The sequence below is a fragment of the Oryzias latipes genome, chromosome 1 (assembly GCF_002234675.1).
Source record: "Oryzias latipes chromosome 1, ASM223467v1".
NCBI lineage: Eukaryota > Metazoa > Chordata > Actinopteri > Beloniformes > Adrianichthyidae > Oryzias > Oryzias latipes.
In genome coordinates, this window is record NC_019859.2 from 22,826,341 (window position 1) to 22,898,429 (window position 72,089).

The 72,089-nt window shown below is 39.4% G+C and overlaps 1 protein-coding gene and 1 long non-coding RNA gene across 4 annotated transcripts; both read left to right on the forward strand.

The window, feature by feature from the left end:
- Positions 1–23,624: 23,624 nt before the first annotated feature.
- LOC110015341 lies at positions 23,625–37,583 on the forward strand. Its single transcript, XR_002290526.2, has 3 exons — positions 23,625–23,811; positions 33,925–34,000; positions 37,146–37,583. It is a non-coding gene; the product is annotated as an uncharacterized LOC110015341 (long non-coding RNA).
- Positions 37,584–45,853: 8,270 nt separating this feature from the next.
- On the forward strand, positions 45,854–53,949 carry LOC101175219 (neuropeptide FF receptor 2). Of its 3 annotated transcripts, XM_023958563.1 has the most exons (4): positions 45,854–46,452; positions 46,765–47,075; positions 47,251–48,101; positions 51,725–53,949. In XM_023958563.1, the coding sequence occupies exons 3-4, from the start codon at positions 47,356–47,358 to the stop codon at positions 52,680–52,682; spliced, it is 1,704 nt and encodes a 567-aa protein (XP_023814331.1). In that variant the 5' UTR covers positions 45,854–46,452; positions 46,765–47,075; positions 47,251–47,355; the 3' UTR covers positions 52,683–53,949. The 3 variants fall into 3 exon arrangements, with proteins under 3 accessions (XP_023814331.1, XP_023814330.1, XP_011476811.2); XM_023958562.1 differs by having other exon boundaries at positions 46,765–48,101; XM_011478509.3 differs by having other exon boundaries at positions 45,854–48,101.
- The last annotated feature ends 18,140 nt before the right edge of the window (positions 53,950–72,089 follow it).

Consider the following 72,089-nt stretch of genomic DNA (forward strand, 5'->3'; position numbering starts at 1 on the left):
TCCTTGAGCAAGACATTGAATCCCATTGCTCCTGGGGGCTACAGGTTGGCACCAGTGTTCGGCGGTGGGTGAAAATGGGACTGTAAATGTAAAAAGCTTTATGCCTCCAAATATGTAACTATACACCATTTGCCATTAAAGCCCCCATTATGCACGATAAACTGTGAAATTCGGACATAAATGTTTTACGACCTCCAAAAGTAGCTTTGGTAAAAATGACTTGTGTAAAGAACATGTAGCATAATGCGATGTTGGGTGGAGTTGAAGGTGCAGGTATTGGAATCACATAACATACCTGGAAAAGCTCAGGTGGTGGGCAGGTCAGCCAGTGATCAAAGAGTTCATGGTTCAATACCCACTCCCCCCCAGTCAGTGCACGAATGTCTCAGAGTGGCCAAAATGGCAGCCATGTCTCTGTCAGTCTGCCCCAGGGCAGCTGTGGTTTACCATCACAAAGTATGAATGAGGAGTGAATGAATAACAGACACACTGTAAGTGTTTTGAGCATCTGGAAAAGCACAGAAAAATCCAATACATTAATATTATTATAAGACATCCTGTAAAGATGAGTTATTGAACTGAGAGTGCATTCAACACTGTTAGAGGATTGTAATTATCTTAATTTTGGAATTTATGGTAAATTACTGCAAACACTGTAATGTTTATATGGAGGACAAAATTACCAACATGTTCACTGATTCATGTGAATAAATTTAAATTATGTGTAACCCTTGTGCTATCCTAGGCACTTTACCATTGGGAGTTGGGTCATCTAGACCCACTAGACAGTGCTCTGAACCTTTTTTCTTCAATGATTTGTGATCTTCACTGGTGTCCATGGATTACATGAAATCTTTCCACCTTTATCCACCTTTGTCATGGTAGGGAGAACACGTCAATGCAAGGGTGGGGTCATCTAAGATAGCACAAGGGTTAAGGAGAATGTATCAAGAACGTATGCCTTTAAAAATCCTTTTGTAATGACAACATGGAAGTTTGTCTCAACATTCCTGAAAGGTGACACGGGAGCTTTAGTGACACCTGGAGACAAAATTGTAAACAGCAAGTACATGAACAGCCTTCACCTTAAAGAGTACAACAGAAACCTGATCAGAAATTATTTAGAAAATGAATAGTGCTGAATTAACTTGACCTAATTGTTGATGAGAGTGGACTTTAGTGAATTCTTCCTAAATCTCATTATATAAAACAGTGCAGGAACGATTCTCTTTAAGAGCTGTTTAGAACAAAGCTGTCACATGTAAGAGGTGGTCATTTCTCTCCTGCTCAGCTTTGGGGTTAAGGTGTGCGTAAAGGTTAAAGCTACGAATCCACTGATAACGGATTAAGCAAGAAATGTGGGTTGGAATTGGGTGAAAGAAAGAAAAATACAGCTCATTGTATAATGTATGTGCATTGATGTTGATGTAAATGGAAGGTTAATCCTTACCCCCCCCATCACTTTAACCTTAGAATATACTACATGATGTTTCATGTTACGCTCACAACTGTTTCCTCCATAAACACGTATGCAGATGACTGTGCCGTCTTGCAAAAACATCCTTGTTCCCTGCTTTGGTTTTACAGCATCTGCTTGTTTTTATGCTGTAATGCAATTAAAACTGCATAACCAAAGAAATCCATGTGTTTTTCATTCTTTTAGGGAATTCTTTTATGCATTAAGAAAAGACGCATCTCGTGATTGAAGCTTTCTGCTAACTTCCAGATAGATATTTGGGGGCGCACATGTGAGTGCATGCGTGCGTACATGCATAGCTCAAACACAAGGTCCCGTCATCTTAACAAGGATTGTACTGTCATGTGCTTCTTATTAAAATACTTCCCTCAGTTTCACATGAGCAGGCTGATCCTGTCCAGTCAGTACATCAATGAAAACTGTGTGAGTAAATGTGAGTTCAGCTCTACACCTAATATTGATTTACATTTATGTTTTAAGCATTTTTCTGTCTTTTTACATTTTTTTTAGATCAGAAATAGAAAAAAACAGTTTAAACTCTGAATTTTAGAATTACTTTTTAGTAACAACGCCGGTTTCTAAACCATGACTCACATTCAGATTGAAAAATTGAACCAACTATTTTCTTCCAGATTGAAGTCTTTTCTAAAGAGAAGTAAGGTGCAGTTCACTAAGTAACCACTAGATGACTTGTTACACTTGCTAACCAGTTGCTCCATAGAAACGAAAAAAAAAAAAAAGTTAATTTTACTGTTGGCTCAGAAAACATTTGTCTAATTTTTTTTTTAGACTTGAATTTAAATTTTGCACAATGGGATTGTCTTTTTATTTTCTTGTTCCCATAAAATCCCCTTCAAAGGTAAATGGCGTATACTTCTATAGCGCTTTCTACTTTCTTACGAAGGCCCAAAGCGCTTTACAGTCACAGTCCCGTTCACCCATGAACACACACATTCACACACTGATGGCGGCTCCGCTGCCGAACACTGGCGCCAACCTCTCACCAGAGGCAAGGCAGGATGTACACAGGACTCTTTAGCCCCTGCTGCTGTTAAAAGCAAACTCAGACACCAGATTTATCCAAAAATATGAATAAATCTTTCTTGAAGACTCGACAGTTTCTTATGAAAAGCTGATTAGCTTTGGCTATGTGAGACCATTAAATAATATTGGAAAAGCGGGTTAGGGGCTACCACCCAGTGGGTGTGTACTTCTGTGTGCTGCTGCATGTGTGTTTATGGAGGACTTCTTTGAAAAGAAGGTTGACACAGTAAATCTGCAGGGATTTCAACAACTAGCCCTTGATCACAAGATTGCTTATCCGCCACCTTCTGCTGTGTGGGATCTTCTGAGCTAGAGAGTGCATTAGATTGTAGACGTGGGTTTACTAAGGGGGGACAAGCAAATGTGAGAGTGACAGGCTTTATTTCAAAAGAGAAGGTTTGAACTTTAATCATAAAAGCTATCCAGATACGTTTTGGTCTGAAAGACAAAACAAAAAAAGATTCTTGTTCTCAGTTTTGAGATTCAGAGGAAGTTATTTCTGGGAAAATATGAATCAGCATTCAGCTGAAACATACACAAAAAAACTTATGCATAATGTTGGAATATGATCCCAGGTGTCATTTCACTCCATTAGTTTGTTTTAGGAAACGTCGAAATAGGAACGAGTCACTTAGATAGGATTTCTATAAAAAAATACTTTGCCTAAATGTAAATTAAGCATTGGTATCAGTTTTGGCAGGTGGACATAATATAGATGAGTTCATGTACTTTCAAACACAACTTCAATATTGTATTAATTTCTGGTTTAAAGAAAAGTGACAAAACAACACAGATAAAGAATTCCACTCCGTTCATTTGTCCCATCAAGTTCTATATATATATATATATATATATATATATATATATATATATATATATATATATATATATATATATATATATATATATATATATATATTTGGTGTCAAGAATGTGCTCATTATTAGCAGCCCTCCAAACCACAGAGTGATGCGGAAAATGCCTGGAATTGTTCCAAACAGTTGTGGGTTTGATATTAATTTATTTTCAGAGCAGGTTTCTTACCTGAACAAGGACTGGAGTTGTCATCCCTGTAAAAAGGTAAAAGGTAAAAAAAAAAAAAAAAGACTAAGGAAAGAATGCAAACAACAACCAAACATATTATACAGATTTTTGACCATATGTGAACCCTGGCATGCTTTATCTCCCGAATTTTAGAGCAAACCAGGAAGTGTTGCAATTCCTCAAAATACCACTGGAAGTTGGTTGCAGGAGGGAAGAATTCCCCATTTATTCATGTGTTAAAAGTCTGATTTTACACCCAAAAACAAGGCACAGCATGGTGTCAAAAATGTTTTTGACGTTTATTGCTTTTTTACTTGTTCTGATATGTTTGGGGGGATTTTTTAAGCATATGTCTTTTATGGGAGAGTCGAAGAAAAATGAGGGTCTGCCAATCTGAGCTGAAGCTTATTAATTTCCAGGTATCTGTTAAGAATGTTGCTAAGCAAGTGAGTTCCCATAACCTACTATGTAAAATGGTCAACCCCAAATAAAAGGTAAAGACACTCCAAATACAAAACTGTTTTTTCTAATCCTGTGGATGGATTTATTATTTTAGACAGTTATTGAGAGAGCCAACTTTTAGAACCCCATTTGTCTTATTTTACATGAATTTCTGAAAATTGTGATGTGACACTTTGATATTTTACCTTAAAAATTCCCAGCTGTAGAACGTCTGTAGTGTGGTGCTTTTATTTCCCACATTTTATTTTAAGAAATGTCTGAGTTTGACAGCGCTATAGTCAGTCAGATCAGCCCAATGGATGCCACAAATGGTGAAAGGAAGTGAACTCGGGTCCAGATCAAACAGCTCTTATGTGCATGTGTCCTTTAAACAGAAGATGGTCTGTTTCATGAACTTTAAACTGCTGATGCATTTAATTTCAGTGCTCAGTGACACTGGGACCTGTCCCTGCTGACACTGGGTAACAGGAGTCTGACAGCCATGTCTAAATCACTGCACAATCAAAGGGAAGCAGATCACAGGCACAGTCAACAAAACAGACCAGGAACATAGAATATCAGGATCAGAAAAACAAAAACATCTGCAAAAACAATGTAATAAATAGCATAAAATATTGTTAAATGTTTTAAATGAATATTCATGAGATCTACAATAACGTGAGGTCTAAACACTGCTATTGATGTTTGTCGAGTTATTTCTTTTCATTTTCAATGCTGCCCAACTCGAATGGCTCAGGAGACAACGGAGGACGCTGGACAACTCCACTCATTTTAACTTCTTTTTTATTTTCAACAAAGAATGGATGAGAGCTTAATAACCTTGAAATAAAACAGAAAATAATTATACAGATATCAGAAATGTTTGTCAGAAATGTACTGTTATTTTAAACTTTTGCAAATATTGTGCCATTTAACTATTTTACTTGTTGAATAATGTTCCCACAAATATCAGACTATAAATGAAATTGAAATAAACATACCAATGGCATCACCAAAGTCATCCAAGCATTGAAATGTTTGTTGCTCAGCTCACCATGACTGCCAGACAAAACCCCCACCTGCACACTGTCACCTGGTTTAATACTTCTTCCCATCTACCTGCCTGGTAGATTAGGATTCACATTTTCCTTATACTGCCCCCTGCAGCTGTGGAGTTGATCCTACCTGGAACAATCCTCCAAATCAATTTTCAGGAGCAAAATAAATAAAATAGACGATAAGGCAGAATAAAACAAACTTAACAATGTTCACACCAAAAGGAAGCTACCATCTAAGTAGTAAACGTTTTGGATTTAACTGCAAATCCTGCAAAACTGCAGTGTGAACCTTTTTGAAAAAAAAATTGCATTTTTCTTCAATACATACAATAAATACATATTTTGTAAGAGCTTAATTAAAATGCAATGCATTCAGGTTTTTATGTGCTTTTCACTAAAGTTCAGTCTCGCAATGATAATTTATCCATTTATATTGGCTGATTTCTGTCCAAAAATAGAAATAAAGGTTTAAGACTTTGACCAGAACATATGATGGTGGTTTAGTTAAGATTAGAACTTTAGAAATTAGAATTTATATTTGTTTTTACCTTTGTAGAAGTTTGAAGAATGCAGTCTGTGAAAATAATATTTAAAGATACTTGTGAAAACAAACGACCACTGAAAGATTTTTTTTAAATTATTATTATTATTTTTTTTAGAAAATCCGGTTTCTCCAGTGTCGTTGTAACAGTCAGCCAGACTTATTATCTAGTCTGGGCAGAACTTGACACCAGAGAAAGTCATCACCTCTCCCACGTCTGCACCCCAGGCATCACAGAGCTCCCACCATTAACTTTACATTATGCCTGACATCAAAGCCACAGCTGGGTGATAAAGGCCACTGTGTGTGCAATTGCAAGTATAGGTGTGTGTGTGATTGAGTCTCACACTGAGGGCGAGACACACAGAAAGACCTGAAGAAAATAAATAATGCAGGGGAGCAAAAGGAAGGGCAGCTGAGAGCTGTTTTACTTGGGTAGGAGCCAAAAAGTTATATGATCAGTCTGAATTAATATAGACACTTATGTGCACAGAGAAAACATAAGAGAAAGATGTCAAATGAAAGAAAGCCAAGGATAAATATGCAGAAGGCTTTTTGTACTAATTTAATGAAATGAATTATAAGTGAACTGTGATTGTGAAAAAAGAGAATTCTGAGCAAATCTGAAAACATACTAAAAGAGCAGCGTAAAAATTTTTTCCCAGCTCTATTTAACACATTGTAAATTTAACAAACAGCGCATTCATGATACTAAGACAACATCAAAATGTTTACGTTAATTTTGTATTGAACAAAGTTGGAACCATATTTTAGGAAATTGCACAATAATGGCAACAACACAAAATGAGTTCACATTCTAGAAACTAACATTTATACTGGATTTTGACAAACAGAAAATTGAAAAAATAATACTTAGTATCATTAGCTGCGTTTCCATTACACATACAGTACAGACCAATCATAATTGGACACACCTTCCCATTCATTTGAAAGAGAAGGTGTCTCCAAACTTTTGGTCTGTACTGTATGTGCAAAATTTGGCCCATGATGTGTTCAATGACATGAAAAACCTAGTGGGGTCATTCAGATGCAGCTCCTGCAGTAGATGGTGAAGCTCACCGACATGGGAGAGTCTGTAAATAATTTCCTGCACCCAGACATGGAGTCATGTTGTACCAATAGAACTTTTCAAAATTTATAAACCTGATCTCTCAACATCATCTGTGTCTTCCATGCATTGTAAATGAGACAGACACAGACACTGCTCTATGTAGTGATCAGGAAGGAAGTTTGTAAAGTTTGTAAAGTTAAACAAAAGAGCTGAAGGACAGTTGTTTCTAAATAGGGATTTCTCAAGCACAATTCTATCTAAATGCTTACCCAATGATTCAGTATTGTTCTCCTTCAGCTGTGCTCTTCAAACCCTGCACAGCGTTAGCTCAGGCCTGTGCCCCCTCCACCTGACCTCTGAAATCTAACAGCTGATTATGCTCACTCTTCCCTGGTGATTCAGTTAGCCTCTGCCCTCCTGTTCTCCACCCTCCTCAACGTCTGTCATGACCTCCTTCAGCACACGCTAACCTCAGTGGTCAGACATTTCAACAAACTTGACCCCAATAAGAGCTCGGTGAAACCAGCTTTAAGCCATGACCAATGAAGGCAGGGGAACCACCATTCTGTGTGCCAGTCATCAGCCTGGTCACAGCTTAAACACAATTGTGCTAAAAGTATAACTGGTCTTCATTTTTTAGCTATTTGTTTTTGTGAGATTAGTAACATAAACTGCAGCTGATTCTTAATAAAAATCTCATATTTTCAACACATATAGTCTGAATCTGTAAACTGTGGAGCAGAGGAAATTGGTCTTCCTCCACTCCATAGCCTACAGGAGGGGTGTAGGGGGAGGAAACTGAGGTCACAGGTCGTGTTTAGCTTGTGTCACCCCACAATGCCCCAATCTGTGTGTCTGTGAGTAAGTAGATGTGAAAGCTTGAATTCATGGATATCTGTAGGATCTCATGCTAGAAAAATGTGACCCGAGCTCCCAACCCCCCCTACATGGGAAACATTGAAAAGAGTGTGTAAAAACAGAAAAACACATGAAATAATGTTGCTTGCAGAAATATATGCAATTCAAGCTTTACTTTCTTCAAAAACAGAGTTTTCGTCGTGACTGTCCAATGCTAGGATTTGGATTTTGCAAAGTCAGTGTCATGAAGGACACTCAAACAGGATTAACAGGCAGGCAAGTGGGGAAAATAATCAGCAAATCAGCTTTACAGAATGTGAAGGTAGTCCAAAAAATAATCATTCCAGGGAGCTGAAAATAAGTCTGATGACAGGGGAACAACTGCCTCCTCAAGATGCAAAATAATACGCAGAGGTGAATAAAATGAACTTTAGGGGTACTTTAGAAAAAGCAGCTCTGGCAGCATCACAGATATGCTGTTTTTTCTTTTTGCTAAGCCAAATGAAAAAATTATTTTAAAAAGCCATATAGGCAAAATGCTGGATAATGCCTCAAGCATTCAGAAAGCTGGCTCCCCCACAGAGACCTGGGCACTATTCATTTTTACATACAAATGCTCAGTTCTCAGGAAGTGGAGACGGATCCAAATGCAAATGATGAATTTCATTGCATTTATTTGTTGTTACTTTCTTTAAACTGTTTCTTACTGTTATAATTTTTCAAATTTTTCTAGTTACTGTGCTGCTTTTTCCTATATGTATGTCAACCAGTGCTGTATGTGATGGAGATGTCAATTTCCATGCGGGAACCTCCCAAATGGATAAATAAAGTTGTCTATCTATCTATCTATCTATCTATCTATCTATCTATCTATCTATCTATCTATCTATCTATCTATCTATCTATCTATCTATCTATCTATCTATCTATCTATCTATCTATCTATCTATCTATCTATCTATCTATCTATCTATCGATCTATCGATCGATCGATCGATCGATCGATCGATCGATCGATCGATCGATCGATCGATCTATCTATCTATCTATCTATCTATCTATCTATCTATCTATCTATCTATCTATCTATCTATCTATCTATCTATCTATCTATCTATCTATCTATCTATCTATCTATGAAAATTGTTGAGTGCCAAACATGTTTACATGATTTTTGTACGTTTCTTTAATTTTAAGATCAATTAAACTAAAGCTGAGAATCAACCCAGAGTTGGAAACGTAAACTGACGAAAGTACAAGAAGGAAATCTTTAAGTCCCTCGGATCATCTTTTCATTTGTTGTAAAATTGTTCCCACTGCTCTTTTAATAATGATTAAGCCATTTTTAGCCAAATTAAAAAAAATCTGTGTCATTTTAGGACATAAACTGTTTTTTATAGTTTCTCTAGATGTACAGTTTGGAGCCAGATGCTAGCACGGACGAGGAAAATCCAGACACTTATGGATCTAGTTTTCTGCAAGTGGATACATCAAAATAGAGTAGAATGGGGAGCTTGTGGCCTGCCACTAGTTTCTATGTAGCAACGAAACAACTATATGCTTTTTCAAATGACATTTTCTTTTCTGCTTCTGATTCACAATGATTTGAATAAAGAAATACTCAGAAATGACATTTTAATCATCATTTTCTTTAAACGTGTCTTCCATCATCAGAAAAATGCTATAAGAACATGTTAAAAACATCAAAAACACAGTTTTTATTGGTTCAGGTCTAACATTTTTCCGCCAGGTTCAAACCACAGTTTGTTTTCGTGGGGTGAACACTTTGTGTGGTAGTTATTAAAACTCATCTATACTGTGGTGGGGAATAAACAAGAAACATTCAGGTTCTGGTTCAAGCCTGGATGGTAAACCCTGCGAACTCTGGCAATGTTTAGCTAACGCATGAATGGAAACAATGATCCCTACCCAAAGAGAAGAATTAAATCAAAAGTGTGAGTGACTTATGCATCAGGCACTAAATGGGAAGAAAGGGACACAGTTAGCAACATGGGTTTCAGGAAGCAAGTATGACAAAAAATTAGAAAATATTTTGGACTGTTCTTCCCTCAAGATCACACTGCAACAACTGCACAACTTTTCTAGACAGTTAGGTCTGAAAAGTTTTAAAAGAGCCAAACAGAAACAGCAACACCCAAAACTAAAAACCATGTCAGGCAATACATGGATTCAAAATCAGGGCATTTTAAATAAAATATCAAACAAAAAAAAATAAAAAATCCTAAAACTGGTAACAACCTGCAGGAAAAAACTAAGCCTAGTAAGGTGGAGATAAAAAAAGAAAACACCTCGGCTTTAAAAAGAAGACAGAAACATGCATTGCAGCGATGCAATATGAACACAGAACGAAAAATGCCAGATCAGAATAAAGCTTGTTGAGCAAAGAAGCCTCTAGGAAGATTGTTTAGACGTTTAACCCTTGTGCTATCTTAGATGACCCCACCCTTCCATTGACGTGTTCTCCCTACCATGACAAAGGTGGATAAAGGTGGAAAGATTTCATGTAATCCATGGACACCAGTGAAGATCACAAATCATTGAAGAAAAAAGGTTCAGCGCACTGTCTAGTGGGTCTAGATGACCCAACTCCCAATGGTAAAGTGCCTAGGATAGCACAAGGGTTACAGACACATCACCACAGCCACTTCAGTCACAAAGGACCCTTCCACAGCCATAACACTAACGTAATTTTTTTTACAGTTTTTCTCAGTCGCTTTAGTACAATTCTCAGATCGGAATTGAAGTTTGCAAATACGTGTGTGCATTTCTCAAAACAATTTGTACAAACAGCAAAACACTATGGATTTCTTGGAAAAGCCTGTAACTTGCTCAAAATCTTTAGTTCATCTCTGAAAACTAAGTCTTTATGTCATTGAACATGTCAGTGCCATCAGAATGTCAAGTCCTTGTGTCATTGTCTATGAACACGACAGTCAAATTACTTAGTCATGTTGTCAATATAACTGTGTACTTTAGAGGGAGGTTCTGATGTAAACTATGGCTAAAGTTTGGATGACAATTATTGTAAAATGTAAGTTACACCTTTTTTGTTTGATTGCAAGAGACTGGACAAGATTCACATTTACACTTATATTGTTCATATTGTAATTTGTTGACAGACCATGTCATACCAACATAGAAAAAACCCACTGCAAACAGTAACACAAAGGGAAAAGAAAGATAGGACAATATTCTGTACAACAGTACAGGTAGTGCAGTAGGAATTGGTGTGGTCTTCCTACACTTCTTGTCGTTCCTGTATGTTAGGCCACAAATTCTTATCCACATCACAGCGAATATCCTCTCTTGCAATGCAGCAAAATATGTTTGTCACATTATGACAACTTGGTCAACCATTTTGCAGTTAATGACTTATACGATGAACTAATGACTAGGAGTTTTGAAGAGTAAGACTATTCCACAGTGAACTATATAATACATTTTGATCAACATGACATAAACAATTGATAATCTAGTAAAGAGCAGAGAATTGTGCATAATCATTTGCATGGATGTACTAAAGCAATTGCAACTTGTTAAAGAAGTGAGAAACTGCTTATATGATGTGCACAAGTGACATCGTGATGTGAAGATTGAACAAATTGTTTTGGGAATTTCATTCTGATCTGAGAATTGTACTAAAGCGACTGAGAAAAACTGTATTATGATGTACCTGGATGTAAAAGTGTTGTATATTAAACAACAATTGGAGAATATTTACAGGGTAAAACACAGGCTATAGACTAAAAAAAGACATTTTCCTTGAGAACTGAAGTGGTTCAAAATCAAAGAAATGAGATGAAACTCAAAAGTTTTGACTTTTAGCTACCCCCCAAAAAAAGCTTTTAAAGCTTTGAGGCTCCAGTTAAGAAACAACTCTACTTCTTTCTGCTTCCCTGCCAGTTTGTTGTAACCACTGACTGCATATATGAGTTTGACGTCACCCATAGAAAATGGCTTACTCCAACGAAATGAAGTCAATTCAGTTGCTACTTTTTCACGATACAGACCCACCGTTGGAGCCAGACAGTGTCAGTGAGCGGTGATTGGTCCAGTCGGTAGTGATGGCCAAATTGACGCCTCGTGAAGCACTTACCAACTTTGACACAACTGGACTGAGATCGACACTCTGCGCAGATCATTTCAGTTAGAAATAGTGACATCTGAGCACACATGCATTCATAACCTCATGACTTCAAGAAGATTTTAAAGCTCAGTTGATGTTCGTCTTTTTACAAAATGTTTGATCAAAGGTGTGTATGGTTGTCATTTTACCTGGAAAGAATAAATATCAGCTTACGGTTTAGGCCTTTAACCTCATATGAATGAAAACACATTTTTTACATTATTGATTAATTTTGTGCATAATCTTATATTGTCTACAGTAAGTTAAATAATGCAACTAGAAACCTAACCGAAAGAGGCTCTTTTTAGTGAGTTGATCCAAAACTGCCGAATCGCTGAGGAAAGCTGAGATTTCCACCATAACGATAAACCCACACTGGCAACAAGGTTTCGGTCCGTTATAAAGTCGAAGTAAACTGCTGCACCGATTCAGTTCAAGTCGCGCCTCAAACAACTCGACTACTGACAGACTGTCAATGAGCTCAGTAAGTGACGTGACGTAACAAGGTCTTATTTCTATCTGTCATTCGATTTGCAGTCTACTTGTAGTCACTTCTGAGCAACATCTCCTGTCAAAGAAAACCATCATTACATGTCACTCAATCCAGTTTTCGCATGCAGTTAATGGTTGTAACTTATGCCCACGCTCAAGTATTGTTGTCTCTGCTTTGTTGATCTTCTTTTTTTCTGTTTTTGGAGCTGCCTGTGGATTTATCAAGTTTTCTGACCCTGGTGTACAGATCTGAATTACAACTTTTGGTTTGCCCTTTGGATTGTTTGCTCATCCTGTGTTTGTTGAACGTTCACCTAAACCTCTTGAGAACTCCAAAGCCTAAAATTTTTTATTTCTCCACCACATAACAGATTTTTCTAATAAACTCTTTTCTACTCTTGGGTTTCTGTCTTTGTGGGTTGTCTGTGCTAAATTATAACAATAGTATTTCTTACGGTGATACACCATAATCAATTAAGGTTCAGAGAAACCAAAATACATGTACTGATTCTTTTGTTTATTTAGAAAAATTATTATGTCTTTACAAATTTGAGAACTAATATGCTTTTTTTATTTTTACATTTTTATTTTTTAAGAGGACACCTTGCTGTGATATAAGTAGATGTAAGAAAAAGATAAAATTAAAACATAAAAACTATGACTAAATATAAAAGAGAAAAGTCACCACAATAAAAATGCAAATATTTGGTTAATAATTAAGGTTTTATTCTAATTAAACTTGACCTTTATTTTGCAGTAACTGTTTTAGATAAATACAGACTTTTTTCCATTAAACAAACAATTAAATTTAAAACAGGTATTTTAAAGACAACTAAAGCAATACAAGTAAAATATTATCCTATTGTAGCCCTGTAAGTGTTTTTGGTGGGATCTCACTCAAAGTACATTAAATAGTATCTGTTATGAACAAACAAAGCTTTTGTAATTCTTTGTAAAAATAAATATCACATCTGCTTGTGAAAAAAAACCAAGGAAATAAAATTTTGTTAAAATAATACCTGGTAGACGTTAACCAAAAAGAATAAAAAATCAACTGTGAGTCAAGCAGGGAGTTTAATGTGTTTTTATTAACAATAAAACGACGTATCTTCTTTGCCAAAAAGTAATCTGCTACTTGACAAGTTTGATATCCAAACATCCAAAGGTATTTCAAGTGCTTGTCCATGTGTGCGAACCTTGTGCTAATGAGGTGTGATACTGATAATCGAGCTTTAAATACGGCATCGCATTAATCTGTCAGGATAAAAGGAGCTGCCACCTCAAAGTTTGTGTGAATGTGATAGCTACGGTGACAGAGTCTTATCGGCGAGGCTCATGCAGGCCTGGGGCTGAGGTGTGTCGCATCAATCTGACACCTGCAGGGCTCACACGCCACCGGCACTGATCCACCACATGCAGGCGTGTTTCAAACCCTTAACCAGACCTGTGTGTGCTTTTTCCATTGTTCAAACCCTACAATCATCATTCACTCAACTGCACAAAAAAGAACATAAAAGCAGGTAACTGAAATCACAAGAGTAAGGATTAATGGATTAAAAAATGTTCTGCTGTGAAAATTTTGGCTGCATGTCGCTTGTGTGGATTGCTTATTTGGGGAATAAAAGTGCTATAAAAGCCTCAAGCTCAGTTTTAACAGGCAGGAAAAAAAAATCCAAACATCTGAGGACAAGACTAACAGGAATAATTTGACTCTGGTTTGAGCTCATGGAAGTGTGAGGAAGAGAGCAGATGGCAGAAACAGAAGTCGCTGGTGGGAGTGCTAAAATCCATCAAACAGGATTTATTTTGCTTTTCCGCTTTATATTTTTCTGGAAAACACAAAAAAAGTTAATAAAACACGACAGTTGCACAGCTTCAATGAAAGCGAAAAAGAACACAATCATCAGAGAACACTTTAGTGCTTTGTATAATGACTGTTCCGAGTCTCCTCTCCTCGCTGTTATTGCCTCTGGCATGAAAAAGATGACAGGTTCTCACTAAGGTTGGAAAAATTAACCAATAAATAGCAGACTGTAATTTTCCTATTCTGTATATTTCAATTAACAGCCACTCTCCTCAAACTTACAATTACAGAGTGAGCCACCAGGGTGTCATGTAGGGTTCAGTCTTTTGCTCACGGGCAACCATAATTGAACCTCACAGCTGATGTATCATGAAAGAAAAGACTCTCATTAAAGTGTACCACAAAATTGAATTCAAATACACAATTAGTATAAGAAACGTCAGGAATAATTCAATTCCATTCAATTCAATTTTATTGTTATAGCCCAATATCACAGCAATAGGCTTCAATGGGCTTCAAACCGGCAGTTATATAGTAAACATTAAATCATAAAGAACATAAAATCATAGAATTCAATAAGTAATGGCTAAACTAAACTAAAGAGACTAAACTAAACTGGACATCCCTGCCCTCAGACCCTCTTCCTCAGTAAAGAAAAAAAAACATCAAAAAAACGATATCGGAAAAAAAAGAAGAAACCTCAGGGATGTCCACATGAAGAAGGGATCCTCCCCCAGGACGGACAGGTGATGAACCAGAAGTCTTAGAGAGAATTAACTTATCTAATGTTTAAATAGTCCAGCATACACAACAGACAATCCACAAGTAGAGAGAGCAATCATGGAGTGACTGGAAAATACACACTCAACAACCACTTTTTTAGGCACAACTGTCCAATTGCTCGTTAACGAACATTTTTAATCAGCCAATCACATGGGAGCAATGGGAGCAATCTAATGCATTTAGGCATGTAGACATGGTCAAGACAATCTGCTGCAGTTCAAACCGAGCATCAGACTGGAGAATAAAGGTGATTTAAGGGACTTTGAATGTTCAGGAATTGCTGATCTACAGAGATTTTCACCCACAACCATCTCTAGGGTTGAAAGGTCTGAAAAAGAGAAAATATCGAGAGTACGACAGTTCTGTCGGTGGAAATGTCTTGTTGATACCAGAGGTCAGAGGAAAATGGCTAGACTGGTTCCAGGTGATAGAAAGGCAACAGTAACTCAAATAACCCCTGGTTATAACCGAGGTCTGCAGAAGAGCATCTCTGAATGCACAACACATCCAACCTTCATACAGATGGGCCACAGCAGCAGAATTCCACACTGGGTCCCACTCCTGTCAGCTAAGAACAGGAAACCGAGGCTACAATTTACATAGACTCACCAAAATTGGATAATAGAAGATTGGACAAACGTTGCCTGTTCTGATGAGTCTCCTTTTCTGCTGTGACATTCGGATGGTAGGGTCAGAATCTGGCTGGTGGTTCAGGCTGCTGGTGGTGGTGGTGTCATGGTGTGGGGGATATTTTCTTGGCACACTTTTTTAAATAATAAGACCTATTTATTGTAATACAAGCCAATAATAAGTTTTAATGCTATGAAAATGAGTTCATGTAAAAATAAAAAACCTTTAATTTGGTTGTAAAGTTTTTTTTTTTTAGAGAGATTGAAGGATAACTGCTCTATAGACCGCCAGAAAAGCATATTCATTTATTTTTAACTTTTCTGCTGCTTTCTATTACACGTCAATTCATTTGGTACCATCTTATCTTCTACTATGGATCTTCCTACTAACACCAACCACCCTCATGTCGTCTTTCACTTTCTCCATTAACCTCCTCTTTGGTGTCCCTTAGACCTCTTTCCACGCAGCTTCAACCTAGCATCTCTTTATCAGTTCAATCACTGACCCTCCTCCCAAAATGTCTGAACGATCTCGATCTGGCTTCCCTGCATTCACCTCCAAAACATCCAACATGAACTGTCCCTCTGATGTATTCATCCTCATCACTCCTAACGAGAACCTCAATGTTTTAATCTCTGCTACCTCAGTCTCTGCCTCTTGTCTCTTTCTCAGATACACCGTCTCTAAACCAACAACAGGGCTGCTCGCACCACAGTCTATTACATCTGTCTTTTCATTATTGTCTCCTGAAACCTTCCTCCATCTGTTTGCACATGCCTCTTCTTCTCTTTCCCACACTCTCTGTTGTTCTGGACTTTTCACCTTAAGTATAAAGTCCTTCCCCTTCTTCACCTCTGCTCCCTGTTACCTCATTGACTCTTCTGCTTATCTCGGTCACAACAAATGATTCTTTGAATTCCTGTTGCCTTTCAATTAGCTGGAACCAGCCTGGCCATTTTTCTCTGACCTCTGACAGGATTCAGCTCCGTCTGACATTCTCTATACTTCTCCAGAAGCATTCTTTTAAAGCAAATATTACATCTGTGGTTCTTGTCTTTTGCATAAAACCATACTGTTTCCCATATTTTCAATCTGTGAGTCATCAGATTTATTCCTCTGTAGCTTCCACAACTCTGTTTCATTCTTATAAAAATGGGGACCATCACACTTCTCCTCCATTCCTCAACAGTCCTCTCACTCTCTAAGATCCTTTTAAACAGCCCAGTCAAAACCACTGCCACATCTCCTAAACACTTCCATACTTCCACAGGTATGTTGTCAAGACCATCTGCTTTTGCATTTTTCATCGTTTGCAATTCCTTCTTCACTTCATCTTCACTTTTCTTTGCTACTTTCTGCAACACAGCAGCCACCTCTTCTATTTTTTGTTAAAGAAGGTTGTGAATATGATCGGCCCCAGATTTATTCTTTAGCAGGACCATAAGACCAAACAGATAGTAAAAGTCATTAAGAACTATCCAGAAGTACTAGAAGTGATGGAATGACCCCCACAGAGCCCTAATGTAGGCATTATGGAGTGGGTCTGGGATTGCATAAAGAGACAGAAGGATATAAAAAAGCTCACATCCACAGGAGATCTGTTGTTAGTTCTCCTAGACGTTTAGAACAAACCATCTGCTGAGTTCTTTTAAAAACTTTGTGCACTGTGTAAGATAGCTAGATAGCTAGATACTGTCATTTTCGTCAGAACAATGACATTCAAAAAAGTGCTTCCTGGTCTGTGCAACAGTCATTCATTAAAAAATTTATAAAAAAAAAAAAAAATTAAAATACATAAAAAGGGCTAAAAAATGAAATTAAAACTTGCCTCCTGCCAGTTAAAAGTGCATTTTCAATAAAAAGAAACAGGATACGGAAATAATAAGAGGTAAAATTTGTAAAACCAGAAAAAAATCTAAAAGAAAACACCACATGACCACATTACTGTTAATTTTAGACAAACATCCAAGTCTTAAGAAGAAGTCCAGATTTAATCCTAATGTTTCCTAGTCATGTTTATTGCAGTGGGGTAAAAACTGTTCTGGAGTCAAGTATATCTTGACAAATCTATGCTGCTTTGAAGATAAAAGATAATAGCACCAAATATTGATTTGGTTCTCATTTGTTTTTTGTTTGATCACTTTGTATTTTTAAATATTTAAAAATTAATCATAAAAATCAAAATAATTATTTGAAGCATTTTACCCTTATGTCTAAACATTGTGCTATCTGTAGATGTAAATTACCGTATATGATATCAGTCATTTGATATAAAGCATAAATGATCATCAGACAGCCCCAGTTTTAATTGAAATGATGATATCAGAACTTAAAAAGATTAAAGCTGTTAAAGTATTGAGCCTGAACTTCAACAGGGATTACCGATGTGTTGTGAGAAATAAGGAGGGTTTTCGTTTATGTGGACATGTAATTTTCATCATTATGAAGCACATGTCAAAACTTTGCTTCACAAGATGCCCAGTGTGTTATTAACACAGTAACATGACTAGTATTTAGTTTGCATGCTCCCACATTTTCAACATGTATTACAAGTTACACTTCTTTCATGTGTCTAACCCACTATTGGCTTCATTTTTTAAATTAAAATACCAACAGTGAACACCTGTCTAGTACATATATGTCTCTGCTTGAAAGTACCAAACATCCACCTATGCAGAATATTTTGTGTCTCAAGCGATTGTCAGTTATCCAGGAAAATATTATTTTAAATCTAATAGACAGCAACAGCATCGGCAGTTTTCATTCAAGGTTATCAAGATGTGTTTGTTGATCACGTTGCGCCACGGCAACGTACTAATGCAGCCTTGAGATTCAGTCCTTTCAGACTAAGTTGAAGCATTATTGTTTATAGTCATGAAACTCTTAACAAAAAGAGACAGGCTAAAATACTGGATAAAGAACTGTGTTCTTCAAACTCCAGTGAGTGTGGACATGACATGGTGACAAATGTGTGAAATCTCTTTTAGAGGCTAAATCCCACATTGTGATGGCAAACCAGACTGTCTGTTGTTGTCATTCTGTCATCATAGCATGAGAATCACAATCGAATTCTCATTTCTTTGCAAGGCAACCCTGAAAAGCAAACTCTCCCCAGGGACACAGCAGAGTCACAACCCACTTTTAGCATTCACTGCTGCCTGTTTGACTGAAAACTGACAGAAGAATAGCTGCTCTCAATTTTGCAAATGCCATACATTTACTTTACAATTACCGGCACGAAGCCCATTGAGACAACTGATGTTGTGATTTTAGGGCAGGGGTCGGGAACCTTTTTGGCCAAGAGAGCCTTAAACGCCACATATTTTTAAATGTAATTTGCAAAGAGCCATACAATAATGTAGTGTCCCTTTCCCACACTGAGGCACGGAGACTTAACCTCTTTTAAAGTTCTTTATTCTGGTTACTGAAGACCGCAACAAACGCCGTACAATAAATTCAGCAACTCCTGAATCTCTCCCGCTGAGACGAAAGCACTTCTCCCAACTTTATATTCACCTGCTCCCGCTCCAGCCCTCCCATTTCCCTTATTCGGCCCATGGCTGAACCCCATTGGTCCAAACACCCTAACAACAGGCTGAGCGACAGAACTGAGAGCCAATCAGATCTCTGCTTGATGCGTTCATTGAACTACAGAACTTATAACGCGGCCCAACAGCCACCCAGTCCAACTCAGTCCGCGACAATATGTTTAAAATTAAATATACAAATTAATGTGTGCATTTGATGTAATTTCAACATTTTTAAAGTACAATAAGTCTGTGGATTCCTTTGAATAACATTGTTATGTTGTTGCTGATAAATGATGAGTATTTCTCGTGGTAGTTTTGCTGATGGTCTAGTCTGGTTGATACGTGGTGAGTTTCTGCTTCATGCAGGCGTTGAGACTTTAAACGTGATCGTAGGTCTGAAAGTTCTGTAGATGATGATGTGAGACAGACTGCTCACATGCAGACCTGGAGCCAAACACACACTCACACGCTGCAGTGAGTGACGGGCAGCGGGTTTTATTTACAATCCCTGCGCAATTCACCTGCTGCCTGTCCCCACAACACCTCAGCCCCCCCCTCTGCTTTCTCCCTCACACATCCCGTCCCCGCTACTGCGCTCTCTTTCTCAGAGACGGGAGCGCGCACTTTTAGGCACGGCAATTCACAGGTTTCCAGTTGGTACAAACTCTGTGAATAATAGATAATTGTAAACTTATAGCGCTGGCGCAGATTTTTCTCTCCAAGCACCGCTACTACTGCGCGCCTCTGGCATCGCATCGCGCCCGAGAAGGACTGGTCTAATGAAAAAAAAAAAGTATAATTAAAGATTTGTCTGCGAGCCACATGTGACCATCAAAAGAGCCATATATGGCTCGCGAGCCATAGGTTCCCGACCCCTGTTTTAGGGTATACAAATAAAATTGAATTGAAGACATACATAAGCTTGTTTTCAAGCATACAGAGATTACAGAATACAAAATCGGAGAAGCTGCAGAACAGCAAAGCTCTGTTTGAGAGAAAACTGCGGGGCAGTAATGGTTAGTCTGTTACCTTCCAAGTCAAATGAAAGATCCAAGTACTCAGAAGATTACATATTTTTAGATTAAGGCCAGCTCTCTGAAACTCTTAAATGGTATTTTAATTGATCAAAAATCCCAGTAAATGCAGCCCATCTGCACTGTAAATCGATCCTGTGGCACCATCACGAGCCGTGCTTTCAGAACTTAAAGACAGCATTTTGTGGTCTTTTCTTTGGCTTTTGCAGTCATTAACTCATTTTATATTGAAGCAAATTCTTCTCAAGGAGCCTGTAATATACTCTCGAGAATAAATCAGAGCTTAGACAATTCAGAACCGTTTCTTCAATGTTTTGACTCATTTTGTTTGTAACCTTCAGTCTTTTGTGTTTAAAGAGATGGTTTAAAATTCATCTACAAGTGTTGACTTGTTTTCTCTTAGCATTAAAGTGACTTTTGAAGTCAAAATAAAAGAAGCTTTAAATGCTGTTTAAAGCACAGTAAAGTCAAGATACGGTAATTAAAATAAAGGAAAACGTGAAATATTAAAATCTTTGTCTCATTTCTTCCCACCCTCAGAGCCTCATCATCCATTCGCCTTACCCTGTGTCCTCCTCAGCAGCACAGTGAGCAGAGCTTTCTCTCGCCATACCCTTTAATATTCTAACAGGCTCCAATCTGGCATTTCAAATCAAATCCAAAAAGATTTCTGTTTGAAACATCTTTTTCTGTGAGATTGCTATTTTGTTCTTTGTTTTCAAATCTTATCTGTTTCTTTAAACTCCAATATTTTATTTTTTATGTTTTCTTTTTGAGCTGTGTCCTCAGGTTTTCAAATGTTTAAATGAAATGTATTAATATTAATCTTGAAATATGCGCACAAAACTGAAAACTCTCAACAAAAAGGTTCACTTAGGGTAAAGGATATTGAGAAGTCTCTCATTTTATTCGTAAATGAGGCTACGTCATGCTGTTGTAAAGAACCACTGCAATGAAAATGGTGTTTTTGGTATTTTTTTACATGTTCTTGTGCCATTTTTCTGATGATGGAGGATATACATATTCAAAAAATAAGCACAAAATTGAATTGCTTCTGTTTCAAATAGCTGTGAATTGGAGCAGACAAAAAAAACATATTTGGAAAAAGATTGTAGTTAGGACATGGAAATAAAATAAGCTGGCTACAAGCTCCCTGCTCCACTCTATTTTAACCCTTGTGCTATCCTAGGCACTTTAACATTGGGAGTTGGGTCATCTAGACCCACTAGACAGTGCTCTGAACCTTTTTTCTTCAATAATTTGTGATCTTCACTGGTGTCCATGGATTACATGAAATCTTTCCACCTTTATCCACCTTTGTCATGGTAGGGAGAACACGTCAATGGAAGGGTGGGGTCATCTAAGATAGCACAAGGGTTAATGCATCCACAAATATATCCTTGTAAGTCTTTGTTTCCATCGTCTGAACTGTCTACTGGCTCACAACTGTACGGCTGGATGGCTCCAATATTGTTTAATGTTTTTGTTGCATCGGTGATGTTAGGTTAGGGGTGTGAGGGGGTGTTAGCTAGAGGGAGAGCACATAAGCAGAGAGCTCTCAGTGACAGGGAAGGGAAAAGAGGATGAAGTTGCTCCGCACCAATCACCCTGCCCACAACTCGGAGGCAAATTTCTAATGAACTCCTGCTGCTCTGCAGGAACTATGTCCCAGAAAACGACACAGTTTTTTCAATTTTGCCTGAAAATGGCATAATCACAATTAAACGACCACTGGGATTGTTTCAATAACAGATCAAAAGATGACTGGACTGGGACATTAAGTTGTCTAATCAATCCGCCAGCACTAGTAGTGACAAACACAAAGGCAACATTCAAACACTACAGGTTTTTCAGCAGACTTCTGGCCGGTTAAAAAACGTTATGATTTTCAAAGCAGTTTTTTTGTTTCAAATCCAACTGATTTTTTTTTTCGTTCATGAAACCGTCCTCTGCAAAGTCAGACACATCATTTCGTTGTATGCTTAAATACATATGAGATTTTAGTTTATCAGTGCAAGATGTGATTGCATGTTGTAAAGAAATGTGTTATTTCTGTTGTAACATTCAAGACCTTCTTGGTTCAAAAACAAATGAGCCACAGCACATAGAGCTAATTTGTGCTGTAAATGGTATTTGCTGATCGTCAGCTAAAGAAAAGCAATTCCATTCAAAGAAATCTCTTTTTTCTAAAGGGTCTTTTCAGCCTCTTAAAGGGCCACACAGTTCAGCGTTGAGCTGGATGTGGAGCTTTCAAAGTGTCAGAACTTTGCCCTCCACTAGATGATGCTGCAGCTTCTTCCTGCAATACTGTACATCACAGACAGGAGCTCAGACCTCGGAAGGGTTTGTCTAATTTTTACGGCCACAAGCTAAGATGGGCACAGTCTTCTCTGCACTAAACTATCACATCTCAACATGGTAAAATCCCTAAATCCTTTTTGGTTTCAATGTTTCTGTTTCAACTTTAAAATTTAATACAAGAACTTCTCTGACAAAAACAGGCATTTTTTGGGATTGGTTTAGAACTCAAGGACAGACCTCCTCATGGCTCCTGCCTACAGCTCATTCAGTAAACATGGAGGACGAATCGATGGTCCTCGTAAGAAAGGGAGGAGCCGATGGGTCCAGGTGTGGACTCATGGGACGTGTCAGACTAGCAGAAAATATCAAGCTAAAACATTCATCTTGTGGTGCCAAAGGGAATCATGGTGGCTCAGTGGGTCTGCTCTGCCGCTTCTTCATCTGTATTCTCTCCACAGCTCTTTCACTTCTTCACCCCCCCCCCCCCTTTTTTTTTCTGTAACTACGCCCCCTGGCTGTTTGTGTCAATGCAACTCCAGCAGCAGCATGTTGAAAGGAGGGTGGAAAAACCCATCGCCTGTAGTCAACAAATAAAAAAGGGCTGGTACTCTTCCTCTGATCTTGTTGGTAACTCTTTTAACGTATGATGTGACGAGTAAGATGAGGTTTTGAGCTCATCAACAGGTAGTTGTGCAGATTTCATATGTTGTTGTGCAAATGGGAAGGTGAGACACACAGAGCTGCTGATAGAAGACAAACTATAGCATATTAAGAAACAGTGACTGTGATATGTAAATATGTGATTTATTAAACTATTACAGAGCTTTGTTTAAAAATTACGGTACCAGTTTTTCACAGAGAATATGATTTACCTATCATTTTAAAGCTCTATATATAATTTCATTTCATCAATATAACTAAAGAGCTTTTTTTTTTTTAAACATTAAGCATAAATGTTCAAGACTGAAATTAAGGCATTCCCAAAACACACCTTAGACTTGCTGGGGGGGGGTGTAAAAAAACAACAATACATGGATGTCATGGCTACGTTTCATGTTCGGAAAGCCTGTGGTCACAAACTAAAGGAAAGCAGAAAGCATGAAGATGAGCGGGATCTTTGCCAAAGTCTTTACTGCAGTGGATGACTGACCAGTGAATGCAAACTGACTGGCTGTGAGTCCATTTCAATTTTAACAGCAAACAGACTAAATTGTGAGAGCATGTCAGTGCATTCATGACTTGCTGTGGGATTTTAAATCCAGCCGAACCCATGCGAGAGAGCTAAATGTCTCTGGACTTTGACATCTTCAGCGTTTAGCTCGTCAAAAGCTTGCCAAAAACCTCAGCGTTTATTCCAGCCAGGCTCCAGGGGGCAGATGGAAAGATAAACAAAGTGGACAGATGGTAGACAGACAGGCAAAAAATCCGGGATCAGTCCAAGCAGAGAAACACAGAAAAAAGGGACGTAACAGGTGTGGCAGGTTGATCAAACAGACAAAAGTGAGGATTAATCAAGACGCCTGACAGCTGGAGAATAAACAGCATCAAGACTGAAGTAAGGACAACATATGAACTGTTAATGTGCATCTATAATTAGATGACGATTTTTTAAATTTTAAAAACTATATAGATTTTTTAAAATCTATGGTCAGATTTCTTTAGTCATCGTAATAAAACCACTGAACTTTTAAAGTACTAAACAGGAACCTCCAATCAAACAGAAAAGAAAAACAAAAACTGACTAAATAAAAACAAAATTAATTAAGTATGAAATACTCTGTAGCGTCATTTTTTTAATAGAATAAGAGTGAAAAAGCTCCCTCCTCACCTGTAAAATCTCCACACTTTTGAACAAGAACGTGTCCTGCAATAAAACACAAAAAAAGCCTTCTTCATCTGTGAAAAATAAAGAGTGTAAAAAATCAGTAAGTCAGGTTAGCAGCTAAAACCAGACAAATAAACAGAAAATACCAAACCTTTTATGTATCTACTTTAAAGATCCACATGTTCTTAGGCCATTTTTCTCATGATGGAGAACAAACGAAGCTCAAAATGACATTTCTTTGTATATTTTTTAAAATCCAAGTTTTGTAAATCAGGAGCAGACGAAAAAAATGCTGTTTGGAGGAAAGCGTTTTTGTTATGAATAGAAAATATGCTGGATGGGCCACAAGCTCTCAGCTGATGCATTCACTCGTCGACGACTTGTTCCATGTACGTCTTTGTTTTCCTTGTCTGAGCTGACATCTGGCTCAAAACTGTACAGCTGGATAGCTCCAATATTGTTTGCCATGTTTGTTGCACTGGTAATGTTAGGTTGGGGGGTGTATGGGAGAGCATGTAAACAGACACCCCAGCTATGGGGGATGAGAAGTTTGCTCCACGCCAATTGTCCCGCCTACAACTCAGAGGTGAGTGTTTAATGTACAACTGCTGCTCCGCAGAAACTGACCTACAAACTGCCAGATTTTTTTGTTTAGCGTAAAACGGCATAATCATAATTAAAAGACCACTGAGAACGCTTCAACAATAGATTAAAAGATAATTGGAGTGGGACTTGTGAGTGAGGATTTTACTTACTCATTTTTTTATATATAGATTTATGTATGTCAAGATTCTTATACATCCATGTTGATTTCATAGAAATAGAGGTTGGTAACTGGAATCACTTTTTTAAATAATTTAACATGCTTCATCTCTTCTCTAAGAGGTGATCTAAATTCTCTTACATAAAGTGACTCATTTAACACACGAGTTACAGCATTTGTGCTAAAAAAATAATCTCATTAAATCCCATTACATGTGTACAGTGCACACATTTAATGTGGTTTTGCATATTTGGTGAGAAAAAAAAAGATATGCAGGGTCCCTCTTGATTTGATCATGCATGCCCTTTAAGTCAAGTCTGTAATCTGTCATTTTGATTAGGAATGAAATCAATTTTTCATCCACTGAAGCTTGCTGTTAAATGTGAAAGAGAAAGACTAACAAAAAAATAGTGGCAGTCATTCAGAATTCAGAACTGATACCTGTGTTGTGGGAATTTGGCTTACTGAGTGTATTTTACAGCGTAGGTCAGAGGAACATGACAGCTTGAGAGGAACTCTAATGTGTGGGTGCTGCAGGCTCAAGCAGTTTATTAATAGAGACCGGTCTAATTTCTTCTCTGCAGGCTTAACTTTGTGTGCAACATGACGCAAGCAAACTGTTTACTTTTGAGACAGAAGTTGTGCAGCATTGGGAACTTCTGCAACTTCTGTTCCAGCAAATAGAACAAAGCTCCGGTTTTGTAACAACTCTTTATGGTTATGGCGCTTCTTTGTTACATTCAAAGGAAAAAAAACAATAAAAAGGGATTAACTCTGTTTTTGTTTCATTCCTGTAAAAAGATTAACTTTTTTGTGTGTATTTGCCTTAAAAAAATCAGTTATTTTCTAAAGCTGTTTTGGGTTTGTTGCTTTAGGTTATATTTCTGGAATAACTTCTGTTTTTGCTGAAGATTTTGTGACCTTGCATGAGTCATGTTAAAACCAAGGGAAAACCATTTTTAAGACAGGAAACTTGAAGCAAAGCAAGTGTATACAGCGATATAAGAACAGCTTAATGAGCAAACAAAAACAAACTTTCAAAAGCTCACAATCCCTTTCAGCTGTCTACTTACTGTTACCTATTAAGTGTAAAGGGGATTTCAGAAGAATCAGTCCCTTCAGACTTTCTGAGATCTTACCAGTTCTTAGAAAAGCACGGATTTCCTCTGCAAGACAGATGCATGTACTCATTTAAACCCAACCCATCAGCAGGTCTCTGGAAGAAGATTCTGCAGGATATTGGATTTGTGATGAGAAACAGGTCATTTTGTTTGTTCATGAAGCAGAAAAAATGATGGTAAATGTGAGCTTATAGTCTTTGGAGCACACGTTGACATGGAGACGACAGCAAGAACACGCTCTGTTAAGGCACGGTTCATCCCTGTGCCTACATTTCTGTTTGATAAGGATTCATGATTTCATGATTTCCAGGAGGAGGGACGAGCTTGTCGCAGCCCGGCTGTATGAATCACATGCGTCACAGGCTTTATATACATGGATTGCTTTTTAGACTGTGTCTCTCTGGTGTGTGTTAAGGTCAGTCCCTCTCACCCACAAAGGAACAGCTACCTTAGCAACAGCTTGAACAGACGTGTGAGTGACACAAACACACATCTGTACATTTGAGATTTACAACGGAGGGATGAGAGGTGAGAATGCACAGACCTCACACTTCTCCAGAACAATTTATGGCTAAAAGTGTTAAAGACCCACTCTAGTGAAAATCATGTTTTGTGGTGTTTTTAATGTGTTCTGCTGCATTTTTCTGATTATGGAGGAGATAAATAAAGAAAATAAAGCTTAGAATTGTATTTCTGAGTATTTTATTCAAATCGCTTTGAATCAGGAGCAGACGAAAAAAATGCAGTTGGAAAATAACCCGTCGCAGTGACAAATGCGCTACAGTTGGTGTATCACATGCTCCCTGCTCCACTCCATTCTGATGCTTCGACTTGCAGACAAATAGATGCATGGATGTCTTCATTTTCCTCATTCGACTTGGCATCTGGATGCAAACTGTACAGCTCCAATATGGCTCACCATTTTTGAGAATGTTACGTTGTGGTTGTAAGGGGCTTTAAGCTAGCAGGAAACCGTGTAAACAGATGGATGATAGGATTTAGGGGCAGACTTACTCCACACCAGGGGTCTTGCCCACAAATTAGAGGTGAATTTCTAATGAACTGGTGCCACTCTGCAGAAAGTTTTCCAGAAAATAACGCAGGCTTTTTTGATTTAGGCTAAAAACGGCATCATCATGATTAAGATGATTGGTGTGGGACTTTAACATACATAAGTAAGATTAGTTCTATCAAAAACACTGGATCATCACTGGATTATTTTTGTTTGGCCTTCAATTCAACATTGAAAATAAAAAATGGAGCAAGGGCGGCTCTAGTGTTGTTGGTTGAGCAGACGTCTGCCAATTAGCTGGTCTGCAGCTCAAACCCCAGGCTCGTCCTTCGGCAAGATGCTTATCCTCGGTTTGCCCTCAAATGTAAAAAGCCTCTAAGTCGCTTTGGACACAAACATCTGCTTGAATGACTTGTTGTAAATAGAATGAAATACCCATCTAAGTAAACCAAATTTTACTTATAATATGATTGTTTTAATATTTGTTGTTATGTTTCCATGAGTGCCGTCTTTTCAGTCTTTGAGCCTCTCTCACATATGAGCTTTTACCTGCTGAGGCTTTCCTCTGTTGCAATCACATATTTCTTGATCCTGGGTCAAAGTGCATTTTCAGAATATCCTTGTTTGATGTCCACTTAAGCATCTTCTAGCATTTCCCCTGACAGTTATTGCCAATTTAGCAGCACATGCTAAATCCCATATAGTCTGCTGTGTTCATTTGTTCTCCGCAGGGATGGCTTCACATATGGGAATTGATTGTCCATTTAGGCTTCCCCTGATGAGAGACGCTTCGTTAAGCACTTAGAAAGATTCAATTAGTTTCAAACATTAGATAAATTAGATCCTTGGCATTTGTGCGTACATGTGTGTGTGGGATGAGGAACATGATTCATTTTGCCTTCAGCTACTGTCCCGGCGTCACCACACAAAGAATCTCTAGTGATTTATGATAATCATTTCCTGTCACTAAAGAAAATGTGAAGTAAATAATTCTATCAAACAGCAGGAGACATTGACAGAAGAGAGAGTGGGACAGGGGTTGTGTGGTCAAGATAATTAGGTTAAACTAAACATTGTTAATGTGTTGTGACCCGCTGCCCACCTTCAGTCATCCTCCTTTTGTTGCATTGAGCTTAATCAACAAAAGTACAACTAGAAAATAAAGTGTAATGAACTTTGTACGCTGTAAATCTTTTGTTATTCGCTGTTAAGAAACAGAAAGATTCACACTGACGTTTTTAGACTCATTTCAAGAAACCGATACATCTACAGTATTTTCTTAATTTCCCACAGCTGAAGGTTAGTTACTTTTCTATGCTGTCAAGGTTGATTTTACATTGTCTTACAATGTAAATGTCCAAATGACCACCTCTTGGATCTGTGTTGGCGGAATGGCATCTTCAGAAGAGTGGGGCTCTGTGACTAAGAAGAAACTCTGCCAGCAGTGGACCTGACCAGAAGTTCCACGAAACTAATGTGTCATCAGGTTTCAGGCCAAAGTCTGATGCAGCTGTTACAGAGAAAAACTGTGCAGTTCATTGCAAATGAGCAAAGTCTGTGGTTTTGCTTACAGTAAAAGGTTTTGGTGCAAACCTTTAATTTGAATGCGGTTTCCATTAGTTTGAAATTAAAACTGAACGTAAAAGCTGCGGCTTATTTAAACGGTTTTTTTTAAATTGTGCCACAAAACCTTTGGTGCCATACATCCCTAATAATGTTTTCTGATGACACAACCCTTGTTCTCTCTGACAATCTTAAAATATTTTTTTTTCTTTTCTCTCTTTTATGAAAATCAAATTTGGAATCACTAATGGAGAATGCTAACGATGGCTTTGCTGCCTATTATACTTAATTCAGACTAAACAAATTATCTGTGATTATAAGGAAATCAAGTTAAATCATCTTTAGTGTCAAAATGACTAGAAATTATAATGGAATCTGTCGAGAGGCCTCAGGCGGCCAGTACCAAATTTTTAGGCATTTTTGTTAATGAGAGTTTAAACTGTGTACTGATTGGGTCAATGTCTTCATATTCTTCATTATAGCTTGATTTATCACTATCTGTCTTATTGTAATCTATTTTTGGGTAAATACTTTTGGATTAAATCCCAGCTGGGACCTTCCTATGTGTAGTTTACACGTTCTCCTTGTCCATGTGTGGGTTTTCTGTTTTCATTCCAAAAACATGCTTTATAGTTGAATTTATGATTCTAAATTAGTTGTGAGTGTGACTGTATGGCCCTGCAACAGACAATAATAATAATAATAATAATAATAATAATAATAATAATAATAATAATAATAATAGCCTTTCAAGGAATCCAAGGACACTGTAAAAAATAAAGGTCAAAGATAACCATTAAAAGCACAATAAATAGAAATTAGCAGAAAATCAAAAGTGAATCAAAATGAGAAGGCAGAATTAAACAGATGATTTTCGAGTTTTGATTTGAAAGTTTGTAAAAAGTCTATGTCACAGAGGTCAGGAGGGAGTGAATTCCAGAGTTTGGGAGCAGAGCAGCTGAAGTCTCGGCTTCCCATGGTGACGAGTCGGGCCGGAGGAACAGAGAGCCGAACAGAGGAGGAGGACGGAAGAGAACCAGAGGGGGTTTGATATGGATGAGGCCGGAAAGATAAGGAGGAGCCAGGTTATGGAGGGACTTAAAGGTAAACAGGAGGAGTTTGAATTTGATTCTGGAGGTAATAGGAAGCCAGTGCAGCTGGTGGAGAACTGGGGTGATATGACGGAAGTAAGGGATTATGGGGATGATGCCACTGAGTTCTGGACCAGTTGAAGCTTATTGAGGGTTTTTTGAGGGAGACCAAAGAGGAGGGAATTACAATAATCTGGACAGGAAGTGACCAGGCTGTGGACCAGAAGAAGATGGATGAATGGTTGGATGGATGGATGGATGAGAAAAAAAAATTCTAGTGAAATTGATTGCTGCTAAGCCAAAGAACACAGGCACTCTGGCTGGGAATTGTTGAGTATTTTTTCTAAGCATGCTTGGATGTAATGACCTTCAAATTAGCTTTTTAACAGATTTTCTTCACTTTTTTTTGCTTTCTGCTGTTTGATTACATTCTTACTCTAGTGGGACCATGCAGTGAAAACATGGTCAATAAAGACTAAGTTCTAATACAAAACCCTTTCCTTCCACTTTCGGCTTCTCCCATCAGGGGTCGCTACAGCGAACAAGTCGCATGGTAAATTTGGCAATGTTTTACGCCGGATGCCCTTCCTGACGCAACCTTCTCTAACCTTCTCTAACCGGGCTTGGAACCGGCAGAGGTAGAGAAGGGAACAGGGAGCAGCCTGGAGTCGAACCCGGGTTTCACGGACGGAAGGCGCCGCAAACCAGCACGAGCTAAACTGGCTCAATTTCTAATACAAAACCACTTTCACCAATTCAAAACACCGGTCTGCCTCAAAGCAACATAAACACTAGAATAACGAGATTGAGCTCTTCTTTTCATCTGTTTTGCATTACCTCAAATTTCTCTTTCTGAATTCTACTACAACACAAAAGTCTTGTCATTTTTCAACTGTCATGCGCAGCTTTTCTCAGAAAAGTTTCTTAAATGATGTGAGGCCTTGTTATCTGTATGTGATCGAGTGAACACAGCTGTCAGGTCTGATCACATCACCCTTTTTTATATAAAACTGGCCACAAAGTTTCAAAAAATGTAAGATTGTTACATCATATTATAATTCAGATTGCACCTTGAAGATTTGGTAAAGACAAGTTGCTCTGATGTACAAACCTTCCCCTTTTAAATGAAGTTATTTTCAAGGCATGCATTTCATGTGTCAAAAAAAGGGTCAGCAATTGTTCAGCAATTATGGCCGACTGGAAACCAAGGTAGAAAATCTGATTCTTTTTCAAAGAGACTACAAGTGACAATGAAGGGAAAATATACCGGTCTTCAGGATTGTAATTCATAAAATGAGATTTAAAAAGTGGACATTACACATCACTGAGAAACTTTAGATTTAATTATGTAAAGATGCCAAACTGATGCAGAAACTACACAAAACTAATGTTAGCAAGCATGAACTTTTAAAACTGTTTTATTAGAATGTAAAGGTTGGACATACACCCATGCGATTCAGCTGGGTTTTGTAATAATAGAAGAAAAATTAATGTTTCGACAAAGGTGGAAAAATGTCCTAAAATATCACGAATATTTAGGGTTAAAATTCTTAAAATCCAGAATGTAAAAGGGACCTCAATTCAGGATGAAGAGGAATAATACTAACTCCCATTTTTAGACAGTATTTGGGCCATGTTGTGTGATTTCCATGTGTATGATGGGAACATTTCCCTATTTCCCTATGTTTTTGACGCTTGAAAGGCTCAAAAGAAGAAAAAGAAAAAAAAAAGTACTCCTAATTTTTTACTTAACTATTTCAAACATATCTTATTATTGTTTAAATGTCTGGGCAAACATGCATAATTAAAAAAAAGGAAAGGAAATATAAATAGGCTGCTTACATTGATACCTTTGCAGTATCAAACACATACAGTGTTCCCCCACGTATTTGCGTTTCAATATTCGCAGTTTCTTGTAATTTCTTTCAGTCACGTGACTCCTCCAGTTTCTCACAAAAAATCAGAGCTAAAGACGCTCATATCAGACTTTTGTGTCCGAAAAAGGTACTGAGGGGGAGGAGGGGAGCGGAGATGAAGAGCATGCTGGTCTGTCGGCTTCCTTGCCGGCTGCTAAGGAATATTTCACAGCTATTTCCAGCGGTTCCCAAATCGCTACCAAAACCAAAATGGCATCAGCTGACTCAGAAGCAGCTGAAAAAATATCCTAATATGCTGAGGAAGATAATCTTTGGGAATAATTATCATTCGGAGCAGGTGTTTAACACGGATGAAACCGGCCTCTTCTGGATATTCCAATGATTTTTAATAAATGTTTTACAAATCAGTGACAGTCATTCTTGGGCCGCAGGTACGGTTCTCTGTAATCCCATTTTCGACGTATTCACCGGTGTCTGGTCCCTAACCTCTGCGAATAAGGGGGCAATACTGTATGCATAAAACACGTACACTGCATATACCCTTTGGTTTAAAAAGGTTTTGTTTTAGTTTACCCTCACTTGTGTACAAATGAAGAGGCCCAGCTAAAGAAAATAATTTAACGTTTAAAGGGAGTTGCTGCTCATCCACAAAGAATGCAAACAGATATGCTACGTTCATAGTAACACACCTTCAAGCATCACTTTCAATGAAAAGTCTGAGTAAATGCACGTAAATGGGTGTTTTTGGCTTCCGCGTTCATGTATTGCTACATATGTTTCTACAACCGTTTTTACATTCAAAAGCACAAGGCCATTGAATGCACGTTCAAAGTTAAAACCAGGTCAAACTTTGACCAATCATGGACTCAGATTTGGTAGTGATGTATCAATGGCGTCCTCTTGAATAAACAAAACTGCCAACTGTTTGAAATTTGAACATGGATGAGAAATGAAAAATTGTGATTTGTGCCTGACTGACATTCCATGACACCAAGTGTTTCATATATCGGAGTAGAGCTGTAAAAGACAAAGCCTGGAGCGAGATTACAAGATTTGCTCCTCTTCTATATTTCGCACCAAGCCTCTTCCAACTCTAGGTGGCAGACATGTGCTAGAAAACAGTACAAAAAGAAGAAGAAGCAGCCCCTCCCTGCTTGTCCAGTGTGATTAGTACGGGGTAAATGCAAGTTCAAATGGCTGTTCAGTGCATTCTTTCCCGCGCTCACATCCCTGGTGTGAACGTAGCTTTGGGGTCATTTGGGAATCTGAACAGGATGCTTTCCAGAGATCTACCAGCGGAGGTAAGTGGCCTGTTCAGAGGAGGGCACAGGACAGAGCCAGGACTCAGAGAACAAATCTCTTTGGCAGCTTAGGAAATCCCCTGTGACCTCCATTTAAATGTTACCTATAAAAAAAAATGAGATTTCTGATAAGCCCGTTGTTCATTTCTGAATCCAGTGTCTGTAAATGGTTGAAGAGATGAATAGATGGGTAGCGTTTCTTTTATGCGCTGCCAATTTTAAATAGATTTACTTTGAATTTTAAAAACTTTTTTACAATGAAATAAAGCTGTTGTGTTACTCTTTGATCCTTATTGTTGCCCCAAGCCAATTGTCATAGAAATTAAGTGAGTCAAACGGGTTTCTTTAAGGAAAAATGTGACTGTTTCTATTAATTTTAAGGATCAGCAGCTTCATTCAATGTGGGCACTAAATATTTTATAGTGAATTTAATCAGATGACCAACAACTAGCAGTCTTGACAGAGCTGACCTTTGAGGGAGCAGAAATAGTAAAGTGCTGAAAATAGAGTATGTCAATTGTAGCTCCACTGTTTTATTTTACTTTAAAAGGCAGGAGGAAATGTTAAATTACTGTCATTCTGAGAATAGTTTCAACCTGTCCCATTAGATCGGATAAGCTGACCAGCATCAGATCTTTTAATCCCAACAGTGTAAACATGATTTCACTCTGTTGAAGTTGTTTGTTTGAAGTGTGTGCATTGGCTGATACAGTCAATGCCGCTTTAATCACATTTTGGTAGAAAATCAGCTGAGCTGCAGCCAGCAGTGTTCAGTTAACTGTGTGCTTAGCCATGAACTGTGTTACTGCAGAGATTCATGTGACATGAATCAAAATATGCCACTTAAATGACAACACCAGCTTTTCACTTTCTCCCACAGGCTGATTAAATTCATCTTTATTTCAAAAACACCGCGGGCCACGTGAATGAATCAAAGGTGCTCAAGAAGCCATTAACCACATCAAATCAGTCCCATCCACAAACCCGTGGCAAATTGCTCGCTTAGGCGCACTTTTCTGATTTGAGCAGAGTTTGCATCACATCACATTCATCAAGAACTTACTATTAGTGGGACACTTATTGACTGCCGCAATCAACTCTGCCTTTTTCTGCAGAAGAAAGATAGAGAGCTGCTTCTGTTTGAGCCCAGGATATCTTCAACTAATGAGGAGCACGTAAACCGGATTTTTGGTAAGTGAGCAATTGACTTTCAGTACTACTGTTTTCTTTAAGCAATTTTTCCTCCTTCATTTGCAGTACATCCAGAGCAGTTTCTTTACATAAAACAAAACTGTGTTTTTGTTTGAGTTACTGAAAATGTTTTTTTATTAACTGATTAATGGGTTGTTTACTATTAGTTAAGGTCTTTTAAAAAACAGAAGTTTTGATTTGTATGCATCTGATGTGAATCAGAACTCCATCCATCTTCAGAACCCAATGAATTCCTTTCAGGGTCATGGGGCTGCTGGAGCCAATCCAGCAACTTACTGTTGGGGTACACCTTGAACAGGTCGTCAAATCTGTTGCAAGGCCTAACACTCACAAGCTTACATCCACACCTGGGAGAAAATTAGAGACGCCAGTCAACCTTTCTGAATGAGGCATGTTTTTGGACCTTTGGGGGAAGCAGGAGTGCCTTGCAAAAACTCACACATGCATAGGAATTTCTGATAATGCACACTTCGAAGGCCATTAACCCGCTGGTCACCATGGTCACTTACAAAATAAATAAATATTCAATCCGTTTTTAGTACTTTATTCTCGTTATTTGTTTGGCTTAGATCGCTTTTATCCCAAAAAGCGGAATTTTTGTTACTTGGTAACATGACAAATCGCTAAGCTGACACCAACCTTGACTAAAGAGGCAAAGGAAAGGGATATATATGCTGATCGTTACTACAGGTTAAATAAAGCATCAGTTCAGAGAGAAAGTTCACCTCTTACCGCTTTTGTCCAGATGATGAAGCTAAAGTTTGTTTTAAAGAAGCCAGCGAGGTGATATAGAACGTTCAAGCTATGTGACTGGAACTTCTTTTTTAGGTGTGGTTATGTTTTATTCATATGAATGGCTTTTATAAGTAACATAATCTGCATATATTTCAGATGACTGATCTGCATTTGCCATGTTGATTTCTAAAATAGTTAATTTTGACGTAATACTTAAGTAATTCATCTTTGTCATGTGCTTTATCGATATCTTATGATTCTTACTTCTGTCTGATAAAAGCTAGGAACCGGATATCGATAAATCATGTAATAAAATGGTTATAGTATAACGGTGTGGGATTATATAAGTTCGCTTCCTTCCACTCCCTTTCAAGCAATATTTTTTAATATGTCTAATTATCCTAAGTTTGATTAGTTACTGTATGGATGTATAACTGATGATTATATTGCTGTTGTGTATCATTTCTACTTAATTGCTTGAAATAAACCATTTCAAATCAAATCAAATCAAGGTGTGCATTATCACTCTGGATGAAGTGAGGGTTAATGGCCGATGAAGTATGCATTATCACTTTTTAACGCACGCCGTGGAAGCTTCAGTGAAGTATAAGCTTAACCCGCTCATACCATGGTCACTTACAAAAGAAATATATATTAACCATTTTTTTTCCATAATTCTTGTTTTTTTTCCGATTTGGATTGCTTTTTTCACAAAAAGCGGACTATTTGTTACGTGGTGTGGCACCTTGTCACGGTAACATGACAAGGTGCCACACCACCGCTGCAGTCAAGATTCGGCGATAAAAAGCCAATGAATAAAACCCATCGGGTTGAATAAACTCAATGGGTTGAATAATGCATCAGTTCATGGAGAAAGTTCTCCTCTTACCGCCTGTTTTTTTTTCCAGATGATGAAGCCAAAGGTTGTTTTAAAGAAGCTGGCGCAGTGATACAGAAGATTTAAGATACTGTATTTTCCGGACTATAAGTCGCACTTTTTTTCATAGTTTGGCAAGGGGTGCGACTTATACTCTGCAGCGACTTATATTAGAAATAAATTGAAATAAATACATTGTTAACCCTCCTGTTATGTTTATTTGTGAGGAACAGAGATGATGTTCCTGGGTCAATTTAATGTATGAGGTATGTTAATTGTTAAGAGGATGTTAAGTGACTCAGAGATCAGCAAACTTTTTTTTACAGTAAGATCTTGAAGGCTAACAACATAATATTCTATTTTCCAATGATTTCATAGATTCAGAAATGCAATAAAAATGACAACTGTTTCTACAAATACAGGATGAAAACAGAGTATTAGTTGGCCAATGATGCTTCATGAAAGGAATAAATAAATAAGTATGAGAAAGAATTACTGTGAAATTATGAGATAAACAGTCTGCTATGATTGTGTCATATGAGGTTGTGCAAGTTATTAGTTCTCGGTCTCAGATTTTGTCAAATAAATTTCCCGTCAAAATGCGACTTATAGTCCAGTGCGACTTATCTGTGTTTTTTTCTACTTTATAATGCATTTTTGGGCTGGTGCGACTTATACTCCAGAGCGACTTATAGTCCGGAAAATACGGTAGGTGACCGGAACTTCTTTTTGGGGCGTGCGGTTATCACTGTGTGTTATCACTTTTTAATGCACACCCAGCAGCCATTCAGAATAGAGTATTCACCCGGACTATGGTAAAATATATAAATATAAATATATATGTATGTATGTATGTATGTATGTGTGTATGTGTGTAGGGGTGTGTGTGTGTGTGTGTGTGTATGTGTGTATGTATATGGTATGTATAAAGTCATTTGACAGTCTCTTTATGAAGAGAAAGTAACCTGTGAATTGGTGCATGTACTTGAAATGGTTTGCTTCCCTTTCATACATCCTGATTAGCTGCTTGTGAATAAAAGACAAAGCATAACCTCTAGCCTTAAAAGCACTCTGCTCACGGATTATTCTCCAAAAATAAGAAATGACTGAAAACTATTGAACAGGATTTGGTTTAAATGCAGATGAAGCAGTAAATCAGGAATGTATGTTGGAAATGTTAGTCAAATTCACTCATACCAGCAAAAGCGACTGTGTTGTCAAAGGTTTTTATTTCTCTTTGAGCTGTTGAAAAGCTTGTTGGATTTTTGCTGCCAAATTCACCTCACATGTTTGTAGATCTGTCTGTTTACTGAGATAGGGAATCAGAGTCCACCGTTATATCACTGTTGTTAGAAGGAACAGAAGCTCTTTGTGTGATCAAAGGATGTTTATACAGCATAGATTGAAACCATGTTGCACATAGACACTCACAAATTAGACACAGTATTTCCAGTGTTACCTTGGTGACTAGAACATGATTGATATTGGCTAACTAATCTTTCTTCTTGTCAGGCGCCTCTCCTTTCTATTGGCCTACTCCTTCAAAAGGGTTGGGGGCTCAGCTCTTGTCTCTGCCTGATGCTGGAATTTCCCATCGGGTGCTTTGTGGGTGTCTTCAGGGAGACCCTGAACCTTTTTCCAGCCATGAACCGGTTTAATGTCCGACAAAATGTAATTTTCACAGACCGGTCTGTATGAGGCTGAAGTGTAAAAGCTGTATAATTTTTCACAATTTATTTATTAGCTTCCAATTTCCCTTAACTTTTAAGGGGAAACGTTTATCTTCATCCTTTTTAAAATATCTACAACTCATTTAAACTTTATTTGTACTTTAGATTTCATGTAGGAACTTAAGGTGCGACCGATGAAAATAAATAAATAAATCAAACCGTCTCTAAAGGCCCGTACACACCGGGACGAATATTCGCCAGGCGTTATTCGCCAGCGTTTTTCGCCACGTTTTTTGTGTTCACACCCAGGCGATTTTCGCTGACGATGAGTGGAGTGAACATGCAATTTCATTCCCTGACATTAGATGGCGCTTAATGTAAAACAGAAATACTCCTGTACACAAGGTGGCGCTGCGCAACTTTACGCTTCTGAAAGTCGCTTTTCACTCAGAAGAAGAGAGCAAGTATTTACACGCTTGTCAGAATCAAACAAAGAAAACATGAATATTTCAAGCACCAGTAGCTCCAACTGGTGCTTGGTTCGGGGATATTTTAGAATGTCCGTCATTATTGCTTCGCGGCTGTGTGTAGACGCTACTTGGCGTCTATCTTCTTCGCTGGTATGTGTGCTCAGCAAGGCAGTTTTGTGTTTGAGCGCCCCCAAGTTGTGTTTTACTGTAACTTCAGAAGCTCCAGACACGTGAGCAAAAGCGCCATTCTCATTGGTCGAGTAGATTTCGACGCGATGCGTCGAAAAAAAAAACGAACCCGAGGCGTTTTTTTTTTTGAAGCTTTAACGCCTGGCGTTTTTTCGCGTCGGTGTGCACACTCTCGTTGGTGCCCTTTGTTTAGTCACGAGGCGTTAAACGTCGGCGAAAATCGCCGGCGAAATTCGTCCCGGTGTGAACAGGCCTTAAATCTGGTGTTCTCTAAATAAAATCATGAATGTGAATCCACTGTTTGAGCAACTTTATTAGCAGCAGCCTCATAACATTAAACAGTTGGACACAGAATATTATACATTTTTATAATGGTGTGTGGGAACAAATGTCACAATAAATCAATATTTGGAGCAAAGACTCTTGGTTTTTTTCTGTTCAATGCAGATTTCTTTTACTTTGAAGTCAAAGGCTCTTCCTCTGTTGCCTCACTGCCTCTTTTCTGTAAAAACAAACTTCCCAAAGATGTTTGTTTTTTACTGACTTTGCTAGCTTGAGTGTTTAAATTTTGCATCCACTTTAGAAAAAAGTAGCGGAAGGATTTTAATCAGGAATGTATTTGCGTCAGGAATAAGTCGGACGTGGTGGGGAGACCCCATAGTTTTCGAAAAACAAACTTCCCTCAGAATCTGATTATTAAAAAAATGGAAAAAATGGAGGTTGTGGTTTTTTTCTCTCTGCGTCCCCGTACCAACTGGCCCACGAACGAGACCGCAGCCCTGGGGTTTAAGACCACTGTCTCACTGACTCCTATGCAGTGGAGAGCCTTTAATCTGGCTTGAGTGTGGTGTCTGGGAATTTGGGTTCTTTTGGCTGGACCCCAGGCATATTTACTGTCAGCCCATGCTTCTGACTCTTCTATGGCAGCAGGAGCTCCTGTGGTGGTCTTTGGGGTTGTGTCTCTGTCGGGTCAATATGGGTTCGACAGCTTCATGTGCTGCTTCGTATTCTGTAGGACAATGAACTGCATTAGAGTATATTAATTAAGAGCGGCATTTGCTTCTCTACAACATTTACACTTGGAAAGTACATAATCTTTACTCAAAAAAGCAATTTTAACACGTTTTTGTTGAAAGTATGATTTGATTTGAATTAAACCTGACATGTTGAGAGGAGTTGGGGTACTGCTAACCTTTTGATTTCTTCATTTTTGCTCACTGAAGCAAGGTACAAAGTGTTGTTTGCTCTTGTCCGCAGGTGAGCTGTACAGCAGTGAACAGCATCTACTCTGCTCTCCTCAGTTGCCTTTGCAAAGGTAGTTCCTTAACTTGCTTCACTCGTGGAGTTGGCAACGATGGTCCAAGGTCACACACGTTTTTATCTCGGTTGTAAAAGGGCGTTCTATATTGCTGCTTTCATTAGTCTTCGGGCGTTTCATTCAACTGGTCATTTATTTGGCAAAAAAAAGCTGCTCAGCAAAGCAGAAAACGGTTAAAGAGCACTCTTAAACTTGCTTCATGTATTTCTAATCTCACTCATGGTTACCTGCATGATAAAACTCATGGTGGAATCCAAATCCATCATTTCTCTTTAGCGTTTTCCTGCTGTCCCTGAGAGGTGAGTATCATCACGCCGTAGCAGTTTCCAAATCTCTCCAGTAAATGAGTTTGGAAACAGCTCAGATGGGTGTAGACGTGCAGGAGTGCTCTGTATCTGACACGAAGGCACAGACAGGACATTCACTGAGGAAGGTGTATGAGCATAAATCATTCATACTTTAAAAATGAGGTAAATAATGAATACCATGAGCTGACTCATTCCTGCAACACTCATTCACATCAGCAGCCTCAATTTCTGAATGGAAGTCTGTCTTTTTTGTGTGCTTTTTGTGTTTGTACTACACGCATCCACTGGTAGTGAGAATGTTTGTTCAAGGAAACAGCATGTTCTTGTGCTCTTATTGTGGAGAAAAAGAACCTTCTGCACCAAATGTTTCACACATTTTCAAGGTGGCGCTAAGAGGTTTTCTTTTTCTTTAAAGGAAAAAAAAATCATTCAGAAATAAAGTCCTCCATGAAGCAAAAACAATATAGAATGCTGTTTGAATAGTGTCAAATAAATTAAGTTCTGCATTCAAATAAAGTTTGTATACATTTGTTCGTCTAAAAAATGAACCAGGCAGCAATCAGATAAAGACTTTCTTATGATTGTTGCAGAAAGATTTAAGTCTAATCCTGCTCTGACGAATCTAGGTACCATTAATATTGCTGTGATACTGTATGTACTGTATGCATTACTGCAAAAATGAACATCTATTCATGATTATGAGTATAACACAAGCAAGAAGATGGCATCATCTTCTCTCATCTTCGTTAATTTTATTTTCTAATCAATGTATTACTTTAAATGGGTTAGATGTCTCTTTCATTTTTTTACTGTAGTATTAAAATATTTTTCATAAATTAATAAATAAATAAAAAGGAAATGAAATCAACAGTTCTGTAAGCCTAGTTTTAGTTTAAAAATACATCACAAAATTCACTGCAGCCTTTATGGAGTACAATTTAAAAATCCCCGCTGCTTCTGGACCCCCCCCCCCCTCCCCCCCTCCTCCTTCTCCTCTGGGCCATGTGCTTTGATGGTCACTCTGACCTCTGACCCAACCTTTGGCAGTGCGGAGCAACCATCCGATATCTAGTTGAGCAGCTTCGAGCTCAGTGTGACCGGGACAAAGGAAACGACCTTGATTTGCCGGTCTTCTTCTTGCTAGTGAGCGAAGTATTGCTGTTGGCTGCCAGAATATTTACCATGTTGTTGTTTACTATAAACAGTGTGATCCACAAGACTGCAGCTAGTATTCTTCATCTGAAGGGGTCCACCATTTCCTACAGCACCAGACACCTGCAGGACTGCAAAACTGAGGCAGCAAGAATGGGTGATATAAAAAAGAGATGCCCCCTCACATCAAAATGCTAATTTGATAAGATATTCTTTGTTCTATCACTATTCCCAAATTTAAATGTATTTAAGCACTTTTACCACAACTTGGAGACACACTGCCTATTTATGTGTCATATTTTCATGCAAATACGTTTAGATATTTTACCTTTAAGTCAAAATGCTTTTCAGCATTCCTATTTTAAAAACGTTATTAACAACTGACTTTGCATTGGTGGTATAAGCAACATATTTAACAGTAACCATCTGTTTTTTGCGTGCTCCAAACCACCACCTAGAAATGCTGCTTGCTGGTATTCATGAGGAGAAAACTGACAATGCTCTACTACAGGACTGCTGCAGTTCAACAAGTATCATAAAACAGGAGGTGAAGTCCTGTTTCTTGAAGCACAGAGCCCAAAACTACACAGTTCAGTAAGGCCAAATCTGAATTATTCCCCTACCCCTCTGGGTTCTCCTCACCCCTACATTTAGCCCTCCAAGTGGAAAAACAGCGACTTCAAATTCTGACCATACTTCCAGTCGATGACGTCATCAATAGTTGCCAGTCATCTACGTTAGCACGCAGCTGCCAGCCCTCGGAAAATATATAACAACATCGGTTTTGTAACTTTAAGAAGTACAAAAACAAAAAGTCATTCCTTAGATTTACATGTGAACTTCTATGCTTCAGAGCAGACCTACGTTAAGAAATGTGTTTCTAATCCGCGGCACATCCCGGTGCATATCTAGTTCTAAGTCCCTATGTCTTAAGTTCGGACACCACTGCAGCTCCAAATGCCCCTACAATTGGAGCAATAGGGAGGAGCCACAGGGGCAGGGGAAGAATTTGGATTCGGCCTAAAAGTCATCAAAAGCTGCACCGTATCTGTGAGAAGACACCATGATGTTTGAAAGCCATTAAAGTGGAGTCAGGACCAGAAAATGAGGAGGATGATGAAAATGATGAGAAAGAGGTCTATAATATTCAACAATGTGGCAAATTCTTAATTACCCAAACTGCTCCACAAAATGTAACACTAAAGTTTTACTGTTTTCAATACTGGAACTTTAATACAAATTATGTTAAAAAAATAAAGGAATTGTAATGCAAGTAATAAAGTCATTTTTTGTTGTTATAAGTAACATTCACTTTTAAGATCTAAAAATTGTCTTTTTTCTCAACCATGTCTCCTAAAATATTGGGCCATTTTCTTTTTTACTCATCTCTCCTTCCCAGTTTACTGGAATTGGATGTTTCTCTCATTTTTAATTTCTAGTATAATTTGTAAATAAAAACCTTATGGTTATTGTAAAGAAAGGGAATTTTTGCTTTGGCCAATTGTATTTCTTCTAAAGTCTCCACCACATAAGCCAACTTTAGCTCAAGTAATCGTAGTGCAGCGGTCCAACATCTCTTGATAAGGTCAAATTGCTCTTACAGAGGCCAGAAGTGTTCATGCTCTATCAGATCCTACACTGATGAAATTGAGAGTCCCTACTGAAAGTTCTGGAGTGACATTTTGAATTCTAGAAATGGCTTTCAGACTCAAGAATCCATTTAAAAATAGCTCAATGTGTTTGAACTTTATTGAATCTTAATATCACACATAAAACAAGTCATTGAACTCTGCTGCACTCAGATCTCTAAATATTTCATTTATACAATTTCTTCAAGCTCCAAACCACCCTCCTCCAGTAAAAGTTTCCCTCTAAGAATGAACTTTTTAATGTCTGACTCAGCAGCTGGAGATGTCATTATTCTTCCTGAACTCCAGGAACCAGTGAAATGGGTTCAGTTGTTGGTGCCCTTAATGCTGTCAAGCAGCCATGCAGGCCTTCACAGATGTTCTTAAAGCTGTTACAAAATCTATACAGCTGTTGATGTACTGGAACAGGAGCTTTCTTCCTTTCCTTTTTTCTCGTGTAAGAGCTCAATCCACTTTACACTTAGTTTGATTTCACACTTTAGTGGTTAAAATGTTTATGTCAAGACAATTTTTTCCCAATTTTTTTTAAAATTCCTGTTTAGAATAAATCACTTTTATCTCAAAAATCAATAATTCAACTACAGAAGTAGGTATTTGCATTGTAATGTTTTTTTTCCACTGTTTTTGAGCGCAAATTCTGACTGCTCCACTTTTATTTTTTAAAGGGCCTACATCATGCTTTTTTTAAGTCTTTATGTCCATATATATGACAACATATTATCTTTGGCACACTAAAGAACACATTTTTTACTAAACATTAGTTATTTTCGCAGCTCACTTTCCTATCCGGAAGTAAGATGACTGGATCTCTGAAGTATCGCCTTTTGCTCCTTTTGGGTGCCGCCCATTTCATGATTTCTCACGTCCAGAGCCGGCTTCGGCAGTGTGTCTGCATTTCCCTTACAAAAATGATCAACATCTGAACTTTAGCAAAGACGGATGTGCATATTGTGCATATACTGTAAAAGGAGAGTGTTTTTGACAAACACAGCTAGCGCCGCAGAGAAAGTGTGTGTGTGTTAGCCTGGGGGCGGTGCTGGCAGCGAAGACTTTGGAACGGGCTGTTCTCACTGGTCTACGTCAGCTCGTGAGAACCCGATCCTTTTCATGGTTTTGCTGGTGCTCAGTGAGAAGGGTTTTAGAGGAATGCTCAGAAATCCTTGAATGGATCAAAATACTATTTTGGGGTTGTTTTTTGTGAGGAATGAACATTACAATACACTTAAAAGCTCAAAAAAGTGTATTTTTCATAACATAGGCCCTGTAACCCTTGTGCTATCCTAAGCACTTTAACATTGGGAGTTGGGTCATCTGGACCCACTAGACAGTGCAATGAACCTTTTTTCTTCAATGATTTGTGATCTTCACTGGTGTCCATGAATTACATGAAATCTTTCCACCTTTATCCACCTTTGTCATGGTAGGGAGAACACGTCAAAGTAAGGGTGGGGTCATCTAAGATAGCACAAGGGTTAAAGGGGTACCCATTTAATAGACACATTTGCATGGAGATTTAGTATTAAAGTTCATGATTTGATTGAAGAAATGAGCCGGTTTAGCTCGTGCTGGTTTGCGGCGCCTTCCGTCCGTGAAACCAGGGTTCGACTCCGGGCTGCTCCCTGTTCCCTTCTCTACCCCTGTGCCGGTTCCAAGCCCGGTTTGAGAAGGTTGCGTCAGGAAGGGCATCCGGCGTAAAACAATGCCAAGTTTACCATGCGACTTGTTCGCTGTGGCGACCCCTGATGGGAGAAGCCGAAAGAGGACAACATTTGATTGAAGAAATGCAATTTAAGCTAAATTTTCCCTATATATACGTCTATTATCAGGAGAAAAATGCCACAAGAACATATTAAAAACACAAAAAACAAAATGTTCATTGGAGTTGTTTTTTATGTTTTATGCCACACTGTATTACCTAAAGTATTCGCTCACTTATCCAAATGATCAGAATCAGGTGTTCTAATCCCCTGGTCTGGCCACATGTGTATAAAATCAAGCACTAAGGGGTGCTCAGGGCTCACAGGAGCTCAGTGAATTCCAGCGTGGAACTGTCATAGGATGCTACCTGTGCAGCAAATCCAGTCGTGAAATTTCCTCGCTCCTGAATATTCCACAGTCAACTGTCAGCTCAGTCATAACAAAACAGAAGAGTTTGGAACAACAGCAACTCAGCCACAAAGTGGAAGACCACGTAAATTGAGGTCACTGAGGTCACTGACTTTCTGCACAAATAGTCAGAGCTCCAAACTTCATGTGACCTTCAGAGTAGCTCAAGTACGGTACTCAGAGAGTTTCATGGAATGGGTTTCCATCCCAGAGCAGCTGCATCCAAGCCACACATCACCAAGTGCAATGCAAAGCGTCAGATGCAGTGGTGTAAAGCACGCCCCCACTGGACTCTGGAGCAGTGGAGACACGTTCTTTGGAGTGAGGTGGAGAATCACGCTATTTCATCTGGCAATCTGATGAACGAGTCTTGGTTTGGAGGTTGCTAACAGAACGTTACATTTGGGACTGCATTCCACTGCATTGGGACTGAGTGTGAAATTTGGTGGAGGAGGAATTATGGTGTGGGGAATTATGGTGTGGGGTTGTGTTTCAGGACTTGGCCCCTTTGTTCCAGTGAAAGGAACTCTGAATGCTTCAGGATATCAAAACATTTTGGACTATTCCACACTCTCAACCTTGTAGGAACAGTTTGGAGCAGACCCTTCCTTTTCCAACATGACTGCACCAGTGCACAAAACAAGGTCCATAAAGACATGGATGACAGAGTCTGGTGTGGATGAACTTGACTGACCTGCACAGAGTCCTGACCTGAACCCAATTGAACACCTTTGGGGTAATTTAAAGTGGAGACTGAGAGCCAGGCCTTCTCCACCAACATCAATGTGTGACCTCACCAATGTGCTTTTGGAAAAATGGTCAACATTCCAAAAAACACACTCCTCAACCTTGTGGACAGCTTTCCCAGAAGAGTTGAAGCTGTAATAGTTGCAAAAGGTGGACCGGCATCATATTAAACTCAGTAGGTTAGGAATAGGATGGCACTTCAGTTCATAAATGTGAGTCACTGCAGGTGAGCAAATAGCTTTGGTAATACAGTGTATTCACCCTTTCTAGACAACCTGGATGGAAACCAAACCTCTGAGCATGCTAGTTACAAACCTAGTACTTTACTACAGCCTGGAGACACAATATCTACTTTAACTAAATATTTGCTTGTTATATTTAATAAGCAAATATATTAAATATGTTATTATATGTTATTATATTTACATATAAATAACTTTTTTTTGCATTATTTCAAGTCAAAACATTTGTCTCAACAAACCTTAATTATTATTGTTGATCAACAAATGACTTGAAGGCAAAAACGGGACTGGATAGCATATTAATTGAACGTCTGTTCATTTGCATTTAGTGCATAGACACTAACTTGCATTATTTTGACATGGAAACCTATAAACTCTGTGTCTTCTTAATCTGACATAATTGTCCTATTATTACATCAATTAAATATCAAAAGATGTTTTTTTATGGTTTTTAACAAAAAACATGAGTGGAATGGAAGTTTTTTTCTCTGCATCGCAGATGCAGTTGTGACGGTCCATTCATGTCCCTGAAGAGAGGGAAAAATATTGAATGACTCATTCTCATTAAGATTATGACAATGAACTGACTTGATTGAAAAGTCCTTTTTGATCGATCACACGGTTTGGGGAGGTGGAGTCTACATAAGTGTGTATTGGGGAGCAGCTGCTCCCTCGCTTGCTGCACCTCCTCCGTCTCCTCCTCCTCCTGCAGCGACGGCTGCGCTCGCTGCTCTTGCCGGCAGCAGCGCGGACATCTCTTGAGCAGAGAGCTGACAGAGGCAGCAGAGATCTCCTAACTACCAGTCTCTGAGCATCTTTAGAGATCGATCGGACTAAGAGGAGCCAGGAACAACTTTGGCACTGTCAGTTCATCTATTTTTTCTTCATCCTCTGTGGCGCAGATCTACAACCAGCATTTGGCAGCCTCCTTTACATCTTAAGGGTTACTGCTGAAATGGACATTCAGGGTCGGTCAGTCTTACAGTTTTCACTTGTAAATCCTCATTAAATGTAGTAACGTTAATCAACTAAATATAAATACATTTTAAAAAAGTGAAAAAATGTATTTAACATGGAGACTGCATCTTATTTGCACCTAGAATTTTAAAAGTGAATGTAAAGTTGTCAGATAAAAAAAAGAAGTTCTTACTTTTTTTCACTTTTACACTGTATTTTATAAATGTAATTACACTTTGCTTCATCTTTTTGCCCAGTATAATTTGTTGTTTGATGAGCTTTGGAACTGCAGCCTCTGACATGTGCAATGTTCCTATAAACAGATCTGATGCTCTGATGGACTGAAAGTGTGAAGAGGCAAGGGGCGATGAAGAGGCAGGAGGTTTCCCTACTAATGTCTTATGGAGGATTATCAGGTTCAAACAGCCACTCCCCAGAGGAATAAACGTGCACACGTTACATAAGAGTTGCACTGGGACCAGAGCTGAACAACACCATGCCTCCAGCTGACTCACAGGATGTAGCCAGAGATGTGGAAGAATGATTTTTTGTTTCTTGAGACATTTTTATCCACTCAGTTCTTTGGCACCTGGAAACTGCAGAATTTAAATCTGAGCCCGGTGTGACATGCTTGGTGAGGAGTTTAACCTGTTTTGGATTTTAGATGTTCGTTTACTTTTTACGTGGTTGTATGACTACAAGCTTGTGTAGACTAAATCAATCAGTTCCAAAATTTTTCCTCCAGTCTGCTTCAACCTCAATTTGTGTCCGTTTTTTTCTTCTCTCTACTGGGAAATGGCATGGATCAGATCTGGAACAAACCACTGGAAAGGAGCACAGTTCAGCCCAGCTTCTCCTCATGGCTCCAGGAAAAACTCAACCACACATACAGCTTGCACAGTGGTCTTATTTGGATGCCCACCTTCAGTTCTCCCAGTGCTTCTCTTCATCAGCCTGTACCTTCATCATTGCCCTCTTCTCTTGTTCCATACTCTTCCCTTATCGCTTTCCCTTTAATCTCCACAACGTCATCTTCTGCCCAAAGGGAGCCCGCCACCTCCTTTGTTCCTTTGACCCTTTTCAACATATCTTCTAGTGAGCTGACGGACTTGGAGAATATGCTGCTCTGGACCCTCCATGAACCCAACACTATTGCACTGACCACCATGTACTGTCTGTCCTTCATACTGGGATTTGTTGGGAATTTAATGTCTTTACGAGTGCTCACCAGCAGACGCAGCAGGCGGCTGGCGGCAGTCAGTGCTACACGCAGCCTCCTGGTGAACCTGGCCGTGTGTGACCTGGCTGTGGTGTGTGTGTGCATGCCCATCACTCTGGGGAACCAGATATATACTTCTTGGGTCTACGGGGACCTCTTGTGTCGAGCTGTGCCCTTCACACAGGCCGTCTCAGTCTCAGCCAGTGTGCTGACATTGACAGTTATCAGTGTGAATCGTTACTACAGCGTTCGATCCCCGTTTAGGGCTCGCTCCATGTTTACTCGCAGACGGATATTAGTAACTGTTGGCGTGGTGTGGACCATATCATCTGTGATGTGTGCTCCCATTGCGGTGATGAACCGGAGGAGGGAAATCAGCTTTGAGACCTTCACGATCCTGGTCTGTCAGGAGGAGTGGCCTCAGCATCGCCTCAAACAGGGGTAAGTACTCTGGCTGACCACAGTTTTTATATGAGCGGATAATTGTCTTAGACTGAGCTCTTTTATGAATGGCTGAAATTAATCATTAGCCTCCCGCTACACTGCTCCAGAGAATCAACACTGTTTAAGACTGAGGCAGAGTATGGACATCTTTTCTTTGCAAAATAGCTCCTATATGTTAATTATGGTGTACTGAATGGAGGAAGACTGCTCAACATAAATCCAAGTGACTATTTTTCTATCACACTTTTCCTCCCAGCAATTTGATTCTGCTTCACAGGCACTCAGACTAGTGAAATCTGGGATGCGTACATTTTGGTTTCTTTTACTCTTACAATGCAGTCTTGAGATAGTAGATTATCACACAGTTACAACATCAGCTTGTTTGGAGGAGGTACATTCCCCCCAAATGATTTGAACTCTGGTGAATGTTCCCTGGGGGGTTTGGAATGACTTCTCTCGTGTCCTTTTCTGTTCTACGTGCTGTGCCTTTATGGCTTAGTCTGTGCATCACTTCCCAATTGTGTCAGACCTGCTGGAAGAAACACCCACAAGCCCCGTGGGAGTCTTCCTGGAGGAAGTCTGATCTTGTTATAACCATAAAGAGCCTAGGGGAGTTTCAATCAGACCTAATGATGAAATTAAAGAGACAGATTTTATTGAAACAAAGCATGCATTGACTTAAAGACCCACTCCAAAGAAAAATGTGTTTTGGGGATTTTCTTGTACAATTGTTCTCATGATGGAGGACATATATAAGGAATATTAAGATTAAAACTTTGTTTCTGTATTCAAATCATGGAGAATCAATTGGAGACGAAAATCTAATTTGTTACAGACAAACTACAAAGTGGCAGGCCACAAGCTCTTGCAGACAAAGAAATCCATTAACATTTCCTTGTCTGAGCTGATATCTTGTTCAAAACTGTAAAGCTGGATTGCTGTGGTATTTCTTGCCATTATTGTTGCACTGCTAATGTTAGCTTGGTGTTGTGAGGGGCTGTAAGCTAGTGCGAGAACATATGAACAAAGGGATCATGGGAAAGAAGGGCAAATCTGAATTGCTTCCCTAACCCTATGGCTCCTCCCAACTGCTCCAGATGTTGGGGCATTTGATATTGTGGTGGTGTCCAAAAGTATTTTTTAAGAAGGAGCCATGGCGACTTATGGCTGGTTATCCCTCCAGTAGTAGGCGATGTGGTTTGGAGGAGATTTGCATTTCTTCATGTGGTGTGCTCTGAAGCACAGAAGTTTACACCTAAATGGGTACTGACTTTTTGTTCTTGCATGACTTTTTATAGTTATAAAACCGATGTTGTGTTTTCCGAGCGCTGGAAGCTACGTGCTAACGTAGATGACCAGTGACTATTCATCATCGGGCGGTAGTGGAGTCTAAATTTAAAGACACAATTTTTTCCATATTTTTCCGCTTCAATGGATACATTTAGGGAGAGAGAGAAGCTGTAGGGGTAGTGAAGCAATTCAGATAGGCTTTTCTCAACACCAACAGTCCCACCCACAACTCTGAGGTAAATTTGCAGAAACTATGTCCTAGAAAGCAATACAGGTTTTTTTATTTTGCCTAAAAATGAAAAAATATTAATAAAAAAAAAGCACCGGAGATTCTTTGAAAATAGATCATAAGATGAAAGGTGTCAATCTGCTGCACTACACACCCCATTTTTTTATCTGGCTACAAAACCCTGCAAAATGAATAATAACCATATTTTTCATGTCAGGTTAATTTTGTCCACATAAACCAACGGTAAACCATGTTCTAAATATTTGGCAATTTTATATTTTGGTAGAACTCTGGTTTATTTTTGGGAAACCTTCTATTTAAGTATAAACTAATAAAGGTTTGTCTCTTGCTAAACTCTTGAGAGAAATAACAAAATAAATAGGTCTTATTATTATAAATTTAAATTCATGAATCTTCCCAGACCAACAGTTGAAATGTACTGGACAGTGGACACACTCCTTATTCAATAAACTACTTCTGGCCTCTTTGCTGAACCTTTTAGAGCTAATTGTCCAAAGAATGATGCTGGATTTTACCTTAGTTACAACTGCCTTTACGGGTTGAAACCGGTTGTCTGTTGCCGAAAAATAGGGCACACCTCTACAAGGCACGCAGGAGTTTGGCACGAAATTTTAAGGTCATAGACTGCACTGTGAAAACCTGTGGGGTGAAAGTGTGCATGCACATTTTTTTCTAAAGGTATGACAGCTTGTACCACACTTTTAAACAACATGTAGGCGTTATTAAAAGGTGAAGTAGGTAAGGCATGTTGTGGAATGAAGAAATTAGACAATCAGAGCAAAGTTTGTGTGGACATCCTACATCCTATGGACACTTACGAATCCCATGCTCAACCCGAGGATGCAGCATTTGAGCGTGGTCAGTCAAGAGCAAGAACGCGCATCTTACAAAAGACTAGCGCAAGGGCACCATACAATAGCATCCCCCATATGTCATAAGTGCGTGCGACTTAAATTATCCTTACAATGTATCCTTGATACATTCACCACACAAGCGAGAATGGCACATTCCATTTTCATGACTTCCCTTAAAGTGGCCACAAGAGCCTCAGGGAAACTGCAAGACACACCTTAGGATGCAGCTGCATCTACAGGCCTGGACAACCCAGAAACCTGCACCACACGTACGGGTCAACCCTGTAAGGGTTCTTGTGACTAAGGCATTTAAGATGAATTCCACACTGGAAACCTTGATCATTCTTCCTGTAACACAGTGACACACTGTTACACTGAGTGTCACAGAAGAAGATTCTTCCTGAACACAACTATTTCTACCAGCAAAGACTTAAAAGAATTTCAGAAAACAGATCATTAGTACTTCCAATTTCCGCTTTGAGAATAAATTCTCACCTGGGTTAAATTGATTGTATCATTTATATCATTTTATAAGTATTGATGTTTGTTTGGGAGATTAAACAATGCATTCCACAGCAATGAAGATTTTCATTAATCTAGCTGACATTATTTAGAAGTTGAGTCTGATAAAGCTATCGGTGCTTGGTTGAGTGGTGCAACGTTTAAGAAGAGAAGACACTAAGTTGAAATACCGTGACTCAACTTTAACCTAATGTGTTCTGTGGTGATGGTGCCTTCTGGTGATGGTTCTTTGAGAGCATAAATAGGGGAAAAACCCACAGAAAGTTCAGGTCTAAGAAAGGCAGTTAAAAAACATCAACAAAAGAGGAAAAAAGACAATTGATTGAAGGCCAACACTCACAAGCAAAAGACAAACAAACAAACAACGCCCAAAGTATTTAAAATGCAGTAAATTTATTATGTCATTCTATTCCATAGAGCAAAAAAGGGGTGTATTGTTTGTGTCAAAGTTGAAACGATAAGCATTGCTGTTGGAAAGTATGGACTTTGTCCGGCAAAACATCTATACATGAGGATACGCTACTAATGACTCAAATCCACCCTATTCTGACATTCTGTCATTAATGAACCAATCCAGTTATATGGGTATTTGTTAAAGTAGTGTGATATTAAGACTATTAAAACTGTTTGATAAAAAAAACAAGTAACAAATTAGTATATTAGACAGAGTTTGCTCTTTTAATTGTTCTACTTTCATTTTGCAGATACAGCGTCCTGCTATTTGTGATGCTCTACTGTATGCCGGTGACATTTAACCTCACCATCGGCTTCCTGACGGGCAGGAGGCTGTGGAGAGGCAAGAAATCACCTTTTGCTGATCTAGATCCACGTAGTCAAGCCCTTCACACCTCCCGTCTGAAGACGCGACAGAAAATCGCCAAGATGGTGGTGTGCCTGGTGCTCCTGTTTGCAATATCCTGGCTGCCGCTCTACTTGGTTGACCTTTGGATCGACTGTGAGCCAAAGCCTTCCTCCTGGCTTCTGCAGACACGGCCGTTTGCTCAGTGGCTGGGCCTGACAAACTCCAGCCTCAACCCGATCTGTTACTGCTTCATTGGAGATCTATATCGCTCAGCAAAGGTCATACGGACACGATACTGTCAGAAAGTTGCCTCTCTCTTCAGCACCTCCTCGTTCTCCGGCTCAGCTGCGGTGGCCTCCCCTGCCGCAAAGATTACAGACAGCAAAGTGACATCAGTTGAGCGCCACCATATTGCAGACGCTATGGGTACAACTGTCTCCAAGGTAACCATCCCCCGGCTGTTGAGTTTAGCCAGGGGACAAAGACTGGGGCAGAAGGTCAGAGACTGCTCCGACAGCCGTGATGGATCGGACCCCAGCATCTCAGACTGGTGCCAGTCCAGTCCCGGTGTGTGTGAAAACTCTATGTTTCCCTACCAGCACTCCACAGAAAAGACTGATTTTCTGCCAGCAAGAAGGCACTCCACAAATGAGCTTGCCGTATCATTACATTTGAGAATTGAATCTGTGGAAATAGACCTGCTACCTCTGAGGAGGCATTCAGGGGGGAGAATTTATAGTCTGCCAGCTGATAAAAGGGACATCATTACTATAGGTGGGGACGTGTTCTGTAACATTGGAAAGAATTACTCCCTCAAAGACGACAGGGACGATGATGCAATAAACATGACCCATCTATGAAAACATCAGCATCGGCTGGGAAGTATTTTTCTCCTGCAGGTAAAAAAAAACACTCCAGTCCACCATGACTTCAAAGCATAATCCTTTGCAGAACCAACTGATGGTCATGTGAATACTGTGACCTGCTTTCCACCCTGGCTTTCTTATGCATGTGGTATTAGCTCTGAGTGTCAGGTTTCTGATGAACAGAACTCGACATTAAAACAGAGTGTTATTATGTGACGTATCTGTAATAAGGTTACATTACAACAATGTTTCATTACACACAAGTCGGGAAATCATAGAATTTCCCGTCGTCTGCTTAAGATAACTCAGCAGGACGTCGCTTTATGGGTTTCCTCAAAAGTTGCTTTTCTTTTTCCATCATTGCTCTGTTGATAGATTGTATTTGCAGCTCACAGAATCTTTGAAGACGCACACACTCTAGTTTGTTGTCATCATCATGTGTATTTACATCCTAAAATGAAGTTACAGAAGATTTTGGTCAAAAACGTGAATACATTAAAGTTTTTTTCACGCTTCCTAAAGATGAGTTTGCTGATAATTTTGAGCTACAAGAGCAAAAAAATCCACAAAATACTTATCTTTGTTAAATTATGTGTGAGAGCTGTGCAATTTACTTAATTTTTTATTTTATTTTTTTCTCTCTTTCAGCAGTTAAAAAGCCTAAAGTGGCAGCACATATTTTATAGGCAGATATCTCAGTTTGCAGAAATGCTGTACAGAACTGTAATGAAATAAAAGCAAATGTGTCCAATTTCAATAGAGAATGAATGAATGTACAGGCATGAGCCACAGCAGAAAAAGAAGAGTAGGCCATTTTTAGTGTCTTGGAAGAAGAACTTTTGAACTGGTCACTTTGTGTCTAATCATGGCATGCCTTGTTGAGTAAATGAATGAACAAGGCAATAAAAAAATGGTTTAAAAGGTTAAAAAAAGAAAAGGAACATGCACGCAACAGAATCTAATCTTCCCTCAGGCAGCTTGTAGTTGTGTGGGGGACAGAGGTGGTGAATAGCGTGAAATGCTGTGACATTAAGCTGCTAATTCTACTCATGTCATCACAACCAACATGAAGTGGTGCAACACACATGAATAAAGCTCACATATTTATTGTATGAGACCGCCTGTTTCCTGGAAAATGCTGAAGTCTCCTGACTGTAACATTGTCTCTTGTCCTCTTACATCCATTCTTCCTACCTCATGATTTTGTATTGTGTTAATAGAGAGCATGTATAATAAACTTTGTGCATTTTGTGCTCTTTTATTGAAAAAGAAAAATCATTTTCTGGTTCTAAACAAATGTAAAGGTCTGATTAGATTCTAAATAGAAAATGTTTGAGGAGAAATTTAAAGTCCCACTCTTTTGATCTATATTAAAGTACACCCAGTTGTCCTTTCACAATAATTATAGTGTTTTAGCCAGAATCCAAAAACCTGGATAGCTTGTGGCCCGCCCAGTGAATTTTCTACACAAATACACTCTTTGTCAAACTGCATTTTTTGTCTGCTCCTGATTTACAACAATTGCAATACAGAAAAACTTGGAAATGTAATTTTGTGCTTAATTTTCTTTATATATGTCCTTCATCATCAGAAAATGTCACAGGAACATGTTAAAACATCATATTTATCAGAGGGGGTCTTTACAATTATGATTTTTAAAACTAGAAAGTGGTGCCATGAAGGTTTGCGTTTTCATCCCATCATAAGTACAACATTTTGGTCAAACTTTTCAGGGGCTAGTCTTCTTTTGTCCCACAGTCCAAATAACAGGCCAAGTGACTTGATTTTTAGGAGGTCAGTGTCATTTTGCGGTCCTGTGATGGAGTGGTGACATGTCCAGGAGACCTAGAAAGAAGAACACATGAGTGTGACGTGTGCGGCGCATGGCTGGTTTGTCTCTGTGTGGCTTACTGATGGATATGTCAGGGTGCACCATGCCTTTCTCTCATGTCTCATGGCGTCATTACTGGGTGAGAAATGAAAAACTGCTTCATCCTGTTTGGAGTTCAGGCAATGGAGAGGAGAGATGATCATCAGCTATTTCAGCTGACGCACATGATTGATTTACCCTCCATGATCCATGCATGGTTCATGGATCAAAAGAATATTCTGAATTTATTTAAGAAAATGCATACTTAAATTATTGATATGTTTATAATAAAAATAATGTAAGGCACAATTTTTTTTGTCATCCAGTCCGATTCATTGTATTCTCAGACATGTTGTCCATATCATATAAAAAGACAAAAACAAATCAAATCGGACTGGAAATAATAAAAACTGCATATCAAAACAAAGCTTAAGAACATGCATGGACAGATTTAATTCTGGACAAGCTGGTTTTTAGGTCCAAGAGTGTCTTAAGAGTGCTGTCATGTGATTAAACAAATGTTTTCAATCTACATTAAGGCATCTTTGAAAACATTAAATGATTTGTTACAGTAAAATATATGGAAGATGAGCACAAAAAAGCATCCTCCCTTAAATCAGTGCAAATGCCCACAGGATAATATTTGTTTATACTGCACAACCCATGAGTTGGTAAAGTATTAAGTAATTTTGAATGGTTTGGTGTTAAACCTAACGCTCTAGCACACTTTTAATCTGTTTTCTTCCCTCCGTGTTTGTCATTTTTGTTATTTTATCCTCAACAGCAGGACTAAAAGCTTAAGGCATTAAATTGTGTTTCTTTGCAGCACTACAGCATTTATGACCAATAGACTTAAATTACATTTTTATTCTGTAATTTGTCTTCTTACTCTCAGTGTCAGATGTAATAGAAATGGGCATTGATGCACACACAAAGATGCACACAGTTTTAGTCTCTGTTTTCAGACCTCTGAAAGATTCGTGATGAGGCACTTTAAACCTTGAGAGTTGTTTCCACTCGAGACATCTTGGATTTCTGATCTTTAAAATACCATTCTTCATCTTCTCTTCAGGTCTGTTTCTTTACTTTTAGTTTTCTCTCTACATTCATTTCATTTCATTTCACTTCTCCTCTTCTGATTCCCTTTGCGTTCCATCATTTTCCATCATTTCCTCCCCCCTTGTATTATTGCCCTTCAAGTGTCTGAATTTACTCACACAATGCCAGTTTCTTTTCATTTTCCATCATTACGAACTCTGTGTTCCCTATTATGGGAACAACACAAGGGTCATTTAACACAGTCTTCACAGAGGGATGAACTGACTACTAAAGATGTGGAGACAGCAAACCCAAACCAATCCTTTTCTCTTCAGGAAGGAATTTTTGCAATAAAAAACTACAGAGTTATGTCATTTTGAATGGGGTAAGTCAACATATAAAAGTGGCTGTATGGCTAAAATATGAGTCTTTCTCAAAAGGTTTAGGGTACTTGTGCATTAGCATCCCACAAGTAGTATTGGTCTCTTTCTAAAAGGTTTTTGTGTATTCACGTCTGTCACAGCACTGCTTCTTACGGTTGGGGTCAGGATTAGGGCGTAGTTCCCTAAAGTAAGTTTTGTGAACAAAAACTGGCAGACGAGTGAGTTGGTGGAAGAATAACTGCATGGTTTCTTGTTCTGTGAGTTTATAGCAGACATGTAGCTAACAGTTCAGAGAGCTACAGTGTAATTGATGTAAAAATACATCATTCAATATAATAAAAATCCAAATCCTTTTAGAAGACTGAAACTGCTGATTCTGAATTTTGGGAGTAGTGATGTGTCCGGTGAAGTGACCTTTCCAGTATCCACACTGCATCTTTCCTTAGGGAGCCTACATTATTTCCTTCTAAGCCTTTCAGAGTAAACTATATCCATTTATAATAATATATTACCTTCGGCACACTAAAGAATGAACATTTTATGAAATGTGAGTTATTTTCGCAGCTCATTTTCCTTCCCGCCCATTTCATGACGTCAACCTAGCGCTGGCCTCGGCAGCATGTCTGCATTTCACTCACGAAAACAGACTACATCCAAACTTTTGCACATTAAAAGACAACGTTTTTGCCGATCACCGCTAGCTCAGTGGAGGTGGGTGTTTGTGTTAGCCTGAGTGTGGTTTTGACACCACAGACTCTACCTGGAAGGGGCTGTTCGTCACTTATCTAAGTCACAATAGCTGTGTTTCCATTGACTAGGACATTGGGCAAATTGGATTTGTGATACTATATTCGCCCATTGGAAACACATCAATTAAAAATAACTTGCATTTATTGAAAAGAGTTTGTGCACTTGTAGGAAGTGATTTTTAAGGCGTATTGAAATTGACATTTAGCAAAACTGTAGTGGAAATAATTTTAAGAATAAAATTAATCACGTGGCACAAACTGGCACAGCTACCTAGTTTGCGGCTTAATCGCAGCGGAAGTGAAGCTCACTGAATGATCTCATGAACCCAGACATGAAGATGTGATTACCGATGCTTTTGTAGAGCTTTTAAAATAAATAAATTTGATCTCTAAACATCCCCTGTGTCTTCCATGCATTGTAAAGAGACATACACAAAAAATTGAATGTATCTGCTGTAAATCAAAGTACTATTCACATCCGTGTTTTTAACTTATTGTGTATATTGCGAATCTGTGTTTTTTCGATATTTCTAGAGTAAAGTTTTGCGCATGTGTAATGGAAACACTGCTAATGCGAGAACCCACTTTGTTTTTGGTATTGGGAGGGGCTGGTGTTCAGAGCGCAGGTTTTTAGAGGAATGCTCAGAAATGTGGGGAATGGATCAAAATGCTGCTTTGGGGTTGTTGTTTTTTTGTGAGGAGTGAACATTATAATACACTTTAAAGCTCAAAAACTTGATTTTAGGCCCTTCAAAATAGCTGGAATAGGCTCCCGTCATGAAGGCCAGCTTTAACATCTATTTGTTCAGTCCAGTTTTTACTGATTCCCTGCTCCTGTTCTGCGCTCCCAGCTGCTTGATTGCAATCAAGTGCATTCATTTCTGTTTTCTGCTGCATATACAGTCTTGATACTACTGAACAAGTTTTCTTTGTCTGTTGAAAGCCGTCCTGCTACAGAAACCATCTATCAGATAAGTTTCTAATCCACTTCATTGTTGGGAATTGATTATTTTCTTTTATTTTGTCAACATTTTGCCTAACCAGCGGTGATTGAATCTGACTGTTGTGGGGTATCCTGAGTTTCCTCTGGAGTTTGGATTGTCTGCTGCAGTGAAACGATGGTGGGAATACAACCCCTGCTAATGTTTTACGTTTGGGTGCTGTTGTTATGAAGAAGGCACAAAGACAAAAAAAAGAAAAGGACTAACCTTTATCCTTTCCTTGACTCTCAGCCGAGAACATCTGCTGATCACCGCAACCTCTTACCTGATGAACAAGCAAATATTTCTTCTCAGTCACCTGGTAAAACAAACAAAAACAACATCGTTTTTGCTTATTAAGTTATCTTTATGTGTGTTAACTAATTTGTGAGACCCAATCGAGCCAATTTGCCAAAAGGCAGTGACATAGTGTGCAGTTTTATTGTTTTTTGGGGGTGAGTGAACTTGTCAACCTGTGGTAAAATCGCTCTTTTCCCCTTAGACAGAGCAGCTCTTCAACGGCTGTGAGAAGGTGCTGGATGTTGGTAGGCGCTGGAACACATGTGGCACATGTTCGGAGCAGAACGTGCTTAAGAAGTGTACATTCTATTCACAGGTGATAGCTTCATTCTGCTGTGAGATGAAACTGCCCTGTTTTCATAACAGCTTTTCATTGTGGCCAAGAAAGGCACACCTGTGTAATAGGCATGCTGTCTGTTCAGTGTACATCTGTGTGGAGCACAGATTATCTTGACAAAAGAAAAATGTCCACAATCACAGATTTAGACAAATGTGTGAGCAGTATTTGAGAGTACCTGGGTTTATACAAGCTGGAAATCTCAAAAGACACATTTTTACTAAGAACCCAAGCCTGATAGAGGACTGGAGAAAAACTCGTTTTTGTCTTCAAGCTAAACAAGTTCATACTTGTTTTGTACCTCCCTTGTGGAATCGAGTTAGAAGCACAGACTGGCTAACACGTCTGTTGCTTAAGCTCTGCACTCAAGGGGTCAAAACATTGCACTTTGGATGTGTCTGTGCTGCAGCTCAACAGGCAGAACGCTGTTCCTCTGGAGTGAAAACTGTGATTGTAAAGCACAAAGTGAAGATGCTTAATTCTAAAAATCAGATGCCAGTTAAAATCAAGGCTGCATGGTGTAACATTTATGAAAAAAAAGTACATAATGGGTTTTTCTATTTGTACAGACAGTTAAACTTGATCCAGAAAAACACAGCCATGATGGGTCTTTCCTTTGCCCTACGTTTACAAGTACAACACCACCAGCTGAAAAATTCAAGAAACTAAATATTTTTTTAACTTTGAGGTTAAAGCATGGTTATCTATCCCTAATTTAAACTGGATGACATCAAATCTAGTTCTGAAAACCAGAAACAGTGAAGACTGCACCATAAATCTAAAAGGGACTTCTAATAAAGAAGACCCTCTTATAGCATGTTTGGGTTCAGAAGTATTGCAACAAAAAACCAACAGAAGTCAGTTAAATATTTGTTGAAGCAATGGTCTGGTTAAAATCCTGTTACAAGTGAATATACAGTGCTCACATAAATGAGTACACCCCCTTTAAAAAGTAATCATTTAATCAGTAGCTCAATGAACAAAAGAAAAATGTCCAAACTTTCCACAAGGTTAAGTTTTATTGAACACTTCTTTAATAACTCCATAACATAAAATTAAGGTTAATCTTCAGTTTTACTTAAATTGGTTGAAGCAAAAAGGAATACACCCTGCAACAATTACAACCACATCTAGTATTTTGTATGAGCACCATGATATTTAAGGACAGCATCAAGTCTTCTAGGCATGGAATGAACAAGTTGGTGACATATTGCAACATCTGCATTGGGCCCTCCCGGCCCAATGCAGGGCCCCACCCGAGAAAAGTGCCCGCAGCCCCAGACGAGCACCTCATCACCACCCAGGAGTTCTGGGCATCCCCCCCGCCCCAATCCCAGGTACGACAAGTCTCGGCCACAGTTGGAAATTTGGCGAGGGCCAGCGCTCAGGGGCAAGGACCAAAACCCACACCACAGGGACTCGGGCACCCCTGGCTCAGGTGTGATGTGATCCCCGGCTCCTGGCCTTGCCAAAAGCTCAGGGATCCCTCTTCCTGCGTGGAGAGAGGACTGCTGGGCCCAGGAAACCAGCACCCAGGGGACACGGCCTATGCCAAGGGCATAGTACCCCCTACCAGGGATGGGGTAGGGGACGAGGTCCCACCTTCCTTGCGAAATGCGTGTGTTTGTGAGGGTGTGTGTGCATGTAAGAGTGGTGGAGTGTATATTTGGAGGAGTAAAAGGTGTGTGTACTAAGGGGGTGCAGTTAAAATTGGCTGTGCTTTTTTCTCAAGGAAACTCAGTCCTGCGGAACAAAACTATGACGTCGGCAACAGAGAATTGTTAGCCATCAAACTCGCACTGCAGGAATGGAGACATTGGTTGGAGGGAGCTGAACAACCGTTTATCGTGTGGACTGACCACAAAAATCTGGCCTACCTACGTTCAGCCAAAAGACTTAATTCCAGACAGGCCCGCTGGTGTTTGTTTTTCGACAGGTTTTGTTTTACTATCACTTATCGGCCTGGCAGTAGGAACGGCAAACCTGACGCCCTTTCACGGAAATACAACACCACGGACGGAACCACTACACCTTCCATCATCCCTGACTCCCTTTTTGTGGGCAACCTCACGTGGGATATAGAAACGAGAGTGCAACAGGCCCAAGGTGAGAAACCTGCCACTGCTAACTGTCCACCTGGAACTCTGTTCATTCCCAATAGACTCAGGTCAGACGTCATCACCTGGGGGCACACATCTAAGATCGCCTGCCACGGTGGGGTTCACTGTACCCTCATTCTCATCAAGCGCCGCTTCTACTGGCCTTCTATGGAGGACGACGTACATGAATATGTTGCAGCCTGTACCACCTGCGCCAGGACCAAGTCTTCCAACTCACCTCCTGCTGGTCACCTTCATCCGCTCTCCACTCCTAGTCGACCCTGGTCCCACATTGCCGTAGATTTTGTCACCGGACTACCTCCTTCTCAGGGTTTTACTGTCATTTTCACCATCATCGATTGTTTTTCTAAAGCGGCTCACTTCATCCCTCTCTCACAGTTGCCCACGGCTACCGAAACAGCCAACATCCTAGTTAACCATGTCTTCCGTCATCATGGAATACCATCCGACATTGTGTCTGACCGTGGACCACAGTTTATATCACAGGTCTGGAAGGCATTCTGCTCCGCCCTCGGAGCCTCCATATCACCCCCAATCTAACGGCCAGGCCGAAAGAGTCATTCAGGAGCTGGAAGCTACTCTGCGCTGTTTGGTGGCCCAAACAAGGGGGACTGGTCGGACTATCTCGTCTGGGTGGAGTACGCCCACAACAATCACCCATCTGCTGCTACGGGTACGTCACCTTTTGAGGCCTCTTTGGGATACTCACCACCCTTGTTTCCTTCCCAGGAGCTCGAACTGGCAGTGCCCTCTGTCCAACTCCATTTCCAGCGTTGCCAGGACGTTTGGCACCAGGCTCGGGCTGCTCTCCTCCCCACCAAGGAGGGCAACTGCCAGATCGCTAACCGTCACAGGGTGGTGAGTCCCTCTTATCAACCAGGACAACAGGTGTGGCTTTCCTCCGGAACATTCCCCTCCAGGCCACTTCCCATAAGTTGACCCCTCGCTACATTGGACCCTATATCATTGAGCGAGTTATTAACCCCACCTGTGTCCGCCTCAAGTTACCGGCTGCCCTCAAAGTGCATCCTTCATTTCATGTTTCCCAAATGAAGCCTGTCCGCCAAAGCTCCCTTTGCCCGCCGTCCGCTACTCCACCACCCGCCCGGCTCGTCGACGGTGCCCCGGACTTCACCGTCAGCCGGGTTTTGGACGTGCGGCTCAGTTGCCGCCGTGTCCAGTACCTGGTTGATTGGGAGGGTTACGGCCCGGAGAAGCGATCGTGGATCTCCCGCTCCCTGATACTGGACCGCTCTCTCATTGTTGACTTTTTTCTCGCCCATCAGGATCGTCGCCCTGGCCCGCCTGGAGGCGGTCGTTGTGTGGGGGGGGTACTGTTACGGTGCCTCTGGCAGACTCCTGCCCCTCATCTGCTACACCTGATACCACCAGCTGCGCCTCCTCATCCTCATCAGCCTGCATACTCTTAAGGAGACCACGGACCTGTAATCAACGCTAGTTCGTTGTACTCCTAAGGTGCATCTCCTGGCCTCACCTTGACTCTCGTTCATGCGTGTTATTCTCTCGAATAATTACCCTGTCTTTGTACTACTCCAGGATCTCGCCTTCACATGGAATACTCCGGATTGCTGCTCACCTCTTGCTCGTCTCGTTCCGATGCTCCTCTGGCTCCCATCTTGGATCACACGGTTGTCGGCTACCACAGAAGAACCTGGGACTCAATTCCATCCTTGCTGCCACATTAAAACCTATTACAACTTACCTCATTGCCTGCCGAGTTTCCTTCCGGGTTCCAGCACTTGGGTCTGCTAAGCCTGCTAGCCATGACAGGGGGTAAGTTGGGGACAGCTGGTAGACTGTCCCCTGGTGGTCAAAAGCCCCCCCCAGCCCCCCTCAGCCCAGGGGTCCCATCCCCCGAGGCGCCAACACTCCAGGTCCAACACCACCCACCCCACACAAAGAGAGAGGAACCAGAAAGCGCCGCCAACCCCCCGGAGCAAGTTCAGGCCCCCGCCACCAGGCGCCGCCCCTGGGAGAGCTCTGGTCAGGCCTCAATGGGACCGAGGCAGCAAACCAGCCGGGGCGAACGCCGATTGCCTCAGCAGAGACCTCGTCTTTAATTTTCAAATCACTTTCGATATAGCATTTTGACTTATATGTAAGGCTTTGCTGATCTTCTTGTAGCCCTCACCTTTTATGTGCAAAGAAATTATTTCCTTTCTCAGATTTTGTGACATTTCTTTTCCATGGGGAGTCATTACTGACAGCGTGAAATGGGAAGGACTCTTCTTGCTTAAGAAAATGCCCTTTTATAGTCATCTGTGTGATGGACACCTGTAAAATGAATCATTAGACTCATCTGTGAATGTCTGTTAAATAGAATTCTGTAGTCTTATATTTGGCTTTTCATCTAAGACTATGACTGGGGGGTACTTAGTTTTGCAACATGGGCTTGAACTAATTTGTTAGGAAAATCACTTTTTGTGTGTGCACATTAACACATCTTGTTTGCAATCAATGGCCCACCTTTGTAGGTGTATTTTGTAGTGTAGTATTACACAGAAAATGTTGTTTCTGAAAGGACACCAGAGGTTTTCTGACAAATGTAGTGGGCTGTACTGATTTAAGCTGAGCACTGTATCATCAAAAGAATCCCTACATGTTTTATTCCCAACTGCCCTCATACCACTTATCACATGCACGACAATGGCACGTTCCCATTTTTTCTATGAGCATGCTGCGGGGAAACCGGCCGTAGGGAACACTTGTACAGTTAGGGCGACAGCCTGGCTGCTAGAAATGAGAAAATCAGACAACCAGTGCAGTTTGGGTCGGAATCCAAGGGGCCTCCTTACATAGCATGTGTACACCCTGTGCATTCAACGTTTGTCATTCAAAAAACCAGCATCATCCATACGGGACAACCACTGCGCAGGTGCTTGTGACTAAGACATTACTTTATTTTGGGGGATATATAGAAGGTGCGATGTACCAAGATCCTCTGTGTGCATTTTTTGGACGTGGTTCAGCACATTTAGCAAATGTCAGGGGTCTTTTGATGTGAGGTGGATTTCTGGAGCCTGGGCATTAACTAAACTATATTTGGATCACGAAGGTATGAGAGATAAATGTCAGAAGCTTTTGGTATTTTTTCTTTAATAGATGTTTGCTTTAGGCGGACATGTTAGACCGCTGGCCTGTGTGAATGAGGGGCTTTGGGTGAACACGATGGCCAGCGATGAAACTGGATAATATTTGACCATCCTACTATGTCTGTGAACATTTCAGCAACTACCCTAAGAGGTGATCTGCAATAAATGTGCACCGCCATGTGTGACCATCCGTGGAGTTGGGATCTAAAAGTTGCCCTCATCTTGTCTTTATTGTTCAACTGATTCACCTGACTAAGTCTAAAGACTAAAGTTTTTTACAAAATATATTTGTAAAGACAGTAAAATACAGTTTAAGCTTGTTGCAGGTACATTTACTTTTAGTTACTCAGCGCAACTTTTAAATGCAATGCATGACTAGTAAAAACGGAGTCAGACACAGTTTAGGTTCTGCAGGAAAAACATAACAGCTGCCAGAAATGTCAAGATTTTTTTTAAAGTGCAGAGGTATGGGGGGATTATTTTTAATTCTACAGTTTATTAGTGGGGGTCACTGGCCAAAGGGACTAGAGACCTGGTGTTTAGGTAGGGCACTGTTTAGTTGACTGTTCGGTAAACCTCAAGTCTTTGAATCAAAGACAAATGTAGGTATCCATAAGAAGATCTAAACTCTGTCCTTTTTTGCTGATAAAATAAGCCTTGCAGCTGCATTTTGAATTATCAGTAGAGGCAATTATCCCTTCGATGGGAGTGATGTAGTGTTGTGCTGATTTCTTCTTGCTAATGAGAGAGGGTTCCTACACATTTCTTCAAGTTAAACTTTTAAGAGCCTGCACATGAAAAATTAAGATCAATTTTCTGCCTCAATCCATGAGGACGAAAAAACGAAATTCTTCAAATTCAGAACAATTACTTGTCAGTCACGAAGTTATTTAATAAATTATAACTCAAATTTCAGGAATCACATTACAATTACTAAACTACAGAAAGCCTCATTACACCATTTCTTACATTTTGGTGCAGGAAAACTATAGGTGACTAATCAAACAAATGTGTGACTCCGACATTGTTGGTTAAATAAAACAGAAAGGGTAATGATTGAAAAAAAACATTTAGGCTACGTTCACACCACAGGCTGAAACCACCCAATTTATTTGCCCCTATGCCACCTGTATCTGATCTTTTCATGATAGTCTGAACGACACAGATCCGATCTTTTCAAATGCGACCCAGGCCATTTGGGCATGTGGTGCTGAATCTGATAGGTATCCGATCTTATGAAATGCGACCGCCGTCTGACCGGCCAGGCCACATGAATCCGACCCGTACGTCATTGATATGCTGCAAACTTCATAATTCTGCATTTAAGTAGGCGTAGACGAAAACTCATAAACATCAATCATGGCGGACGATGCTGCTGAGACCAGTCAGTGGAAGGGAAGCGAGGTCACCGATTGGATTAATAATTGGGGTGACTGCTCTATATTCAGGCCGAACTCAAGGGCTCTTATCACAACCGGGTGATTTTGAAAATATTTCCGGCGAAATGGCCAAGCGTGGAGTTAAACTTTTCCCGCGATTACTTTTTTTCTTCCCTTTCCGACCGTGGTCAGAAGCGCGGGGGACAGAAGGCGGATCCTCCTCCGGGGTTCACTTCCCCATTATGACCCTTAGATCCTCCAGAACGGATTAATAAAGAGTCAACAGCATTTATTCTAGGGGAAGCCTTCTTTTATTACCGTTCTCCTTCCTCCGTATAACACAATATGAATGCGCGCCCCCACTGCCCCCCTCATTCTCTACCATGCTGCACGCACTCTTCTACTCTCTCTTACACACACACACACACACACACACACACACACACACACACAAACACACGCATGCTGCCGCAGCACATAAACATTCCCATTCCACAACAGTGGGTCCAGACAATCCTGGCTTAAAATGAGAAGATTGTTATTGTGCTGGCTCCTTCGTGAAAATAAATTTAATACTGCAAAAAGAGCTCCGCTGTTGACAACACTGTTGTTGACATCTATTGTTAACGTTAGCTACTTCCGCAAACAACGAGTGACGTCGTTCACTGTTGAGTATTCTGCGCATGCGGGTCAATTCTGGGTCATTACACGGTCACACAGGAGATCACAAAAATTCGCATTCAATTGGAAATGTGAACGGCCTTGCAAAAAAAATCGTATTTTTTCAAAAAATCTGAATTGAGCATTAAGGCCTGCAGTGTGAACGTTTGTCTTTATCTTACTTTGAGATTGGTCAAAGTAAGATAAAGAGAGCGTAAATATGGAAATATGGATGTGGACAAATTTGTAGGGGCATTTGGCAACTTTTGATATTCAAATTATTTCCAATTCGTTGAAAACAAAGGCAAACGCATTTCTGTTAAGTGCTAGTTACGTTCTTATGATTCACTGATTTCCACTGTCCTAGTGTCAATGAGCAACCTGTCTGGAAGTTCGAAGTTCTGGCTAAAGATGTTCATTTTAGGTCAGTGAATTGGACAGTTCAAAATGAATCAATGTCGACTTTGAATCGTATCAGTGACCACAAATTATGATATGAATTAAATTGTTTTAAAATGAATTTGTACACCCCTTATGCAGCTACTGTAAATGCAGGAAATGGCCCTCCTCTCTTATTTTCTTCAACTCTACTAATTTTAGCTTGTACATCTTCATTCTTACTTGCAGTTTTCCTTTTGAACAATCTTCCCTGCATTGTTAATTTTTCAATGACTTTTTCTAAAAATAAATTTCTTAACTGCATGTTTCACTTCTACTATTGCATTACGTCTTGTCTTAAACTATCAATCACAATAGTTCAGAAAACTTTATGAAACCTACATTGTTTTTCTTTCCCCGTTGCAAACTTATTACGCGTGCAAGCTCAATATTGTTTAGGGAAGCGACAGAATTAGTGGATAACGTGAGAGGAGAGAGGGACATAAATCACATTTTGTAGCGATGATAGGACAATAAAGAGCCAAGAGAAAAATGACGGGACAAAGTGCTGCACGGTTCACAGTTGTAACGGCATCAGCGGCAGTTTTACCCCGCAGCTGGTTTTGAATGAGTGTTAAAGCAGCAAATATGGTGTGATGGTGCATAACGCACTTTTATTTAAATAATCATGGTTAAAAAATTAAAACTTTAGACCAGAAAGTCCTACGGAATAAATTTTAAACTGCACACTTTTTAAGACCAAGATATTAAACTTAAAGACTTTTAAATGCTTTTAAGGCCTTATTTATTATCTTTTAAGTCTTTTTAGGACCCCGTGGGAACCCTAATGAAAACACCTGCTGAGACTGCAATCATTCCTTATCAGTGAAATTCTAATGATTGATTAAAAGATCAATCAGAACTTTCATGTTTATTCCTTCTATTGCCCAGCTTCAACTAACAACGTCTTTCTTTGTCAATTTTTAATAAAATAAGTATAATCAAAGAAGTAATAAATATCAAACTGCAATCATCTAGAGGAGATGCTCATAATTTCTTACTATTTGCTAGATTTGTAATGCTGTTTACAAAGTCATTCTTTGTCTGGGAAATAATTGTAGGGAAGCCACATTGACAGGTTGAGTGGAGGGACAGTGATTATGTTGGTTATGAGGTTGGAGCTGCCAAGAGAGGCTTAAAGGAAGACCAGAGGAGGGTCATGCCTGCTGTGAAGGGCAATATGAGAGTGGTTGGTGTAAGCAAGAAGATGAGAGGACAGAGTTAGATAGAGGTGGATGATATGCTGCGGTGACCTCAAGGGTCCAGCCAAGGGCAAAGAAGATGGACACTCACTTTTTACACTGGAAACTGTAAGAATAAAATAATTTGTCCTAAAATATTTTGTCTCCCAAATGCTACGTACATACTGGGCATGTGTCGGCCGCTTAGGAACGCAGGTTTATGAAGGCGCTTTTAGCATATGGTATTCAACTGGTCTGTTGCTACCTAATACTAGCACATATAGCTACAGTGGGAAGATGCTTGGCGAAGCGGAGCAAATCTCGCAAGTCTTGCTCCAGGCTTTTTCTTTCACAGTTCCATTCCGATATACAGTATGAAAGACTTGAGCCTTGTTTCCACTGAGTGGTGCGGTAAGGTTCAAAGTTGGATGGTCACAGTGAAACTGACAACAACAACAATTGAGATCCTCCAGCAGCTCATTTTTTTCCACTTGGCTTTTGGTACTTAATTTATACAAAGCATTTATTGTTGTTTGAGAGGATGTTGCGGGAATACAGACGCTTTCTTGGCTCTTTCATTTGTTGAAATGACATTTAGCCAATCAACGGCTTCAGCAGCAGCTCCGCCCTAACCGTTCTGTTCCATTTTTTTTATTGGGGGGCCTAAAATGGTACGCTTCGCTCCGGCTTAATTAGTCCATTTAATGTTAGAAACGCTCAAAATACGAAAGCGGACTGGACCATACTGCTAAGTGGCAGCGAGGTTTTGCTGTTATATGGTATAATTCCAGTGGGCACAAACCACAATTATTTATTTCTTCTCCATGATCAGTTTTTGAAATGGTTAGCAATTCCATGAATGAAAAGGGACTCCATTCATACGTCACTACCAAATCTGATTGGTCAAAGTTCAACTGGTTTAACTTTCACATCACGTTCAATGGCAGCGCATTTTGTTTGTAGAGCCCAAAAATGGACATCAGAACGTAAAGCTTTAACACGAGAGCAGAGACCCAAAATGCACATTTAACCGTGTTTACATAGACTTTTTATTGGAAGTGGCCGCTTGAACACGTGTTACCAATGCCGGTGTGAAAGTTACATGATAATTCAAACTGTTTAGCTGTAAAGTAAAAAATGAACTTAATTCAGTTTGCCATGCCAATGATTACAAAGAAAACTGGAAAGCTCAAAGATGAATGTAAATTAGCTTAAGTTTCTAATAAAACGGAATTTGTTTTTTTTCTCAAGGGTAACGCACACTGTTCCATAACAGAAGAAGAGATTCTTTTGTTTTTTCTGTTTTTCTGATGCAACAACAGTGAAGAAAAATATCTGCAGTTTCCTTCCTTTCACAGCTTTTCCTTGTTTCCAAACGCATTGTTGCATAAAAGTCAGAAGAGATTCTCCCCGGAGGAGGTGTTTTTTTTCTTTTTTTTGCTATCTGTGTCACACATATCACCAGCTTTCCACTTTTTACACCAAACCCAAATAAAGAGGAGAAGCAATGAGATTCTGTGGCTTTGTGCCAAAAAAAAGAGCACAGCCTGGTGAGACTGGCTTTTCAATAGAGCTGCAGTCATTTCCCATGATAACTTAATTTAGACTAACGACTCCCAGAAATAGCTGTGTCCTTCCTTTTAGCTAAAAAGTGAGTGATGAATACTTTTCTGCAGAGGTAATTTGGTGGCAAAAGCTGTTTTCCCTTCAAATTGATCCCAACATGTTTTTTCCAGTACATTATTATATATATATATATATATATATATATTAATCTGTATATCAACTGTATATTTCCGTACTATAGGATAGACTGGATTATAAGGCACGAGTGATTAATGATTGGTCTATTTTCAAAATTTTGTCATATAAAGGTGGACTGAACTAAAAGGAGAGACAAAAGGGTCAGAGATGAGTCCATCAGTCAGCCCATCTTTATTTATTGCATTCACATTAACTCTGATTCTTGTTTGTAATACGTTGGACATGCTTGAAGCGTTAGCCGTGTTAGCGTATTCACAATACCTGTAACTCCCAATCTTGTTTGTAACACGTAAAAAAGCAAACTGATACAATTTAAAAGAAGTTACTGTGACAATGCTAACTGTCGACCTTGTTAGTATCACATAATATAAAACAGTCTGACCACCCTACTCGTTAGTTGCGTTAGAGTATTCACATTAACACCCAAACGTGTTTGGAACAAATAAAAAAAACAGACCAACATTTTAGCGCTATGTACCTCAAAATAGCTTCAACATCATTAAAAGGCCTATGACATGCTATTTTATGTCTTTCAGAGTAAACAAAGCTTTGGCCACAGATGCACATATCACTGCACTGTCACACTCAAGTTTAACTCTAAAAGTATGTCTGTTAAACTCAGGCCTGTCAGAGTTATTGATTGTTGTGTTTGGAGAAATTGATTACCGGTAATCACTTTTTAAAACTTCAATAAAAAATGGCTATTGACTTGAACATTTCCCTGTCTTATAAACTCAAAAATAATTTCCAACCAGTGTTTTTGTTTTTTTGCATCCATCTCTTATATGTAATTAGCAAAATATCTGTTTGTCCTCTCAGTTTTCATGCCGCATCAAATCCTTTCCTTTGGCTATGAGTGAAAAACTTCCAACAGCAGCTGCTCAGTGAACTGGTTAAGATTTATCTGAGATGTTTAAGACATGATTAAGCTTCAGCCCAAAAACATGAAAGCGTTTCTGGTGAATGGTGCAGTGTGGGAACAACTTCATAAGCTACAAATGTAAGCTCCTCTAACATTTCATATCATGATTTCCACCTGTTTTACTAATATGTGACTTTCAAATATTTTATTCTGGTCCTTTTTTCCAACAGCTACACATCTTCACAGACTTCACTATAAACAACTAATAGATTTCATATGAGCAATCTCACTCTAAATCTTTGTGAGGCCTTATTTCATTGTTTGTTGCTGTTACCTTTTGTTTATGTTAAATATTACGCAGCAGCTTTAGTTGTAAAAATCCACAGTAAAAACCTTGTAAAAATCCTGCAGTCAACACATGCAGGAGTGCTGATGGCACAGTAAAAGCCACTTTTACGGAGACTTTACACTGATCCTATTTACATGATCACTAAAGTCAGATAACTGGGAGTAATTAGACAGACGAAATTGACAGTGGGAATGTAAACGTAGGAAAATCCTGCTTCACACAGTAGTCAGTTATTTGATTTATTTTTGGAGAAATAGTTTACTTGCATGGTGACTTATTTTTGACCTTTTATAAACCACACCAGTCTTTTGTAATGGTGAAATTTGTACTTTGTTAGAATTAGATGCTACACAAGGGTCTTGTGTGACTCTTGCGTTCACACATGGTCAGATATACTGTAAAATCATTAATCATGTTGGGTAAAGGCTGGTAAATATTGGTGTTTTCAAGAAGAAAGGATAACAGTTATCATCTGACAAAGAACATTAAATTAGTTTTTCTCATCTTTTTTGTCTTTAGGAATCACCACAGCAAATCCTCCACCTCTGTTTTGGCCTCTGGTGTGCCTCCTCCTCGCTCACATCAACCACCCTCTTATCCTTCTGTCTGCGTGTTACAAGAAATCCAGAAATCAAATAATGATGTGGTATTTGGTGGATGAGCTTACCAGTAATAAACAGTTCAGATTAAAGGACAAAGATCATTTTCACAAAGTCGTATTTTCAGAAAGCCAAGACCCTGACCTTCTTGAGCCTTACCTTTTGGTCTTTGTCAAAGAATATGGGAGAGATGAGTAGATCGATTAAAAAAATGATCAAATTTATCTGTAAAGGATAAGTCTTTTCTGTGTCTTTCAAAAGAGATGCTTAAACATTTTCTGAGCCAAATTTTGTTTGGTATTGCCATTGATTATTTTCAATGTAGCTCGTTGCCTCGTTTACTGTAGGAATTACATTCTAAAAATTGCCTGCGAAATTCGTGAAGTATAGTAATATATAGTAATAGTATTACACTGTAGATGATTTAAGGCAGTAAAACCTGCCACTACACACTTCAGACACTTTTCTCAGACAGAAATTAACATTGTCACACTTTTCCCTGTTGTTTAAACACTCAAAGTTCAAACTTTCAGAGAACAGACATAGAAATACAAGTAGTCTTAGAGAATAAAAACAGAGATCTGGTCGTGACTAAAGATTGATGTCACTCTGGCAAATTGCTTGTATTTGTACATGGGATACTGCACAGACGAGATTGATGGGCCTACAACCATTCAGGATGCACACAATCCGTTGTATAAAAAAAAACATGCAGCATTGCGATGAAAAAAACCTGCAATACAGCGAGACTGCGATAGACGAACAGTACAGCGAGGAGCCACTGTAGAGATTGCAAATTTTTGGTCAATTGACATTACACTGATGCTTCCATGTTGAAATTCTGCCACAGACAAACAGCAGGGCACAGAAATGGGCTGATGTCAGAAGTCAGTGTTCAGTCTCCCCCCTGGTCACCAGCGGGAACCATCTCCAGAGTACTGAATGCACTTCATCTCCCAGCAACCCCAGCGCACACTTCCTGGATGCCGCACACCTGACTCTCATTTACTCAATCAACAACAGAATACTTAAGCACTGCACTGAGTAAAGCTCAGGGGCCTCATTTATAAAACTTTGCGTAGGATTTGCGTCAGAAGTGGCGTACGGATGAAACATAGGACGTGCGTACGCACAGAAATATTTGGATTTATAAAACCATGCGCACGCACATCCTACGGAGTTTTCCTTTAATAAATCACAATCAATTCTAAATGTAGCGCAGCTTTTGCGGCTTCATACCGGCTCATAAGCCACTCGTACTCGTTTGCCAGCAAGTCTT

Coding starts and splice junctions, on each gene's coding strand:
- LOC101175219 (XM_011478509.3), top strand. CDS start 47,242: ATGGATCAGATCTGGAACAAACCACTGGAAAGGAGCACAGTTCAGCCC. Junction 48,102..51,724: donor CAGCATCGCCTCAAACAGGG/GTAAGTACTCTG, acceptor TTCATTTTGCAG/ATACAGCGTCCTGCTATTTG.